We start from the raw sequence: 55,598 nt of genomic DNA, 5'->3' as shown, positions 1-55,598 counted from the left end.
ACCCGTCGCTTGCGACGAAGGGCTCGACGAGTAAATTAACTCTCAGACACAGCCCACTGAGTTTCTCGCCGGATCTTCTCAGTGGGTCGCGTTTCCGATCCGGTGGTAGATTCTGCGAAGCACGGCTCTTGCTAGGGTTCGTGTTAGCAACGTCATCAGGTTTGAGCCCCGTGAGCTCACCTACTAAAGTTAGGGTTACGCTGAAATAGCCACTAGGGCTATCAGCTTAGGTAGGAAAAAAAAAAAAAAAAGCGAACTGGCAGTCAGGTAAATATAACGAAATTGTAAGTTTCTCGTTTTTAACATTTGGATACGGAACTCTAATGCAGTGTCCATTGTTTAACACTCGGTCGCAACTCGCAACCGACCGGTCTGTTTTTGTTATTCTTGATTCAAATTTAGCATTTCTTTAAAAAAAAATGTTTGAAGTGCTGTGTTGAAACCGTTTGTTTTATGCGCTGTCACACATAGTTTGTCATCTTTTTGTAACTTAAGTATCAGGTGACGATCATTTTTACAAACAAAATTTGAATGTGGATAAAACATGCATCTGTAACTATTGATCTAAAAACATACTTCATAAAGATCACTACCGCCTCCGCGATCTATTTTAGTGAACAGTTGCTTTCGTATGCTTGCCTGCGCGGAGTTTGCTCTTTATATTAATTATTGTATAATCTATAATTTGCCCTGAGCATCGTACGCGTAGCCGTAATTTAATAGTAAACATTATTTCCATCTAAAGTACTAAATAATAATAAAATATGAGCATAAAAATTGAAGCTGAAACTAAAGTTGATTCCGTACCGTATGTTCTCGCTTGGGATGAAAAATTGTTTGTAGGGACGGAAAGCGGTCACATATACGTAAGTTTCATTTTTGTTTTGTTTTCAGGTAAAACCGTCATACATTAATGAGATAGTGTTATTCTTGTAATAATCAACCATTTATGTCTATAATAATAAGTATTACAATACCTAGATTTACTTTTGCTACTAACTAGCTAACTTTTTAGTGCTTGAGAGATTGACTACAGTTCATCCATTATGATTAAACATCTTGAGTTATAAGACTGAAAGTCTCAATAGCATTCATAACTGATTTATATCCGATGGGCTGTCCTTTCAAACTGGAACCAAAATAACTAATATTATTGCACAATGTACAATCATAAGTCCTGGGTAATATATTTTTTAAATAACTTTAAAAGTTTAATATCATATTTAATTTTAATTTAAATTTAAAAAAATACTGTTTTCACACAGAAAGACTTTTCTAACTTCGCTTTTTCATAAGATTACTTCGATTAGATTAAATTGTACAAAATAAATTTCAGTCTTAATACATTCAGTTCGCAAATTCAGTCTTACAGCGCTGATCTGTCTTCAAATACATCATGGCCAGCGCATTCCGTCCAATTGTTTGCGTTGGCAGCTGCGGAAGGAAATATTTATTCTTCTTCTAACGATGGATGTATCAGAGTATGGAATTCAGATGGCGAAAAAATTAAAGAATTCCCTTTGAATGGAGGGGATGTCGGCGTGTTGCGTGTTTTTGGGAAGCAGGTCTTTGCTGGAGATGAAATTGGGAATGTAGGTATCTACCATATAATAATTCAGTCCAACAATCTTGAAAAATTTTAAATACTTTCATATAAATATGTGGGCAAATACCAAAGAAGAACAATATTTTAGTATTTAATTCTTAAGTAGTTTACAGCGATTTAGAACAAAATCCTTTCACTTTTAAACTTCGGTCATCATCTTCTTATTATTTTTTATACTGTCTATGATTTCCTGACAGCCGGGTCGTCGACATGTTGTCAGTTAAAAATTGTACTACAATAATCATACAAAATTCCATGTATATTTTTATTATATTTTTATTGCTTAGCTGAGTGGATGATCTAACAGACCTCCTGGCGTTAATTAGTTACCGAAGCCCATAGACATCAACAACGTCAATACCGCAACACCTTGATTTCTCAGTTAAGTTTTTGCAGTACAACAGTTGCCCCACCCATCAAACCGAAACGCATTACTGCTTCACGCCAGAAATAGGCAGGGTGGTGGTACCTACCCGTGCAGACTCACAATACGTCCACTGCCAGTAATTACGCAAATTATAATTTTTGAAGGTTTTATTTAATTATACGATGTTATTCCTCCACTGTCTTCACTTCACTTCCTTCCTAAGCATTTGTTAACTATGTATTTCATTACAAGTAATGGTACCTACTTGTGGGATTTGAACACCGGCACAGTCGCTTCGCATATTACAAATGCACCGTGTGTCTTAGCTTTCAGGACACGACAACTTCAAAAATACATTCAGATATTCCTCTTCGGGTCACATACGTTAATGAAGCCGAGAAGCGTTATTTGATTCCTATCACTACGTGAATGCTGCTTCCTTGAGACGCAGTTATGAAACTACCTCCCAGATGTTTGGAGCCCTTATAGTTACATCCCTCGATATGTCTGTTGAGTGTCTTAGAGTCTTAGTCATCAGCATCAATATACTTTTTCTAAGATCAGCATTATAATATGCCTTAAATAAGCATTAAAATATACATAATATGTCGTGAACACACGCCTAATCTAAAACGAACGAAGTTAATATCTGGATGTCTCGAACCTATTGTCACAGGAAGCTTATTTATTTACATTTTGTTACTTGCCCTACAGTATAGAAACACTAGTGTACTTAATGGAAAAAAAATCGATCTTTGATTATTCTAATCTATGAATATTTTAAACTGTAGGCAGCGACTTGGCTCTGCCCCTGGTGTTGCTGACGTCCGTGGTCGTCGGTAACCACTCACCATCAGGCGGGCCGTATGTTCCCTTGCCTATACGGGCAATAACAAAAAAAACACCAAAAGCTACCCGGGGTTATTAATAGCTCGCCCTACAATTGTATAGGATTGGTTATAGCTTACATTTTATTTTATTAAACGAAGCTACCACTTGTCTGGTTCTGACTTCAATTGAAATCTTGTTGCAGATTGTGGTTTATGAAAATGGCGTTGAAAAAGCGAAATATAATGTTTTAGAGGAAGTAAAAGATCTATGGTTCGATGCACCTTATTTATTTACTGTTAGAGATTTAGATGTGACAGTTACTGAAATAAAACCAGGTGAGACTTTTCCTTGGTATTTTAGTAGTTCGATTTCCCGGTAACTTATGTGACCGATTACTAAGATAAATAAAAATAATAATAGCATCGTGGGTCAGATTATCTGAATAGATAGTTTTAGCTGGTATAGTATGTTACCGGCATTCCTAACCCATACATAAGCCCGCTGAGTTTTCGCTGGATCTTCTCAGCCGGTTGCGATTCTGATCCCTTAGTAAATTCATTCGCGAAGCAGCTGCCCTTGAGTTGTTAGGTCTCCTTTAAAGGCGCTCGGACAGCTTAGCAAATACCTTCTCTCCTGGCTGTACCTACCTTTGCTCGCCCTGTCCTGTCTTGGTGAAACTGGAACCCAGCAATCCTACATTCCAAAACAAAGAAACCGGTATTGGTCACTTAGTGGGATAAGGTGGAGAAAAAGAAGAAGAATCTAATATCTTAAAACTTTTTTTTTCTGGCCGGGGGCTGAACTTCCTACGAGGTCCCCGCGCCTAGGGGGCACGCGCGCACGGGGTATGTGGGACTTGACGATCTGCAAGGAGTTGGGAGCAGACCAAGGCCCAAGGAATTTTAGGGCCCGCACTAAAGAACTCCCCTGCACTCTTACACCCGACGTCCGATCTCCGTCTGGGGTTAGAGCCCGGTCAGAGTAAGGGGGTTCCCGCGGTCAACACTAAAACCAGACACGCGGCGACACCCCGAGGACGCCCGACCGACAGGTCGTCGAGGCGATAGTCGACGACCAACCACGCCGGTCTCCGCGGTACGGCGGCCCTACCAGGCCGCCCGGGCGATGCCGCTGGTGTTCCGGGACATCCCGCTGGGCCAGAACTAGCCTGCCGGGTCGGAACGCTATACACCGCCGACCGGGTAATATCTCAAAACGTGGCTCAACATTAGGGAAGCCGTTCGTTTATCCAACTACGCTAATGAAAAAAGTTTGGCGGAGTTTATCCGAAGCATGAAGCTTAGAATTTGTCCCGTCCTGTTCTCGCGATTGACACTCCGATGTCAACTATCTTTCCCCTACGCAATGGGGGTAGAGGTAAGGAGAATCAACTGTGTATATGAAAGTGTGCGTCGAAATGTATTAAATTAGGGTGGCGCCACCTTAGCATCAAGGTAAATTTTTCAAAGAAGCGCCTAATATTACCCCTGTTTTCCAATTACAGCACAAGAGCGCATTATGCGGCATAATGCTCAACGTTGAATGTTTCAACTACAGCAACGCTTCGCACAATCGAGTCGGTATCGATTGCGAGTATCACGCGAAAGCATTACTTTTGAGAGTGCTCGATTGTGCGAAGCGTTGCTGTAGTTGAAACATTCAACGTTGAGCATTATGCCGCATAATGCGCTCTTGTGCTGTAATTGGAAAACAGGGTATTAGAGTAGGTTTGAGAAATAAACAAGAAAAGAAAAACTTCCGCTAAATTATGGCGCGCTTTTCAAAATCCACCTAAATTAGAAAACAACATTTTATGATTTTTCACGTATCATATAACTATTTGTGAATATTAAAAAATAAATATATTAATAAGAAGAAAGAATTGTGGCATAGAAAATAAATAAATATAATGAAATAAACAGATGAATAAGTACATTTAAAATTAGAGTTCAAAAGATCATGAGAAAGAAAACGAAAATAAAAAAAATCCCATAAAAGCATTCAATTTCTGCACCTATATTTTTTGTTAGTAAAACACCGAAACCTTTAATCAATTGACGTACGAAAACATTGTTTTTCGCTAAAAAATAATTTATTTTTCAGAAAGCAGTCATAACATTGACTGCAATTACTACGTTCATACCTTACCCTTTGTCTGCACTAGCGCGATTGTGAGAAGTTGTTGAACTATTATTTATAGCATACAGCTGGACACTTTTACAAGTTTTTAACTTTCCATATGATATGATTTTCCTTACATCTACGATCCATATGCTACACGATACAGGATTTCTCCAAAACAGATTGGATTCTCTGTGCTCTAATACTAGGGCTGAGACACAGTTTCCTCAAGTCGAACTAGTGTCTAATCAATGGTACCTGGGTCTCCAGGATTGTCCCCAAATGAGAATTCCCAGCATAAAGAATACTTACGAAACATGTCTAAATATTATGTGTTTGTTTCAGACGAATCTAAAACGCGTTTTATCACACGTCGTACAATGGAAGGTCGTGCACCATTGAGAGTAGTAGGATCAAAGCTTTTAGTTGTGGCCAGAGGTGGCAATAGCCTCAGATTACATGACAGCTCTTTTGATACAGGTTTCAAACTGTTACACGAAATAAAGGTCTGTCATATTATTTTTCGGAGTACAAAATGTTTCTCCCATAATGTGGTTTTACTTGCACCAGAAGGCGCTACATTTTGCAGGGAGGACTGCCGACATGTTAAAGGTTGCAGCAATTCGCTGAATGCTGGTACCGAAAGACCGGTTATTACAGAGAATCTTGGAAGAGACCTATGTCTATATAACAGTGACGGTTTTTAGCTGAAGCTGATGATGATACATTATATCGATACATGCAAGGAATAACATTATAAATCATATTTAACTAAAACTGAGTGCAATGTTATTCCTTTTACCTCTCGGTGTAATGGAATCACAGAAATTTGTACTTTAACTCTCCAAATAAATGAGTTTTCAATAATAAAAAAATAGATTATCTAATCAATGTACTTATTATTTGGTCGACATTCACAAAATCTAAGTACCTAATGGTTTTGTCAATTGTGTTAAGAGAATTCTAGTTAGTAATAGATTACATCACGTATTTGCTCTCGGATTTAACACTAATAATTATTTAAATCTAACGAAAAACGCACAAATCATGTTGTCAATAAAATATTGACAAATGGATCGGCAATTTATACGCTACGAATAAATGTTAAGTTTATACGGTATTTCGGAGAATCAGAATCGCAGTTTAGATATGAAATTTTTTGACATTTGTACGTAGCATTTAATGAGTATCTTATATCACAGGTAAGCGACATGATAGTTACCAGCATGGCTGTGACAGGAGACTACGTTTGGACTGCAGGGTGGGATGGTTTTGTCAGGAGGTGGAAGATAGTAAGTGATAAGCTGGAGGCAGCGGGTGAAGTGAATCTTGGAGCTTGCGTTAATTCACTATCTAGTAATTTGAATAATGTTTATGCTGCAATTGCAGATGGAAAGATAGTTTTGATGAATGCATAGTTAGAGAGTGCATAGTTAGAATGCATGATATAAAAAGTTTTCTTTTTAATAATTTAGAAGATACTTTGGGCGTAAACTGTAAACTGATTATTTTGTTACTGATACAAAATTAACAATATTGTAAGTATTGTTAGTACCACTCCCCGCGCACTAGGCAGCCTAGCTGCGCAACCAGTTATGGCAGCCAATCGACAGCCATTTGTGATCCTTTCGCCGAGCGGTATAATTCTATACCTATTTTAAAGATGTTCGTACATACCCAGACCGCTTTTTAACTACACGAGTTTGTACAAGCATGCTGTGCGTTACATAACTAAGTGCGTGAAAGAGACGGGTATAAGTTTAAAGACACACTGTACGTTCCACCAAAATTGGAAATACATAATCTCAATCAGCCTCAGGTCCCTCAAATAGGAACTGATCATCAGCATCTTATAGGGATTTATTTGCGGACTCTTTTTGTTAATGATTTGAATGGCAAAACAAATATGCATTGACTGCTATAAGTGTGCGGAGACTGACAGCAACCACATTCGCCAACACTCGCTCTGGCCGCATGCAGCCAATGACCTGCCGTGCAACAGGCGCGTTGTAATGGCTACGAGGAGATCGGGGCTACTATGTGCGCTGGCTCCCTTTTTTTCCTACCTAAACTGATAATCTTGAGAGGTTATATTAGCGTAACCTTAATTAATAGGTCAGCTCACGGGGATCAAACCTGACGACGTTGCTAACACGAACCCTAGCAAGAGCCGTGCTTCGCAGTATCTACCACCGGATCGGAAACGCGACCCACTGAGAAGATCCGGCGAGAGACTCAATGGGCTGTGTCTGTGGGTTAATTTACTCGTCGAGCCCTTCGTCGCAAGCGATGGGTTCGACGAGAACGATGACCGCGGTGCTTGAGGTACCGAAAAGCACCGTTAGTGACATCGACGTCGACTGCTTTCCATTCTGTCTGCAGGATCGGGAATGTAGTTACCGGCGGCCACGATGAGGGGGTTCTCGTGTCGTGCCGCATTGATGCCGACTGTAGATACTTACTGATGGACTCTAAGTCCAAGTCGTCATGGAGGTCGACGTTCCTGACGAACCACAGGGCTCTGACGGCTATCCTGCAAAAACGGGATTGAATAATTTGGAGTGATTTTAAGTTAGTGCGGGCCGAGTGAGCGAGCACTACACTTGCATAGGTCATGACGGGGCGTATGCAAATTTTGTAGTGTCACCTTATTTCTAAGGGACAATTTACTTCGCCTGCAAATCATCGGGTAGAGGCGTCCTAGTATGAAGGTGGCACGGTCGCGTACCGTCTTTAAGTCGGGGCGGAATGTCATTCCATTGTCGACGGTGACGCCTAAGTATTTGATTTTCGGGGCTCACGGTATGGGTTGATCGTACATCATGATTGGGCGAATGGCGGAGGCAGAGGTGTTAACGCGCCTAGTCGGGAGTGGGCTGGCTCCCATGCAACGCCATATGTTCGTCTGGCTGCCGCAGGCCGTCCGCCTAGTGCACGAGGAGCTTTTAAGTTCTAGACTCGACTATTTTCACACCACAGGAATTGTAATGTTAGTGGGAATATATTATATTTCATGATTTTTTAAATAAATTTTGTTGCCCTGATATTATAAATTATTTGTATTGTTTTTATCCTTTAATTCGGATTTTTAGGATTTCTTTGGTTCAAACTGTTCTTCCTGGTTTACCATAAAGGTAATTTCTTCTGACAAATTATAGTTTGAAATGCAAAATTATCTTCTACTAGAGTGGAACCAGAAAGATAGATTTGAAAACATGACCTTGAGAAATAGCATTTTTCACTTTTATTGCCGTAAAGGGGCTTTGGCGAAATGGGTAAATCAGTCAAGATCTAGTTAACCTAATACAATACCAGGAACTGTTCCACAATTGGAGAATAACTAAAAAAATTTAATGAACAGCAAAACTGCATCAAATTATTTACACTTATACCTTTGAATTTATCTTTGTCTTGCCTTTTTTGTTGCTTAGATTGGTCAATGAGCTCAGTGATTACTGTAAGTAATTACCAGAACCCATAGATATCAACAAAGTAAATGTCACCACCCATCTTGACATATGAGTTCTAAATAGTCTTTATAGTTCAATTGCTCCATCCTTCAAACTGAAACACATAACTTCACTGCAGAAATACACTGGTTGGTGGTACCTAGCCACAGGCTCTCAAGGTGTCTAATTATCACCAGTAATTTGGTTGTTTTTGTTACAAGATGTTTTTTTTTCCACCCTAAAATTTTATTGCGAACATGTGTTAGGTACATGTATCATATGGTAAATTGGTACCTCACTGCCAGATTTAAACATCAATCTAGACATATAACTCAATATGATTATACCTTTGAGACAGGACGACTTTATATATTAGTTGTTTAGATTTTTCAGAGCAGTAGTGATCACTATAATGTATATCAAAAAACTCTATAAGGATATACAAACTATATATACAAACATGACTTCCATATATATTCAATTTAATTCATCCTGAAATATTTACACAAATTTTCTATTAGTATAAGTAATACTAAATGTATAGCAATCTTAGGTATTTACAATCTGTTTTTTTTTAATATGTCTAAATTAAAAACAACAAACTGTTAACATAACTTTACTATGTACTGAATTCTTCTACATATGCCATATGTATTGGATAGAGTGATTATATTTAGATGATTATTTCAACATCACACAACTCGGATTCATCAGGCAGCTTTATAAGTTTGGGATCAATAAAGTTGGGACTGATCGGTGGAAGACCTGCTTTTTCACGACGTCTTAATTCCAAAAATGCTTCACGCTGAGCCCAGTCCTTCATGTGTACATCGGGAGAATAGGCCCAACAGACACCACCAAAAACAATACATAATGTTACAGAAAAGAAAAAGGTGGCGTGATGGGCATTAGTGTCTTCTTCTTTGCTCGTATAGTCAAAACCGTAGCTAACCCAGTTCTTATCTTCTGTTTTGGTCTCACAAGCAGTTGTGGCGGTGTCGCTGTTCTTTTTAGAGGTGGAAATATTCCGACTTACTTTGTTGAAATGATTCCAAACGCTTCTTTGCACTAAGGGCATATGGCGTAGTTTTATCAAAGCGGCCATTCTAAAGACTACTATCCTCAAATTAACTGATTGAACTCTTCTTATTACTTTTAAATTATATTTATCTGACAATACATATAATATTGGCCAATTGGTTATGAAATCAAGAAAATTTACTCTTTTTCCACGATTTGTTTACGGCCATTGATCACCAGACCTTTAGGTTTCTTATAGTTTTCAAAATGATCAAGGATTTTCACAGATGATTAAGGACACTACTTAATCTTTGTTCGGGTCTCAGATTAAGACACTAATTATTGCCTTGAACCACGCCGCAGTAGATTTATCGTATTTTTTCTAAGTCCGTAGACATGCATAGACATAGACATGTAGTTTTACGTTCTACAATAGTTTCATCCACGCCCTAAAGATCCCTTTAATGGGTACACTTAATACTTATTTTACTAATAGTACACAATTCAATTAAATAATACTATTTAATACGGCAACAATATGTACTATTAGTAACAATATGTAGCCATACGGATGGATGGAAACGAATGCCAGCTTTTTACAACGGAAATTGTAAATCTGTAATTGAAAAAAGACCACTTGATTCCTATCACATTCTGTGGGAGTTTGAATGTTTAAGTAGGTAATGGCTTGTAGGTACTTATTAACTCCATGGTAATGGCAGACAACACTTGTCACTTAAGTGAAGTGACCGCAGCGCACCTTTCTTGAGGTGCGCTGCGGTAGTGTGTTACGGACTTAAGAGTCAGCAAAACAATTAAAATAGATAGTAATAGTCTAAGAAAAACACGTACTCAAAACACGATAACATTCAGCATGCTAGAAATGGGCAGATGGCACTGTACTACGCCATAGCTTTATGTTTTGCGGCAAACGACAACTTTATAAAATCAGTGTAGCAACTTTTAAAAATCATCATATCGTTTACTTGGCAAATTCGAAGGATGAACTTGTCTTAGATTTCACACATCTAAATCATATCATATTTGCACATAACAATATACCTACTTACTTCCCATTAAAGTATAAATTCTACAAATAAATAATACTCAACAATATTTAAAATAAAATGAGCCAAGAACGTTTATCGATAAAACCTGATACATTGAAATCTTTTGTACAGCACTAAAACCGCCATGTTTTGTGGTCAGATGACGTCACAGTGGCACGAATTTTTATTGACATTTAATTTCCATAGGTTTCCTACTTCAGTGAGGTAGATATAATTAAATGTTAAAACGTGGTTAAAACAGATGATTGTCTTCTGTTATGACAATTGACTTCTCATCTAGACACGGACAGTAAAACATACTAGGGTTATATAAACATAAAATATTGTAAATGTTTATTAGCGTAATGTTCGTAATTCAAATTAACCATGAAGTCAGTGTTTTAAAATAACTCCTCACCTCCAGAGCCCAGCCCCTCAAATAGAACCGTTTAGGATGTTCAAACAGTAAAACTGTGTTATTAAACAGTGAAAAAAACAAAAATATCTCTACGGACATTAAAGTATATTAATTATGGTATAAATACTTAATACATTATTAAATGGGATTTTATGACCTGATAACTAAGACCTATAAGTCATGTCTTATTTTAATTTATATTCTTATTTTTATGAAAAATGTTAATATGGAGTGAAATGAAATGAAGTTGTTGGAGTTTGAATATGAAAGTAATGGCAGGCAACACTTGACACATGTAAGGTTACAGATCTCGAATATTGGAATGCGTACCGTATATAAATGTTTAAAACAAATAATTGTCCTCTCTTCAGTGAAGACAATGACTTCTCATCTAGACACGGTCAGAGCAACATTTAAGAGTTTTATAAAAATTAAATATTAGATTGGTGTTATAGTGTACAAAGTATTTGCAATATAATTATATTAACCATGAAGCAGAGCGTTTTTAAATAGCCCCTCATCACCTACAGAACCCAGTCCCCTCAAATTTAACCGTCCAACAGAAATGAAATGAAATGAGGATGATTAATTTGAGACCTTAATCAACTGGGATGAAATTAAATTAAATGAGATGAGATGAAATATAATCTAAGTAAAATGGTGGTGATATTAAGCAGTTAATAAACCACCGCTATGACACATTTGAACCTGAAGAAACACTAAACAGACAAAATAAAACAAATCACACAACTTCAGACCTCGCGTTCCCGCCAAAAAGTCCATGGTAAAACATGCAAACACTTCTCCATAGATAATACACTTACTTGCACTCATAGATTATACACTTATTATATTCGAGCATAGATTATACACTTAATATATTTGAGATCTCAAATATATTAAGTGTATAATCTATGTTTGAGATATTCGAGCTTGCACTTCTCTGAACGCTTCTTTCAATTTTCAACTAAGTTTTCAATTGCCATTTACCTACGTTTTTCAAACCTATCCAGTAGGTTTAAATAGCATTAACACACCTTTTCGATACACAAGTAGTGCAAAATAATGGTTGTAAGGCAGTATAATGAAGAACTTAAATATTTGGAAAAAATTAATCCATATTGTTGGAGAATTAAAAAAGGCTTCCAACCAAATATGAATGTTGAAGGAGTGTTTTACGTTAACAGTACACTTGAGAAACTAATGTTGGAGGAGCTTAGGAATTGTTGTAGACCTGGTATGTCAGGTGGATTCCTTCCTGGTGTAAAACAGATAGCTAATGTTGCAGCTTTACCGGGAATTGTAGGCCGGTCAGTGGGATTGCCTGATGTTCATTCTGGATATGGGTTCGCTATAGGTGAGTAATAAAAAAATATATTATGCAATTATTAGAATTATACTATACTATAATATATAGAAAATAATATATTTTTTTTAAATTGAAATATTCAACTTTAAAATGGATGCTACAATGAAAAATCAATTCAATTTTCTACTACTAGGAAATATGGCAGCTTTTGATATGGATGATCCCAAATCTATAGTATCTCCAGGAGGCGTAGGATTCGATATAAACTGTGGTGTTCGTTTATTGAGAACAAATTTACATGAGAAGGATGTTCTACCTATTAAGGTAATATTTTCTATTTTAACCATAAAATTATATTCAATAAAAGAAGTAACACTTTATTTAATTAAATTTTTTATCTAGGAACAATTAGCTCAGAGCTTGTTTGACCATATACCTGTTGGAGTTGGCTCCAAGGGTATTATTCCAATGAATGCACGTGATTTGGAAGAAGCATTGGAAATGGGTATGGACTGGTCTCTAAGGGAAGGTTATGTTTGGGCCGAAGATAAGGAACACTGTGAAGAATATGGAAGAATGTTGAATGCTGATCCATCAAAAGTCAGTCTCAGAGCAAAGAAAAGAGGTCTACCTCAACTGGGCACACTAGGAGCTGGAAATCATTATGCAGAGATTCAAGTTGTTGATGAAATATTTGATAAATATGCTGCTGGAAAAATGGGTATTGAAAGTATTGGTCAAGTTTGTGTGATGATTCACTCTGGAAGTCGTGGTTTTGGGCATCAAGTAGCAACTGATGCTTTAGTGCAAATGGAGAAAGCTATGAAGAGAGATAACATAGAAACTAATGATAGACAACTTGCATGTGCCAGGATAAAATCTGTTGAAGGTCAAGATTATCTTAAAGCTATGTCTGCTGCTGCCAATTTTGCTTGGGTGAACCGTAGCTCAATGACATTCTTGACCCGTCAAGCTTTTGCAAAGCAATTTAAAATGGCACCTGATGATCTTGACATGCATGTCATATATGATGTGTCTCATAATATTGCCAAGGTTGAAGAACATGTAGTAGATGGGAAATTGAAAACTCTACTAGTACATAGGAAGGTAGGGTGAATTTAGATTCTACAATTCATCCAATATTAAGGCTAAATAATTATTTTTTTAAATTTTATATTTCATTACAGGGCTCAACTAGAGCATTCCCACCAAATCATCCATTAATACCTGTGGATTATCAACTAACTGGTCAGCCTGTACTTATTGGTGGTACAATGGGAACCTGCAGTTATGTACTAACTGGTACTCATCAAGGAATGACAGAAACGTTTGGATCCACATGCCATGGTGCTGTAAGTATAGCTTTCATCAGATTGCTTATCTTTAGTGTTGCCAGTGAAAATGGATAAAACTAAGGTCCACATGACAGTAAATAGTTAGCGACACTGGAGTAAGCATTATCAAAACCAAGAGTTTGGTCAGCCTGTTCTCCTCTGAAAGAAAGTAATTATTTAATATTGTTATTTAGTTATTAAAAAAATACTTTATTCTAGTTTGTATGTGGTAACAAGATACTGTGCATGTAATCAGTGATTCCAGGTTGCAGGAATTGAGTGATCTGGTGTTGGTAGTACAGTGAAAAAAAATTAAGGCTATAATTAAAAAAAATCCTTACAGTTTAGCAGTACTACATCCAATAAATAACATTTAATAGGTGTGAGGACCCATTACTGCAAATGAAACAAAAGAATCTCAGAAAAAAGTGGATATATTGTCAATTTATGGATTGCAACTAAAAAAACCCAAGATTTTTTCGCACTACTGAATTTTTTTCTGTTACAGGGTCGAGCTCTGTCTAGAGCCAAGTCTAGAAGAAACATAGACTACAAAGAAGTTCTAAACAAACTTGAAACTATGGGTATTTCCATTAGAGTTGCATCTCCAAAACTAGTAATGGAAGAGGCACCAGAGTCATACAAGAATGTAACAGATGTTGTAGATACATGTCATGCTGCTGGTATTAGCAAAAAAACTGTTAAATTAAGACCAATTGCTGTTATAAAAGGATGAAGTCCCTTTCTTAATGTGATTTTTAAATAATCATTCTTTCTAAGAACTGTTAAGACAGTTAATATATTGAATAAATTATCTAATTATACTATAATAACATGTAATGGATTTCCTAAAAACTTGTGAAGAATTTGTAAAGTACAACAATGAAACAGTTGAAATAAGCACTATGAAAAATTTATTCTTATTAATAAAATTTCATTGTGTTTAAAACATGCAGTATTTCTATTTCATTCATGTCAAAACCACAAATACAAATGTTAAAACATTAATCTGAAATATTACGGTACGATTAACTATACCAGACCTTAGAACTCATATCTCTAGGTGGGTGGCGGCATTTACGTTATAGATGTCTATGGGCTTCGGTAACCACTTAATACCAGATGGGCTGTGAGCTCGTGTACCCATCTATGCAATAAAAAAATTATTAAATATTTAGTTTGTTGGAACTTCTTAATAAATAAAATACAAAAATCACATAGAATTGCAGATTGATATTCTATGTAAAAGGGTTTATTTAATTTTCTTGTAAGGAAACAAAATTGTATAATAATAAACGCTTTTATTTAATGATCACAACATTGTTATAACAGAGCTATAAATAAATTAATACTTTTTTAAAATATAAACTAGCTTTGGAGGTCTATTTATTATCTAATGACTAACAATGGTTTATTTAACAACAGCATACTACATAGATTTTAATTTGTCTGCAATAATCACTAGTAGGGCAGTTCCGAGGAAAAAAAGTCCCGGCGGCAAAACTGCAGTAGCTCTATCTGATTCTTCTGTAAAAGAAAGTTTTATCAATAATAATCCTCTTGGTGGTTTTGGAAACACTGGATTTGTTTTTTTTACCATTATGCAAGAAACCAAAGCTCCTACGCATTCTTTATTTTCTCAGACAGAACTCGACAGGATGGTAATGCTCACCCATGCGGGTAGTTCTAGTAGTAAAATTTGATATTCGTCGACCTGAACCGTTTGCCCAATACATTATTGAAATAGAAAAATATTCGTGATAATGATCCGCATGAAATTTTTTATTTTGTGCACTTTTAAAACCTATTTCGATAAATACCGAATAAAATGATGTTTCACAAGAAAATATCATTTTAGCTTCTGTTTCGGATAAATAGATAAGATAATTTTATTTTGATAATTCCGATAATTTTGTTAGTCACATAATAAGTAAGTAGAAGAAGAAATTACCTGCGTTGGCGTATTCATTTTTAGTATCGGTCCATCCCATGCATTTATTCAAGGCTTCTTCCCAACGAACCCGTCGCATTTCTCGTTCTGCAGAAAATAATTTTCGTGAGAATTTGATTTTCAAATGCTATTTTTGTTTCTGGCAATAATAGCGTAAAGTCCAATATCAGGTATTTCAATTTTTCATATTGTTTGTAGTACGTTTTTGAGATTTTATTACCTTCGTTGGTAAGTGCCGGCAGGAATGTATCGGCCGGCGGGCTGGGTATTGTCGTGGGCCACACACGCATTGCGCGACCTGCGACGATGGCCGCCCCCAGGGCTGTACTTTCCATCATGAGGGGACGAATCTGTAACAAAGATATTTTTAATTGTCGCGAACACCGACGTAAAAATAAATAAGAAAAATTCTGGATTAGGTAATAAACAAAATTAGGATTATGAGAACAAGAGAAACTATAATAGGAATGTAAATAATACTGTATTAGATTTTGAATTGAGTGATAGTGAGCTAAAAGACGAATAATTAATGGAGATCGAAAACTGGGCTCAGTGGTGTGTCAGGAGAGGCCTATGGCCAACAGTGGACGACTGTGGGCTGATGATGTGTGAACACCAGTAATCCTTTAAAAAAATACCTTAAAATACGAAATGCAATATATTTAAAGATAGCTCGCGTCTTTCTAATTATTATCGAAATATCTCCTACTACCACTATCATCATCGTCATAATCATCATCAGCCTATAGCAGTCCACTGCTGGATATAGGCCTTTCCAATCGCACGCCACTGAGCACAATACTTAGCTACTCTCATCCAGCTCTATATATGGCTGGTATATATTTTAATATTCAACACATACTAGATATGGACATCAAAATTAAGTCTGCGTGTTTTTTTATTATTATAATTAAACACAGTTGAATGACAATGTAAAAAGTGTCACGGTTATATCCGATCCTCACGGCCGAGTGGCGGCGGAGGCAGAATGCATTAATATTAAATATAGCAAAATTAAATATTTGCAGAAATTAGTTGTGTTAGGCTGTTTTTTAAATTACCGGAAACGTAAGTATGTGAAGCTGTTTCTTAGACTAGTGGGCGGGAATGAGAAGCGCGAAGTAATATGAGTATTTTATTTTACTAATTAAGTTGTTATTTGTTCAGGTTTAAGTGGTGGTTAGTGCTGGCTTTTTAATAGTATAAGTCAAACGGCTATTTCATTTTGTTGATGTCATTTGTTAGGGCTTTGAAATTTTGCTTTAATCACGTCGATTTATAACAATGCCTAAGTAACACCAGCTGATTGTTCTAAAATAATAAAAATTGACAGATTGAGCGTATAATTTAATTACACGTAATACTTACGGCAGAACACCAGCCAGATGGTCAGATATAGCAAGAGAAGCACTTGGTGGCAGTCTGTACCATGAGGTCCATGCCACTCGTGATCGATCACAGTGGAAGAACGTCACATGTGGTCGCGATCCTCAGTAGTGAGGGAACGATATATAGAAGAAGAACACTTACGACAGGTATACCCAGTAAATCAGCCTGCATCTGCATCAGAACTGAGTTCTGCGCCATCCCTCCGTCGGCGAGGAGTTGCCTCAGGGGCGCGCAGTCTGCAGCCATCGCGTCCGCCACGGCTCGCGTCTGGTGACACACGGCCTCCAGCGCGGCTCTGACAATATGCTGACGTCGAGTCCTTTCACTCAAGCCGCACATCACTCTGAAAATATATCGGTAATGTTTTGATGCTTTAAAAACTGATTGTAGATCCCGGTTCGGTAAAAACGAAATTGTTTAGGCCTCTGTACAACTAACGAATCTGTTTTGAAATGAAAATTTAAACATATGTGTGTTGCCACAAGTTAAATGGCAGAAATAGACAGGGTGGTTGTACCACCCGTGCGGACTCACAAAACACAACAACCAGTGACTACGCAAATTATAGTTTTGCGGGTTTGATTTTTATTACACGATGTTATTCCTAAACCGCGGAAGTCAATCGTGAACATGTTACAACACGAACAACGTTAAGTACGTATTTCATTACAAAAATTGGTACCTTGGTCTACAGGATTCGAACTGGGTTGCACCGTTAGATAAGAATGCACCGGACGTCTTATCCTTTAGGCTACGACGACTTTATTACTATAATTTTATGTAAATTAATGCAACTTGCCCCCTGGCGTCTTTTCTCCAATATGGCGAATAAAGGCCATTAAATGCAGGTACAAAACTAATACTGCCTTCATCTCCATCACCGACCTGAGCTGCCAGGGCTTCGGAATCTTTCACTTCACTTATGATCCCCAAGCTATCACGAAGCCACTGTAATGTGTCCCCTACATACATATTACTTATTATTGAAAATTAATAATATATTTTCTATTAGAAATAAGCAATTACTACGATTTTGGTATATTTTTCATTATCCTTAAATTCCATTCTAGTTTTTAAATGATTTCAGATGAACAGATGGATCTTACTGTAGTGTCAAGTATCATATTAAGACATGGCCTAGAGTTCTTATCCTACCTAATGCCTACCCAACCTTCCGTGGTCGCTAGCGGTACTCATCTTATGATTTCCATGGGCTGCAGTAATCACTTAAAACTTGGTGGACTGTATACCAGTCTATGCAATTAAATATGTATGATGTACCAAAATATATGACACATGAGTCACGAGAGAGAGAGAGTGAAGTATTCCAGATAGTCTGTGTCACAATTACGGCACAATCGTATTTATAGTAAAAACCAAAACTATAACAGCTATAACTATAACTTGTAGTCAATAATAATTTGCGCAGGAGTTGCCGCCCCCTTTCAACATGTCCTCCGCCTGAAGAACAATAGATCAAAGCGTGGCCATCTTGTGTCTTTACGACTTCGACAAATAAGATGCGCCGGCGACATGTTGCAGGGGGCGTGGTTTAACAGTCTTTGCACACGGCACTCGGATCACCTGATGTGACGTAAAATCGTATGATTTCGGTGCTGCGTTGAGATGTGCGAGTTGACTTGCTCACTCGCCACAAGAGTATTCTTTATTGTACACCAAAAAAATAAATAAACAACGCGATACATTAAGTACAAAAAAGTACGATTGGCGGTCTTATCGCTAATAGCGATCTCTTCCAGACAGCAGAGTAGAGAGGTCATTTAAATCGAAGCATCTAATGTCTAAATGTTTGAAATTTGGTTTTCGTGAGTATGTATTGCTTTCGATTTGTATATTTACCGGCTATAGCTACAGATCCTTCTAATGCGTATGCTGGTGGCGAGTCAGGTCCCATTTTGTAAGCAACCGTAGTCAGAAGTCCGTGCTGCGAATGAACAATTGAATCGCCTATAAGCAAGCAGAAAATCGAATTAAATTTTACCTCTTGGGTTGGAGATCACCTCATACGCACAATTGGAAATTCAGCCTGTATGAATTGCTCATGTTATTATATGAGATGGCTCATCATTAAAAGCAGAATGATGAATCCGTGCGGGCTTGCTTTTTATTTGCGTATATAACTGCCATTAGCCTCAAGGGGTTATTTTAGCGTCACCTTGATTAGTGGGCGAGTTTTAAGCCTAAGAGAATTTACTAACATCTGCCCTAGCTTGAGTGTTTTTCTAAGTATACCACCGAATCGGAATCGCCACCTATGGAGAAGATCCAGCAAGAAATTAGGTAGCTAGTGTCTGTGCGTTAAGTTTCGGTTCTCAACGCAAAGCATTCGATGAGTCCGACGAGACTGGGGACCGGTAGCGAGTATTTAATTTGAGGCAACCGTGATAAGAGAATCATCAAGTCGCGCGACTTCTTTGAAGAAGGGCTGCAGACTTGCAGTATATCCCGATGACAGTAAAAACCGTCATAAATCTCTGCCTATTTACGCCGATAATAATTGAAATATCTAAATATATTTATCAATAAATTGAAAATGTCTCCTTCGTCAAAAAAGTGACTGTTTTAATGTATAGCCACGATACACTCAAACATTATATTACTATTACATATTTGAAAGTTTATGCTGAAGCTCACATCACCTTTCAAAAGACTATTCAATCGTTTCATATCTGAAATTAATAATTGGGATATTTACAATATTTTATTGATATTTATAATAAAATTAATAATAATTAATAATAATGAGAAAGTAGTATAAGTTAAGAAAGTAGTAAAAGCCTTTGCAGGTGGTAGGACCCGTGAGTCCGCACGGGTAGGTACACTCACCCTGCCTATTTCTGCCGTGAAGCAGTAATGCATTTCAGTTTGAAGGGTGGGGCAGCCGTTGTAACTATACTTGAGAGCTTAGAACTTATATCTCAATGTGGGTGGCGCATTTACGTTGTAGATGTCTATGGGCTCCAGTAACCACTTAACACCAGGTTGGCTGTGAGATCGTCCACCCATCTAAGAAATAAAAAAAAGTTAAGATTTACCTGTATTATACAACAAAAAACATCCAGTTCCAAAAGTACATTTGACTTGGCCAAATCTCATACATCCCTGTCCAACTAATGCTGCTTGTTGATCTCCTAAACACTAAAATTTCAATTAATAATGTAATAAAATCACTGAAAGTCTACAATAGGCACAAAATGTTTTAAAACTAATTTTACCCCTGCTATTGGCACTCCCAAAAGAGAACCAACAGATATGTAGCCATAGATCTCTGCAGAGCTTTTTATCTTTGGTAAAATTTCAATGGGTACATCAAAAAAACGCAGTAGTCTTTTATCCCATTGTAAAGTCCTGAGTGACATAAGCTGTGTCCGTGAAGCATTTGTGACATCTGTTATATGGACTCCTCCATGGACACCACCAGTAAGATTCTGAAATAACATTTGTCTACATTCATATATTCATTTATCAACATATGTTTATGTTCTATCATTTACTACATATTATAAGCTTATATCATATAGTAATTGAATATACATATTGATTGTAATACATTACCCATATTAACCAAGAGTCTACTGTTCCTGCTAGGCATTTATTAGAAGCAATAGCATCTTTGACAGCAATCACATTTTTTAACAGCCATCTAAGTTTCACAGAAGAAAAGTATGTAGACAGTGGTAAGCCACTTGCTTGTGTTACAGCACTAACACTTTGTGTTCCCTTTTGTTTTGTCAGTTCATCAACTATTTTGGATGTCCTTACATCTAACCACACTGTAAATGTATAAAATTTCAAAATATATGGAGTAGTGGATTATAATAAAGTATAGTACTTAAGTAATCCTATATTAAAACTTTCAATTAAATTACTAAAATATCATATTAAAAAGAGTGATTTAGGTATTTACCTATTGCACTATACAAAGGTTGACCTGTCATAGAATTCCACACAATTGTAGTTTCCCTTTGATTTGTTATGCCAATACCAACAACATCTGCTGGGTTAATATCAAGTTTTCGTAAATTATCCACTGTTACCTGGAAAATGAATTGGCATTAGATTTTAACACATTAAAATTCTTAACAATAAAGTTGTAATTATTTTTATACTGTTTTAATTTCACAGCAATTGGAAACAGGTAGCAACTTAGTTTCAAAATTTTTAGAATGAAGTAGTTGGTTTTAATGTAGGCCAAAATGATTTTTTTATGAAATTATGGCTTAATCTTATTTCCTTATTTTATATTCAAATGTAGGCAATAATGAACAACACTACATTTAAAATGTGTAAGATTCTAAGAAAATACTCTTTACTTATTAGTATTAGGTACTCCAGAAAATAATACTGTTAAGGAATAACAAAACAATAACTTTAATGAATGCAAGCCTATTTTGACTGTAAATTTGAGCTGAGTTGAATTGGTTGTAACAGTTTTATTTTAAATTTTAATGTGTTTACCTCTATGCATTCATTTACCGCATTTAATATTTCCAGTGGATCCTGTTCAACCCATCCTTCTTGCGGACTAAATCTCTTTAAAGAAATTTGATGATATGTGAGTACTTCTGACGTCTTTGCTGCAAAAACCTAAGAAGATTAAAATCTTGTTACATGAAGGAAAAGTGTTTCAAAACAGTATGTATTGTATGCATGTATGTTTTTAAATTCAATGATCACAAAGTATGCGAATTATAAGTAATAATAGATCATTGAGCTATTAATCAGAACTGAAGATGCGGCAACTTTAAGCTAAGCAATCACTTTCCAATTGTGCATCGCTAGAAGTCATGTATCTCTGTATTATCTACCTGCTAATTTAATATTCTCTTGTAATTTACATATTGATATCCCGTTTATAAGTTAAGCTAAATGAAATTACGACGTAGGTGTATCTTATATCGATCCCTAGGGGTATAAAGGCATGAAGGAAAAAAGAGTTTTTACCATAAATTTTACGTTTGAAGTTCCCTCATCGATAGCACCAATTAAAGGGCCGAACCTCCCAAATTCAGTCATATTATTAAAAATAAACTAAACACTGCATTGTACGGTAATTGAAATTAATGATTTATAATTTATCCACTATTTTCTTTTACGAAAAATCTAAAATCATTCAAAAAATTGTGAACATGCAAGATTACATTACATACCTACACATAGATTTACCAATCAGCTGATTAGAATAGTAGTTCCATTTTTCTAAATGAAAAGGCGAAGGTGGCACACTATTCTGCCTATTCTTTGGATATTCTGTTGTATGAAAAATGATATGGACCAAAATCAAATGAAGTTGATTAATATGAGACGTTCATGAATTGATATTAAATTAAATAAAACGAAGTGATATGGGATGAATGATCATTCTATATCATCTCGTTTCATTTAATCTCATTCCAATTAATTACAGTGTAAGTGTGTAAATCAACTAGAGCTATCATTTTTCACCTAACAATATAAAAAAAGGCCCGGGTGTATAAAATAATATCTTCACCTTTTATGATGAAAAATAAGATCTTCCAAAAAGTCCACTAAAAAGTCTCAGTAAATGACCACCGTCTTGTCTCGTCTCATTTCATTTCATTTCATACCGTGTTTCATATTAATCAACTTCTTTTCATTTCATTCCATATTATCATTTTTCATATAAAAAAAACATGTGTGCAATTCACACGTGGTAGAAGTGAAACCTTCCAAAATTAAAATACAATTATCCTAAACGTCTTAAGTATATGTAAAATTTTGTCATTAGTAAATAATTGTAAGGTAGCGCCCTCTGTGAATTGATATTTTAATTTCACGTATAATCCTAAAATATAATTCACTACAAGAGCTTTCATACACATGTTAGTATGAAAAAATCTCACAGATGGCGCTGTATTAAATAGTATGTATATTTCTGTCTCGTTCATCCTACACATTTTTGTATTTGTGTCTCTTACCTGTCGTTTTTTCCGTTGCATCCGGTTTGAAATCACAACGATTCTAAAGAAGTTTTCACTTCAATAAGAATATAAATTAAAATAAGAATTGACCTAAAGGTCTTAGTTACCGGGTCATAAAATCCTTTAAAAAATAGGTCATCTAAACTTGTGGGAGGGAGTAGGTAAATAAAAATACACATTATTTAGCTGCAAATTTGTCTGTTTCAAAACTTTCAAACATAGAGAGCGTACCATGATATCTGAAATGCAATTAGTCGTCAGCATAAATGATACAATATTGCATACACTGACCAATGAAATCAAATCAGGCCAAAATAATGTAAACGCCTTACAAGAATTTCAAAAAGATGTCAATTTATTACTTACGAAGATGATAGGAGATCTTCTTCACTCAGGTTAGCTTATTATGGCTTAAAAACCCTAGTTTATTTTAAAATGAATACAAAATTAATTGCGATTTAAGAACATCAAAATATTACATTTTACTGATAGTAGGCCCCATTATTCTAAATATTTTTATGTAGTGCTACAGTAGTAATTAATTAGCAGGTCGGCTGAGAGCTGAGCTATCCATATAAAGAAATTAATAAAGCACTTGATACGTGAAAAGCCTGTGAAATTCTATTTTGTATTAAGCGCACAGTTGATTCCATTAATCTAAGTATTTATTTGAAGAGTATTAATGAGAATACTATAGGATAACTGAATGTTACAGGTGAAGGTAACAATGAAATGGTTGAAGATGAATACTGCTCAACTGATGATGACCAACCACCTATAAGCCCTAAAAAAACTAGAAAATAATAGTAGTACAAACCAATTTTGAATAAAACATAACCTGTTTTATTTACATCACACTATCTTGATTGTTTTTCTGGATAAATGGCAAGCTACCAGGGTCATAGTTACTGACATAAGACTAAGCTTTTGCTACTAAAATAATTAAAATTTAATTTAAAACTAAAGCATATATCCAAAATATGCTTGAAATTTGTTCCAATTATTTTTTCCCTAATGAGAAATGAGATAAATTTTTTGTAGGTGACTTAAGTTGTAACAAACAAAATTTTAACAAAAAAACACTGGTCAACAAATTAAAATGAGAATATCATCAATGAAATCAGTTAAAGATGCTTTAATAAGGATAACAAAAGATCCAATCTTGTTAAAATTTAAATGGGACCACATGAGAAGTATCAGAAGTTCATTTAGAAAAAAGTTCTGAGCACACTAAAAAATATTTGATAACCTTCTTTTTTGAGGTTGGTTAACAATTGTCTACATGGTCTCTATAGTTGTTTCTGGGTGCTATGAAAGTAATTTGTTTTTGATAAATAAGCCTGATACTGGATTCCATACATTTAATGACCTGAAGTCATCACACCTTTTGAAGTTTTTATAAATGCATGTGGCTTGTGAAGCTCAACTAAGAGGGTCCAAAAGATAAAAGATTAACTTCTCTCTAAAATTAATGAAACCCAATCAATAAAATGACTGCATATAATTTTAAATTTTTCATATAATAAATACATTGTAATATAAAATGATTTAGCTTAAATGAATGTTATCCATGCAATCAAGTGTCTTTTATCAGATGGACTTCAGATTTTGTGCAGTTGTTGCTTACTATGTTTTCATTAAAGCAGTCTACACCTGTCGCAGTAGTTTTAATAGATTAATGTTTTCTTCATAGATTTAGATAACTAAACAACAACAACACAGAGCACGGTATGTTATATTATATATTTAAAAGTCATGAACTGTCATAAGTGAAGTCGTCGTGGCCTAAAGGATAAGACGTCCGGTGCATTCGTGTTGAAGCGATGCGACGGACCCCTCCCGACTAGGCGCGTCAACACCTCCGCCCCCGCCATTCGCCCAATCACGATGTTCGACCAGCCCATACCGTGGGCCCCGAAGGTCAAATATTTAGGCGTCACCCTCGACAGTAGGATGACATTCCGCCCTCACATCAAGACGGTACGCGACCGTGCCGCCTTCATTCTAGGACGTCTCTACCCGATGATATGTAGGCGAAGTAAAATGTCCCTTAGAAATAATGTGACACTACAAAACTTGCATACGCCCCGTCATGACCTATGCAAGTGTAGTGTTCGCTCACGCGGCCCGCATACACTTAAAATCATTTCAAATTATTCAATCCCGTTTTTGCAGGATAGCCGTCGGAGCCCCGTGGTTCGTCAGGAACGTCGACCTCCATGACGACCTGGACTTAGAGTCCATCAGTAAGTATCTACAGTCGGCGTCGATGCGCCACTTCGATAAAGCGGCACGACATGAGAACCCTCTCATCGTGGGCGCCGGTAACTACATTCCCGATCCTGCGGACAGAATGGAAAGCAGTCGACGTCGCCCAAAACACGTCATCTCGGATCCTCCCGATCCACTAACGGTGCTTCTAGGTACTTCAAGCTCTGGTCACCGTTCTCGTCGAACCCGTCGCTTGCGACGAAGGGCTCGACGAGTAAATTAACTCTCAGACACAGCCCACTGAGTTTCTCGCCGGATCTTCTCAGTGGGTTGCGTTTCCGATCCGGTGGTAGATTCTGCGAAGCACGGCTCTTGCTAGGGTTCGTGTTAGCAACGTCACCAGGTTTGAGCCCCGTGAGCTCACCTACTAAAGTTAGGGTTACGCTGACATAGCCCCTAGGGCTATCAGCTTAGGTAGGAAAAAAAAACGGGCGGGTACCAATTTTTCTAATGGAATAAGTACTCAACAAAAGTTCACGATTGACTTCCACGGTGAAGGAATAACATTGTGTAATAAAAATCAAAAACCCGCAAAATTATAATTTGCGTAATTACTGGTGGTAGGACCACTCGTGAGTCCGCGCGGATAGGTACCACCGCCCTGCCTATTTCTGCCGTGAAGCAGTAATGTGTTTCGGTTTGAAGAGTGGGGTAGCCGTTGTAACTATACTGAGACTTTACAACTTGTTTTTCAAGGTGGGTGGCGCGTCTACGTTGTAGATGTCTATGGGCTCCAGTAACCACTTAACACCAGGTGGGCTGTGAGCTCGTCCACCCATCTAAGCAATAATCAAATCCGGAACTACCGCTACTATGCCCCCCCTCGTACGCCCTTCAGGCCAACCACCGGCTTTCGATGACGATGACAAGGCTGAGCTGCTGGCCGATGCACTGCAAGAGCAGTGCACACACGCAACACGCGGACCCCGAACACACCGAGTTAGTCGACAGGGAGGTCGAGCGCAGAGCTTCCCTGCCGCCCTCGGACGCGTTACCCTCCATTACCACTGACGAAGTTAGAGACGCGATTCAATACCTCCAACCTAAGAAGACCCGGCTCCGACGGCATCCGCAACCGCGCGCTAAAACTCTTACCAGTCCAACTGATAGCAATGTTGGCTACCATTTTAAATGCCGCTATGACGTACTGCATCTTTCCCGCGGTGTAGAAAGAAGCGGACGTTATCGGTATACATAAGCCGGGCAACCGAAAAACGAAACCGCTAGTTACCGTCCGATTAGTCTCCTCCCGACGATAGGCAAAATTTACGAACGGCTCCTTCGGAAACGCCTCTGGGACTTCGTTTCCGCGAATAAAATTCTTATAGACGAGCAGTTTGGATTCCGCGCTAAACACTCGTGCGTACAACAAGTGCACCGCCTCACTGAGCACATCCTAATAGGGCTAAATAGGCGTAAACAAATCCCGACCGGTGCCCTCTTCTTCGATATCGCGAAGGCGTTCGACAAAGTCTGGCACAACGGTTTGATCTACAAACTGTACAACATGGGTGTGTCAGACAGACTCGTGCTCATCATACGAGACTTCTTGTCGAACCGTTCGTTTCGATATCGAGTAGAGGGAACTCGCTCTCGTCCCCGTCATCTGACTGCCGTAGTCCCGCAAGGCTCCGCGCTCTCCCCGTTATTATTTAGTTTTGTGGCATCTACCTATCCACCTACACACACAAACACACACAGACACACACTAGCACACTTACTATGTATATTGTCATTTATATAATATATATATATATATATATATATAATAAATACATTTAATAATAACCCGCACACATTTATACTACAACCATAATATTAGTATATTTACATATTTATTATAATTACACCGACACCACACGATAAAATAACGGCAATAGAATGTGCAACGAAAACGCACATTCTAACGGTATTTGCAGTGGAGTGTGCGGGGAGACAACCCCGCTCCGGCGCATCGTCCCAACCGACAGCGATTCTCTCGACTTCACGCAGATCGCATGTCGCCTATCGATAGCTTACTTATTTCGTAATTCTTTGTTTCCTGTATGTTTATTTAAATTCAGTTTCCACCTTACCTTTCTATCTTACTATTTAATTCTATGAACTAATTATTCTTCGTCTGTGCTGTGCTACCTGTTGTACGTGTTCAACTTGTTGTATGTAAATAAATATTAAACCTGGACCTTTTGTGATTAATTTCATTGACTTGTGGTGCAATTTAAATCCAGACAAAAAAATTTTAACCTAAAGTGGTGACCCCGGTTCAAGAACATTTTAAACACAAAATAAAATGAATACAACAAAAAATATCGCCGGTGATTCGAAAAACCAAGCGCACGTTTCCATTGACTTATCTGGTGAATCATGTCGTGTCGGAGTACGGATCCCACCGTTTTGGCCGCAGGAACCGGCATTGTGGTTTGCACAAGTGGAACGACAGTTCGCGTTGGCGAACATCACAAGTGACGCAACAAAATTTTATTACGTCACCGCCCAACTTGACCACATCTATGCTGCCGAGGTAAAAGACATAATTATCGCTCCACCTGAAACAAACAAATACGAGAAATTAAAAACGGAATTAACTAAGCGACTATCCGCATCACGTAAAAAGGAAGTGCAACAGCTTCTCATGCACGAAGAGCTCGGTGATCGTAAGCCTTCCCAGTTTTTACGTCATCTGCAACACCTGGCAGGACCGAACATTCCAGAGGATTTTTTGAAGACGATATGGACCAGCCGTTTGCCCAGCAGCATACAGGCAGTCCTGGCTGCTCAGCCTTTAACTCCGCTTCAGACACTCGCCGAGGTGGCAGACAGGGTGAATGATATAGTACCAGCAACACCTGTAGTCGCTAGTACTTCTGCTACCACACAGAATACTATCGACCAAATGGCCAAAATGATAGCACAACTCACCAAGCAAGTCCACGCTTTATCAACTCGAGACACAATACGATCAAGGCCCACATATAGAAGGAAAAAAAGAAGCCGTAGCACTAGCAGATCACATTCTTCTCACAAGAAATATCCCAACTGTTGGTAGCATGCAAAATTCGGCACAAAAGCGAAGAAATGCGTGAAACCCTGCGATTTCTATTCGGAAAACGCCCCGGGCAGTCGGTAATGGCGACTCACGATTGCCCTGGTTCTGGTCGCCTGTTCATCACGGACCGAAAAACCAAAACACAGTTTCTCGTAGATACAGGAAGCGACCTCTGTGTTTTTCCACGGACTGCAATTAAAGAACGAAGACAAAGAACCAATTATCAACTCTACGCTGCAAACGGGACACTAATCAATACTTACGGATATAAACATTTGGAATTGGACCTTGGACTTCGCCGCAACTATACATGGAAATTTGTAGTAGCCGATGTTTCCAAAGCCATAATAGGCGTTGACTTTCTAAGTTTCTACAACTTATCTGTTAACTGCCGACACAAACGTCTTGTGGACAATACAACCACATTACAAACATCTGCAACACCAGCCCGGTCTGACGTCATTTCTTCGATTCGCGCAATATTGGTGAAGACGAACTATCACTAAATCTTAAAGGAATATCCAGACATAACTCGACCTTCTGGAGCTTCGCGTACAGTTAATCATAACACCGTGCACCATATACGGACAACACCTGGACCACCAGTTTCCTGCAACCCTCGACGTCTGGCTCCTGACAAGCTAAAAATCGCTAAACAAGAATTCGAGTCCATGATACGAAATGGCATCGCTAGGCCGTCAGAGAGTCCATGGGCATCACCGTTACACCTTGCTCCAAAAAAGGACAATGGATGGAGACCATGTGGCGATTACCGCATGCTAAATGCGCGTACAATACCTGATTGCTATCCGATACGCCACATCCAATACTTCGCCCACTGCATCAATGGTTGTACCATATTCTCCAAAATAGACCTAGAAAAGGCTTACCAGCAAATTCCTGTTGTTCCAGAGGACGTACCAAAGACAGCTATTACCACACCTTTTGGCCTGTACGAGTTCCCTTTCATGACGTTTGGTCTGCGTAATGCTGGCCAAACGTTCCAAAGATTCGTCGATGAAATAACTAGAGGACTTGACTTTTGCTACACTTTCTTAGACGATTTTTTAATATTTTCGCATAACGAGCATGAGCACCAATCGCATCTACGCGAAATATTCAAGCGTCTTCAAAATTATGGCATGGTCATAAATAGTTCCAAATGTGTTTTTGGAGTTGAAAAGGTACAGTTTCTGGGATACACGATCTCAGCTGAAGGAACAACACCTCTCGAAGCCAAAGTAGAAGCCATCCAAAACTTTCCTGAGCCGAAAACCATAAAACAGCTTAGAAGGTTCTTAGGGATGCTTAATTTTTACAGAAGATTTATACCATCAGCTGCACAAACTCAAACTGCATTGAACGACCTCCTTACAGGCTCAGTGAAGGGCTCACATCCTGTCAACTTTAACGAACAGGAACTAAAAGCATTTCGAGACTGTAAAGATAGTCTGTGCCGTGCCACATTATTGGCACATCCAGACTGCGAAGCACCACTGGCATTGGTTACAGATGCATCTGAGAACGCCATCGGCGCTGTACTCCAACAATACAAGAATCGAGGATGGCAACCATTGGCATTCTTTTCCCGCAAGCTAAGTCCCAGTCAGTGCAAATACTCACCTTACGATCGCGAGTTGCTTGCGATATATGAATCAGTCCGGTATTTCCGTCACATGCTGGAAGCTCGAAATTTCACAATTTACACGGACCACAAACGTTCGCATTCCACGCACGTAAAGAAAAAGGCTCGCCCAGACAACATCGTCACCTGGAATTCATATCTCAGTTCACCACTGATATCCGTCACATTTCGGGAAAGGACAACGTAGTGGCTGACACGCTATCTAGAATAGAAGAAGTAATAGCACCACTGGACTATGCACAGCTAGCTAAAGATCAAGCCGTTGATGCAGAGCTCCAAGATCTGTTAAAACAGGGATCGTCGCTGCGTCTTACAAAAATCCAAATTCCTGCAACAACAACCAGCGTATACTGTGATATCAGCACTGAACACACTAGACCGTTCATAACAAGACAGTTTAGACGTCAAGTTTTTGATAACATCGATGGCCTCAGTCACCCCGGCGCCAATGCTACAATCAAGCTAATCTCACAGCGCTTCGTATGGCCCGGTATAAACAAAGATTGTAGAGACTGGACTCGATCGTGCTATGCATGTCAACGTGCCAAAGTAACACGCCATGTATCAGCACGTCTAGGCACTTACCAGCTACCTCAAGCCAGATTCCAACAAATCCATATTGATCTGATTGGACCTCTACCGATATCACAAGGTTACCGCTAGTGTCTGACCGTCGTAGATCGCTTTACAAGATGGCCTGAAGTAGCACCAATAACCGACATAACAGCTGAAACAGTAGCCAAGGCTCTACTAACGTGCTGGGTGTCAAGATTTGGCTGTCCTACAGAAATAGTCACAGACCGAGGAACTCAATTTGAATCATCACTGTTCAAACATCTCTCGGAGCTGACAGGTTTTCTTCACAAAAGGACTACTGCGTACCATCCTTCCTGCAATGGATTAGTGGAGAGATTTCACCGCCATCTGAAAGCCGCTATCGTATGCCACGCCAAAGAGAACTGGACGGAGATACTACCGTTAGTTTTACTTGGCATACGGTGCGCTTACAAGGAAGACCTGCAATCTTCCTCAGCAGAATTGGTCTATGGCGAAACGTTGAGACTACCGGGACAATTTTTTGACAGTCCTAGTGTGACACCAACCAATGATGTGTTTGACTTTATTGCTCGGTTACGTTTATTCGCCCAGCAATTAAAACCACAACCAGCATCACGACACGGACATAAGCCAACTTTTATATTTAAAGATCTCAAGACATGCAGCCACGTTTATTTGAGAGATGATGCAAAGCGCAGGTCATTACAACCTGCATACACAGGACCTCACACCGTGCTGCACAGAGATGATAAAACATTGACACTGCTCATAAAAGGAAAGTCCATCAAAGTAACGATAGACCGAGTGAAACCAGCCTACTTACTTGATGAACAACCACCAAAACACCAACCTGAAAAGGAAATTATCATAGAGAGGCGTACCAGATCAGGTCGCAGAATACACTTCCCTGACTTTTACCGCCCGTAGTAACGGTCTCCGCGGGGGAGTGATGTGGCATCTACCTATCCACCTACACACACAAACACACACAGACACACACTAGCACACTTACTTGTATATTGTCATTTATATAATATATACATATAATAAATACATTTAATAATAACACGCACACATTTATACTACAACCATAATATTAGTATATTTACATATTTATTATAATTACACCGACACCACACGATAAAATAACGGCAATAGAATGTGCAACGAAAACGCACATTCTAACGGTATTTGCAGTGGAGTGCAGGACAGCGATTCTCTCGACTTCACGCAGATCGCATGTCGCCTATCGATAGCTTACTTATTTCGTAATTCTTTGTTTCCTGTATGTTTATTTAAATTAAGTTTCCACCTTACCTTTCTATCTTACTATTTAATTCTATGAACTAATTATTCTTCGTCTGTGCTGTGCTACCTGTTGTGCGTGTTCAACTTGTTGTATGTAAATAAATATTAAACCTGGACCTTTTGTGATTAATTTCATTGACTTGTGGTTCAATTTAAATCCAGACAAAAATTATTTAACCTAAAGTTTGTATATCAATGATATACCCCGGTGTCCGGAGACCCATCTAGCGCTCTTCACCGATGACACGGTTATCTACTATTCGTGTAGGAAGATGTCGTTGCTTCATCGGCGACTCCAGATCGCAGTAGCCACCATGGGACTGGTTCCGGAAATGGCGAATCGACATCAACCCCACGAAAAGCACAGCGGTGCTCTTCAAAAGGGGTCGCCCTCCGAATACCACATCGAGCATCCCACTCCTTAATAGGCGCTTAAACACCTCCGCCGTTAGCCCCATCACTCTCCTTGGCCAGCCCATACCGTGGGCCTCGAAGGTCAAATACCTAGGCGTCACCCTTGACAGAGGGATGATATTCCGTCCCCACATTAAAACGGTACGCGACCGTGCCGCGTTTATACTAGGACGACTCTACCCAATGCTTTGTAGTCGAAGCAAATTGTCCCTCCGTAATAAGGTAACTCTCTACAAAACTTGTATACGCCCCGTCATGGCGTATGCAAGCGTAGTGTTCGCTCACGTAGCCCGCACCCACTTGAAATCCCTTCAGGTTATTCAATCCCGATTCTGCAGGACAGCCGTCGGTGATCGAACGGTGATCTCCACGATGACCTGGAGCTCGATTCAGTTAGTAAGTATCTACAGTCGGCATCGCTGCGCCATTTTGAGAAGGCGGCACGACATGAGAACCCTCTCATCGTGGCCGCTGGAAACTACATACCCGACCCAGTAGACCGAATGGTGAACCGTCGACGCCGCACAAAGCACGTCATTGCGGATCCTCCTGATCCATTAACGGTGCTTTTAGGCACCACAAGCACCGGTCACCGTCCTCGTCGAACCCGTCGCTTGCGACGAAGGGCTCGACGAACGAATTAACCCACAGACACAGCCCACTGAGTTTCTCGCCGGATCTTCTCAGTGGGTCGCGTTTCCGACCCGGTGGTAGATTCTGCGAAGCACTGCTCTTGCTAGGGTCAGTGTTAGCAACTCTCCGGTTTGAGCCCCGTGAGCTCACCTACAAACGTTACGACGTAGCTGAAATAGCCTCTCAAGACTATCAGCATAGGTAGGGAAAAAAAAGCGATAATATGTAGATATTATAATATTATATAATACTCGTATATATTGGACTTTTCTATTTGCTATTGAGAAATACTAGTTAATACACCTTCAGTTATAATATGCTAGACCAGGTAAAGTTTTTAATTGGGTCTGTAGTCTGTTTAAGATTTTTGTGCGCTTTTCGATCTCATTGTGGTTAGCAATCTAGATACCTTCTTCATAGTCTTCATACAAGCCAATATGGGGCATGGTGCAACGGTGCATTGTAAGTAGGACTATATGTTCGTCAGAGCTGAGCGTCTATAAATTGTAATCAAGTAGATCTAAACCCATAAAGGTATTACCATCACATTTGTGCATGCATGTAACTATGCATTTTGGCTTGTAGAGTTGCTGTTATTCAATAGAATTGAGAAACCAAAGGGCAAAGATGAAGCACTGTGTCTTATATTATTTTTCAGTAGTAGTTTAACTGGACGTATATAATGGCGTACTAAGAAAGAAAAAAAAAATCATTTTTATTTAATTACATTTATTATATTATAACACTTGATAGTACCTATTGGTAACATTATTTACATTAACTTATTCAAAATACAAATACTGGTCGATATGTATTCAATATTTAATCTCACATGCGAAAATACAATTTTACATAAAAATTCCAATGGAATGGTTGGACAACCACACTGCAGATAAATAATTTAGACAGTCATTTTAATTTAATGTCAATGATTAAAATAAATACAAACAATAGCAATGATTCAATTATTATTTTTAGGACGAGCTCACGGCCTTCTCGGGTTAAGTGGTTACCGGAGCCCATAGACATCTACAACGTAAATGCCACCACCCACCTTTGAGTCATGAGTTGTAAGGTCTCACTTTAAATAGTAAAACGGCTGCCCCACCCTTCAAACCGAAACGCATTACTGCTTCACGGCAGAACTAGGCAGGGTGGTGGTACCTACCCGTGCGGACTCACAAGACGTCCTACCACCAGTAATTATGCAAACTATAACTTTGCGGGTTTGATTTTTATTACACGATGTTATTCCTTCACCGTGTTTTAAGAACACAATATTAAGTTTATTAAAAACTAAAATTGACTTACTTTCGTTGGATTGTGTTTATGGAATGTTTTGGAAATGCAGCCCTTAATTACATATTATATATAACTAAGAGAACAACAGGATGAAAAATTATGAAACTTATGTTAGAATTATTATTGTACTTACATGTTTTATAAAGCTATATAACTTGTAAATCATTCGATTTATGTGTAATACTGCTTTTTGTATTTAAAAATTGATATTTCAGACATGAGGTCGAAGTTAATCATTTTTGTATCAAGACTGTTAAACCTTTCAAACCGGAACCCATGATTGATATTTTGTAGAAATAGTTGCAGGGCAGTAGTATCTAGTTTGTAATACGCTTCATCACTAGTTTAGTTGAATTATTCAGTAGTAACATAACGTTTTTTTCGATTGATTGCTGAAAAAGTTATAGCAAGACAAAGCCATAAAACAATTATGTATTCGAAAAAAATTAGCCAATAGAGTACCCATTTTGAATGTAATTGATTGTGTGTTTTGTGCAAAATTGATCGTTAAGTGTTTAGCAGGCATTCAAGTGCGATATCTGTGTCACTAGTGACTGTGAAGTTAGATAGGCAGATAATTGTTATTTTAGGTCGAGTGCTGACTTCTTACTCATTGTAAATGATAAATGATGGAAGACCGTCTTTATTATCTTATTGCCTTGTTTATCTAAAGATATCAAGTGACTATTCTCGTAATTATGTAGGTAGGTAGGTATTTGGCGTAGATCAACCTCATGTAATGTTTTTAGTTCCAATGTTCAGTAAATAAAAATAAAAACTAAGTTATAACAGTTTTATCTTCAGGAGTTTCGGATTCCGAGCAGCATATATCACAACCATTCACACCACAGTCGCAAATAGAACTCGGGCGAATGGAATAACGCAATTTCTGTAAGAAAAAAAAATGGAAATTCAAACCTTATCTTTACGATAAATATTGTAGGAAGCGATTGGCAAGTTTGGTAGGTAGGTACATTAGGCAGTTCTTACCGATACACGTCATTTCGTTTTGAGGATTAGAACATCGTAAATTATATGACATTTTTGTAAAATAATCGTGCCAGTAATCTTTTTATCGCGTCCTATTAAATACATGTTGTAAAGACATGGAGATGACTGCTATAATTATCAGAGAGAGAGAGAGAGAGAGCTTGCAATAAAACAGTATGACTATTGCACTGCACTAAAATCATTAAGGGGGTTAATTTATTATTAATAGACAAACCTCAAGTAAATTTTCCCCGGGTGCTCTAAATACGACTATTACAGCGTACACAGGAATGCATAATAAGGAAAGGGAGGCGATAATCCAACCAATTGCTTGTGCCCATGCTGGATATTGGTACTGCCGGTAGCTGGGGGGAGTATAATCGACGAGACTTGCCACCCATAGTGCTATTAATAGAGCAGGTGTAGCAATCAGCCAACAAAATCGGAAATAAATTGACGGACGTCGACCTGTAAAAGTAAATACATGACAATGTGTTAAATATATGTTTTAAAAATAAAATATATGTGAAAGGGAGATTCAGAAGGGTTTTAATTTTTAGGCGTACTATTAAATTCGATTCCTGTTGTTAGGATAAAAGTGACGTCCATCTTGTGAATCATCAAATTACTAAGCACTGCTTTATGCAAGCAACAATAAAAACTAACCACATGATTATTTGCTGATGTCAAAAATAAATATTGCTGATGTTTTAGCTAATAACAGATTTAGTTTTAAATTATTATATACTTAAATACATCATATAAAGATAAAACTTTTTAGGGCGTGTTAAATAACAATCTTGATAATAGTAATGATTCATGACATTGTTTAAAAATGAATGAGTTCATGTTATTATGTATGTAAAAATTGTTGTGATTCCCATTATAAGGGACATCCTGCAATGGCTTTTATAGATGTTTCGTCTCTTTAATTAACTGATTACTCGGTAAGCAAAAGATTACTGTATAAATGTTGTAACGTCGTATACTTAAATAGGTAAATTACTGTGTACATGTACATGTAGGTATGTCGATATTATACGAGCCTGCTTTCAAAACTATATAATTTCGAAATGTAACTAATACTGTCTACAGTGACAAAAATAGTTCCTGGCATAGGTACATAACAATGACGAATGAAGAAATCATCAATCATCAATATTAGTATTTTTAATCTCACCTGTCATCTGTTTAATGTTTCGAGAAAGTCTCCCCACTCCATAGAACCAAGCTATGGCAACAACTTCGAAAAATGCAAGATACGTGATACTGAGCGAAGCGGCATAGTAGTCCATTAATTGGAATATGTATATGCCGCTATGTATTATATGTGGTAGGCCGAATACGAGTGACACCGCGCACACCAATAATACTAAGAGCTCATGATACACAAGTTTCCTACGGATCATATCTGGGAAACCATCTTGTATCGAAGTAACGACAACTTCCACAATGGCAAACTGTAAAAAAACAAACAAAATGAATTGAATTTTTTTTTTGTATTCGTATAACGTTATTAGTAGTAGTTAGTGTACAGTTTCTTAATAATATATTAATATTGGTATATTCTACTACTTTACGCCCTTTTTTGTTTTATTATGTAGAATAGACCGGCGGTCTATACCTTATATAGACATCAATCTTTCTACCTTTTTGTAAGCGCAGCTTAGTACGTTAATTGCGATGAAATACCCCTTTGTCATGTAACCGTAATTCCAAGGATATCAAATCAATATTCCTGCAACCTTATCGAGGTCGCATTCTTGGGTATTAATTGGGGTCGATATTACGAGCAGTGTTCAGAATCAGAGTCATTCAGAAGGTAAAGGTAGGCTCGCTTCTTAAATATTAGGTGTTCTCATTAGAGTGAAGCGAAGCGATATTGCACGCTTGTGCTTATATAAAGCAGAAGTCTGGCCTCGCGTCGAGTAAGTACTGGTCGATTCTTATCTCTGGGCGGGGGCTTCGCAATACTAGCTACTTCTCTATATACAAGAGGGCCATTTGGATTGCCGATAATCTCTTTTTCATATATCGTTTAGAACCTCTAACTAACGGACTTCGGTTTTCTCTGTCTTTTGTACCGTAACTTTCATGAATTGTTTGTAGGTACATCCAGTAAATTGTTGTTCTGTTCAAACAGGCAGTTGAAAATCGTAGTACGTTTACTTATACACAGAAAACGCTGCTGCCATTTTTATTGTAAATCCCTTAATCTTTTACGACGCCCACGTCTTGGGTTGGGTGGCGTTATTCTAGACCTTTGTGAGATGCTGTTATTGTTATTGGTTTCTTCGGATCTTCTGGATCGTGGTTTCTTATTTAGGTAATTATTTTTGGAGCTTTTTTCAAAATATTACTCAAACACATGAGGCACCTACTGATCCGGTAATTCAACCTCACACTACTAAAAAAGGGTAGGTACCCATCTAATTCGTAATGTTGCCAATTAACATAACTAGTACCAGATGATGCAAAGTAATAATAGTCATTTTTCTTGGGAAGAAATAAAGTTTGAATTAGAATTTTATTTTATTAAACTTACCTGACTGTTCAGGCCAAGGCACAGGAACATAAAGAAAAATAAAACTGCCCAAAGTTGCGAAGCTGGCATCTTTGCAATTGCTTGTGGATAAACCACGAATAAAAGTCCGGGACCTATGAGACAGAAAATTTTATATAAAATCTTTAATGGAGTAAAAGTGAATCATTTCATATTTTATTGTTTCACTGAAAAATGTATTAAGTATATCTTTCAATTCAACCTTTCCGCATAGACTTAATGACTAATAAGGATTTACTTACTATCTGCGATAACATCTTTGACCGGTGTGTTTTGTTCAAATGCGATATTTCCAATAGTAGCGAAGGTGAATATTCCGACTATGAGACTGGTTATTGCATTGACCAATGTTACAGCCACAGTATCGTGTAGAAAATTGTTGTCGAATCTGTTATATGAAGCGAACATGATCATAGATCCGAACGCTATGCCGATGGAATTGAAAATTTGTGAAGCGGCGTTAACCCATGGTCTGGATTGTTTTAGAAGTTCCCATTCTGGTTTGAAGAAAAATCTCAAGCCTCTGTCCGCCCCATCGAGTGTTAGAGATCGACCTAAGAATACTAAAATTAGCAGAAAAGGCAGTGTCGTGGTGATATAACGAACTTTGGCGGATGACTTGATACTTTTCCACAGGGCGAAATAAACTAACACCCAAGCACAGACCAAGCAAGCTGCCAATTCCCACCGCATGCCACCAGGAAATTCTATACCGGCACTCATACTCAATACCTTTTTCCTGAAAATATACAAAGATTAATTATAATCTAATTTTTCGTTATTTAATTATGACTTATTCATGCAATTAAATGACTCATTATTGCAACGGGTATTGCGTTAAATGTATTGGAAGCAGTTCTAATAAACGTCCATTATCCCGGTTAAAAATCAGTTTAGTTTGGTACCTAAAATATAATCTTACTCGAAGAATTGTTCGGTGGGTGTTTGAGATCCATTCGGTTTTGTGTAGTTATGGTTTGGCACCCAGCACATATCCGTGTTCCATCGATTTGAACAACTGGCCCATGGTACTTCCGTTTTGAAAGACGTGAAGAAATAATAAATTGCCCACGCGATTATCACAGCATAGTATGTGGACATTAAAAATGAGATCACCACACTCGCTAAACCTGCACCTAAAATTGTACATTATTTAGTCGTAAAAAATTCCACTGTCCACCATCCATGTCACATAACATCATTTTTTATTTACATCATCATCGATTTTTGTTAAAGAAAAAAAACCTTTTTGTAAAAGTAAAGAAGAAGTCACAGTAAATATAAAAAACCGCAGTATTACTCGCGTTAAATTTGGAGCTTCGGCTATAATGCGTTGCTAGAATAACGTAAAAGTACAGGCATTATCAAAAATTAAATTTGCCAACCCTGCTTAATCGTAACGGTGAATTTTCAAAAATAATTAAATCTTGCTACTTTACTATTTTTCAATAATAACTAAGTGTTTAGGTTATACCGGTTCAATATAATTGTAATTTTAGTGTTGGGTGGCGCCTAACGCATTCCAATAATATCGCTCGCAATATGGGCTCCTTCAACTAGGCAATGGAGGGAGGAATTACTGCTGGATCGGAGGCAGCAGCCAGGCATGGGCTGATCCTGGAGGGGTGTAAGATCGCCTCCGTAATATCTTTTTTTTTTACTAGAAATAAAATCCCACGCATAACTCCCAACTTAAGCGTGAATTGTGAACGGTGACTTGTATATAATATAATATGTATCTATCAAAATATTGTCATACAGTTAAAATTTCAGCTTCTTGGGTTTCGATTCGAATTAGGTCTGAGCATTAATTACACATTACTAAAGCCAAGGAATTGTACGTATACTATTAAAAATACCTTTAAAAAGTGGACATATCTGCGACAAAGCCCCTATAGGGCCGTGAGCTGTGTATTGCCCTATAGCCAGTTCCATAAAGAGCATCGGGACGCCGCAAACTAACAATATTATGAAGTAAGGTATCAAAAATGCACCTGTGGAAGATTAAAAATGGTAAGTATTAAGATTCGGCATAACACGTAGCGATGTCTTATAATTTGATGACTACATCACTAGACGATACTATAAACTGTCTGTCTGTTTAAAACTGATTTTAATATTCTTCTTAAGATAGAATTTGGTGGGGTGTTTGATTTGGACAGTAAGGTGACGATGTTATTACTGAACAAGAAATATGTGGAAGTAATGAAGCGTAGATCGAATGCCCGCGGACGTAAATTTGTACTTCTGCTTAATCGTCGGATAAAATATTAACAAGGAGGATCCTCCGTGAAATTGTGTCAATTTACCTAAAATGACGGAAAATGGATAAATAGTGTATAATCTTTTGCAACTCTTTTTTTATTCCTAATGTTTTGATGGTAGAGATATGAAATATTCACATAGACGATTAGATTATCGTGATTTTTTTGAAATCAACGGTTTTTGAAGTTTTAATTTAAGTTACACTATTTAGGTATGTAGTTTAGGTTCAATTTATTTTCAATTACGTTCGCAGATGACCCATTGACTTTAATCCATTATTACCATTATCTAATTAACCTCTATTCTTGAAAGGATAAAGGGCTCAAGTGCTCGTAGATCCGTGGTATTGTAGGTGCCTCTCGAGTCGCGATTTCAATATTTAAAGTTTCAGTTTTATGATTTTTTTAGATTAGTAAGTAAGTAATATACATTAATGTAATAAAATTGTCTGTTTGCGATTACTCATACTTTTAGTTTAGTTTAGTTAGTTTATTTCAGTGCAGTTTCATTATATTTTTTACATATTTTTTATATATTTGTTACCCCGCTTTCTTATCGATTGATGGATATTAATAATGTAAATAAACTAGTTTAAAAATATCATGAAAATTTAGTACAAATTTTATGAGCGTTAATTTGCGAGCGAGCTTTAATTTGTGATTAAAAAGGAAAAAGTCACTTGCATTAAATCGTAAATTATATGTTACACATTTAAGGTATCGAGAAATTCGACCATAATAATTTGACTCTGGAAGCTGGAGTATAATTATGTACTAGGTTTTATACTAACGAACAGAATAATAATTGCAAACAAAGGTAACTTAAGTGATACCTGTGACTTCCGTCACAGCAATGCAGCATGATATGAAATGGATAAGTCATGCACAAAGAAGTAAAAAATATAGAGGTAAATAGTATAGAGAAAAAATATAGAGGTATAAAAAAAAAAATTAAAAAAAACTTATGTTTTTTGTTTTGATAAGAAAGAACAAAAAAAATCTTATCCGTTATAGCTGCAGGAAAACTATTTTAAAATATGGACCAAGCAACACTATTATAGATCGATTGTTAAATTTGCAAGTTTTACGTAAAAACGAGTAAATAATATTCTTATCCCAGTGCCTGAATGTTCTGCCCGAATCCATATAACCGTTATCTAGAGAATATCTTACGTCTGCGTTGCACGATGTAGAATTAAGAATGTCAATTTCATTGTTTACAGATTCTGTATAGTAGGCGTTTTGTCTAAAAATAAAATGTAAGCATTCGCGAACACTTTACGTTATGTTAATTAGGTATGACTTTCAGAAAAAAGTGAAATTATAGTGGAGTAGTAAGGACTCGTATCCTTGAATATATGACTTCACACATTAAAGGCACAACATGCATGATCCGCTAAACTGAACCGCGTTGAGTTAGAAAATATATTCAAAATTGTTCATTTATAACTTTTGAACCTCGAACATTATTTCTGAAATATTAATACAATTAAATTACTGATTAATATTTTTACATAACTATGATTATGACGCGGTTAAGTATAAATCAATACAGTGGTCGTGACCACACTAAAATGGTAACGGTAAGATGAACATGTTCGACTTCTTCAAAATTCATAAATGTACGGATACTAATAGATTCAGCTATTTTTCCTGTAATTATGATAATGTATTTGATTTTGATATGAACGATTGATTAAAAAAGATAAATGAAGAAGGCAAGCTACTAGTACAAAAATATTTTAGATAAGCTGCAGGACGACAATCGGGAATACAAAATATCTATGCTCAGAAATCGGTAGTTTTAAATATCAGTTGTTGTGTACGTAGATACTGTCGGAAAATTTGATACGTTTGTCTAATAGATAAAACATGCATACATGAGTTTATAGAAAATTTTTACAACAAATTTTACAATTGAACGCTATATTCGTAAATTTTTACTAACGCGAAAAGTGTAGAAAAATTCTTGTTAATATTTGCACGGCACCTATACCTCACGTAATTAGTTAATTGTGATAAATCATTTGATATCTTGAAAACTTGTTTACTGTGAAGAGTCAGTTTACAGAAAGCATCAGCTGTAATTCACACCGTGTTGTCGTGTTGATGGTTCTAGTTCGTACCTCGCCGACAATAGCTCCTATTAGTGACAGATGACACAAACATCTCAGATCACGATTTCGCGCGGTTTATATACATAACGCATTTGCTGTTCGTTAATGATTGTAAATACATATATTGGTGTATTTGGATTGTGGGTGTGTCCAAATGAACTTATAATGGTAGTGTTCGTGACATGGTCGCGTCTGTCTGATTTTTTTACGGCTGATCGTCATTTGACTTCGTATCTTTATATCATTACAGAAAAAAGGTAGTAAGCACCTTAAGGACCGATTAAGTTTGTCAAATAGATATAATTGTTAGTTGCAGTAAAACTGCTAGTAGTTTAATTTAGCAACTTTATAACGACATGATGTGGAACATTCCAAATGTGACAATTAAAGAACCATTATAATGCCATGTATTAAAGTTTCGGCTTGATTTCGTTTTATTACCACCACTTAACACCAGCTGGGCTGTGAGCTCGTCCACCCATCTAAGCAATAAAAAATAAAAATTGTCTTCGAGACAAATTGTTCGATATTGTTAAGCCGTAACAAAACTATATCTACACATTTCAGTTATTTGAGATGAGGTATTTTCTCGTTTTTAGATTCCAACTAGTGTGTTAATTTTACTGATCACGTTTCGAAATTGACGCTCTGCTAAAAAATTGTGATAATCGATGTCCTCATGGTCAATCTAATTGTGGATCATTTTTCGTGCTTGTTTAATTTCAAACGCCATTGCCACTTAAATAGTTGAGTTTAATGCAATGTCACGACGGACACGATCTCTCTGTCATCTTAATGAGTTAATTTACACCGGCCGAGTGTCGCGACGATTCTATATTAGCGGACCGAGTGCAAATAATATGTTAGCTTAAAAAATATATATACGAATTTGTGGCGGGTAGCCATCATACAACGCAAGACATTTGACAGATGCCTGAATCTCGCTTACGACATTTTCAAGACAAGCTTCTACAAGGTCTACCGAGCAATATCATCCGCTCGGTAGGAAATCTTTCCTCCGTTGTTATACATCTCCACAAAAGTATTACGTAAAAAGACCAAGAAGTAAAATTAGAGTTTTAAAAATTAAAAACTTTGCTATCGTTCTGATTCATGATGATTACTTTTAATAAACTTATTTTGTTTTGATGGTAGAATTTGTTGCAAGCCCGCTTGGACGGGCGCCGTATTCCTACTCAGACGCGAATCATATAGTCTGCTTTGAAGCTAGAATAACCGGACAAGTATGAGAAGGGGTTCGCGTTGTGGACTATGGGCTCTGATGAACGTTCAAGGTCAGGTGATTGTAAGATGGCCCGCGAAACTTGGCTTACTAAAAAAACATACAATTAAATAATTTTATTCCTAGCGGTCTCTAATAATTGACAAAGTTTCAGATTATTCAGTTGTCGGAGAGCACGTAACTTAATTAATAAAATTTTAAACAAAATTCCGAATAACACATTCAGGTGAAACTAAATCTTAAGTGTGAAGGAAAGAATTATAAAGTGGGCGTGTTAAGTAGAATTCGATGCTCGTTGTTCACACCTCTTAAGTTCTAATTTAATGTAACATTTTCGATTGGTTGCTTGAATCAATAGATAATGTGAATCGTAAACAACAAATCATTTGGAAATGTCCATTCATAAACGTATTTTTTATATTTTAAATTTAGAATGCCTTGTTCAAAAAATGCTAAAAAAATTAATATTGCCCATTAGTTATGTACTCGCAGCAATGGCAGTCGTAAACAAAAAATCGCATGGACGTGTCCGTAAATAAGCGTACCTTTCTATATTTAATTTTCAAATGAACTTATGACGAATTCGTTAAATACCTACACAAGGATTTTAAATTACGATTGAAGAGTAATTTAAATCGTTTGAAGAGAAAGCTCAAATAAGTTTTTGTTTAACTGGCACGGACGGAGAGACGGCTTTAGTCTAACTGGTATTTAACGACAGCATAACCTATTGGTCATTGTATTTTACTTTATTGTCGCTGTAGGCATATGATCGTACGGCCACTAGGGGTACAGTCAAGCAGTCAAACCGCTACTCCAACAGTCAATGGCCATCTTTGAAATTTCGTGCTTTTTTTTGTTTTTTCCTACCTATTCGCTGGTAGCATGAGAGTATATTCCAGTTACGCCCGGATGGTTAGTGAAGCTCACAGGCTCAACCTGAGAGAATTTGCTAAGACTAGCCCTAGCAAAAGCTGTGTTTGACAGAATCTACCACCGGATCGGAATCGCGATCCACTGAGAATATCCGGCGAGAAACTCAGTGGGAAATTTCGTGTCACGGTCTCGAGATAACGTTATTTATTTGTGGTAGAGCATCTACCATACAGCCTATGTCGTTATTGCGACGAAATTTTGATTCAGACCTCATTTAATGGAAAAGTGTGACATGCGTCCTTGAACTTGATGTTAAAAACATATCAGAGAATCACGTTACCTCCTCCACTTTTGTAACAGAGATAAGGAAAGCGCCAAACATTGCCGAGGCCAACGGAGTATCCGACGCATGCCAACACGAACTGAATTTTGTTAGCCCAAAAGGGCCTTCGGGGTTTCAAATGTACTGCGGCATCTTCTTCTTCTTCTTCACAGTCACTCTCGTGGGATGCCGAATCTTCATCGGGGGGTCTGAAAATAGGATTGTTATTTCATTACATGCACACGAGAAGTAACAATAACGCGGCTTAGAGTATAAGGAGCGAAAATGAATTCTGAATAATTTTAAATTACATTAACTGAAGATTATTTGTACTTGGAATGCAAATATTTGTTTAAAAAATAATTTGAGCCGTAAAGGATTCCATATGTCTCAGGTAATTTATGTAAGTACATTGTGTTTTAATGAACTGATGTGTTTGCTGATGAAATTAGATTAGATACAAATGCACACGCGCCATAGCTAACTTAATAGATAACGAGTTGTTCGTCATTTTGTAGGACAGAAAACTCAATTTATTTTAAATTTATTATATTAAACAAGGGAAACCATAAGGGAAAACAATTTAAATTAAATTATTTATATAAAACAAGAGTGGACACCTCGTCTGGCTCCGAAAATAAAAATAGCTAGAATCCAATTGTGGTACCACCCATTGGGTCCAATTAAGAAACCATGCAGAGATCCACTTGCACACATTTAAAAAATAAGATCAAAATCGGTCCAAGACAATAAGGCGACGCATTGAAGAAGCCAAGAGAATAATTCGAACAAAATAAAATAATTTAAATGTAATAAATTACAGTAAACACATTATGAACACATTCCATTAGTTGGTTTCGAATTAATAAAATGTTTATGAAACAGACCTTCGGTAGAGCATGGTAAGTTGTTATGGACTGGACTAAAGATACAGAACGAATGAACATGTATAATAGACACGTTGCTATATATATGTCGTATGTAGCTATGTCAATCAATTATTGATTAGATGACATCGTCAGCTAACTTGATTTACAAATAGTAACAGCATATACGTATTATAAGTAGGTATGTGCCTAAGCGAATACTATGTAATAATATCTGCACTTGTCGGGCCAATCTCCGGCTAACCTCATGGACTGCCGAAAATGTGACGAATATTTTTTTACGTTCGGCATTTAAAATTTTTTTATTTGTATGGCGGTCAATGTCCTTCCAGATTAAAATATCATATGTATAAAATTCGATAGCCAGATTGTGGTAAATATCAACGATTTTTTAAATTTAATTATTGCCATGCTATGACCATTTATATTGTTTCCATTTTCTGATTGTGCAAACTATTTATATTTTCGTCACGAAACAAGGATACATGTTTTTCTAAATTTAAGTTTGAATTTTTATCTTCACCCTTCATCTTAAACACTTTTTCTATAAACTGGTTTATAGAAAATATGTAATTCGGAAGCTATAATGCAGGTGGAAATAGTCTGCTTTAAACTTTGGTGTAAATTGAATTCTAATTAATAAAATAATGGTTTTAGACATTTAGGGGTGTCAAATTATAATTTTGTAAACTAGTATTTAATTTCGAATTTGTTTCACTGTATGTTTATTGCAGTCTGGTAACGTTATCGTGAAACTGGTGAAGTGACTGAAAGATACCCTAGCGGGAAGCGTGTAACCACTCGACGACAAGGTATATTTTTGCATTTTTTCTCGAGAAGATAACCAAATCTGACGGTTATGCCTTTGAAAGGCTCCAGCCTGAGCAACAATTACTTGTAAATGATTTAAGTTACGAGGAGAAGACCCCACGAAGCTAGCCTTCATGCTCGAATACCGCTTTCTACTACAGCACTATCTCGAGGAAATCTTGGGTGAAGATTACAATAGGCCCGGAAGATAACCACTAAGCATTTGACCAAAGAGGCGAACCAATGTCCAACTACAAATTTAATTTTAAAATTACCTTCATTGAGATTAAGCACTATTTGATTGTAATAGATTAATTCTTTTTTTGACGCGGTAATGGTTGGTTTGTGATGCATCCTGCTACCACCGAGGGTGGGGAAAACCAATGTCGGAATAGGCAATAGCGTCTTAGAGGCTAACTGGACACTACCGGTGAAAAACCTCACAGTAGCGGTACTGTTCTTTATTTCCTTCCCACAACTCAAGGTTTTTGTTAAAAGGTATTATTGCAAACATTACTTATAATTTATGAGTATTCAACTTTGTAGTACATATACGACGTTGAACTCCTATTTTTTGCATTTACTCATAATATAATTCAAATATGTATTGTGCAAAAGTATTGCTATGATAATCATATGGTCACTACTTACGCAAGCATAAAATTCCACCCTCTGACTGAGTATCATCAAAATAATTTTAGTTTTTTTACGCACCACGACCTTGATGAAAGTGAGCTGTTTGGTCTGATCAATGATGAATGATCTACAGCAGCGGAAGATTAACGTGACGTCAGAAATGGCTCAAAGGCTAGACTGTATAAGGTGATAGTTTCTAAGCATTTTAAGATGTATTATAATCATACTCCTCGCAAACACCTTACGTTTAAATATACAAATAAAGAGAATATTGATTTTGATTTCTTTGTAATTTTTATCCTATATATTTTCATTCATAAAGTTTATTATAAGGATATGATTAATGTGGATATGAACAATAATGATATGTGTGTATATTTATATAGGTATATATGTCTAAAGAAAAACCTTGATCATTTAAAACCTTTAAAACTCTTTAGTTTAAAAAATGTTTTTTCCTAGACGGAATCGCTCACCTGTCGTGTGACGTCACCATTCAGTGAAAAGAGAGTTCAGTTTCGTAGAGTATAATATTACTGTTTGAAATATTAATTTTGAAAGAGATTAAGGGCTTATATATATAGGCTTATATAAGCCTATTGTTTCCTTATTATATCATTCTGTAATATTCCATATCATATATGTATGTATACATGTGTACATACATGTATAGAGCTATAGATAAAGGTCGGCATTACATATATAAAGCCACAATTATTACCAAAATTGTATTAATTGTATTGTAATTGTATTGTATTTGATCACTATAATAGTTATAATTGGGAAATAAATAAATAAAAGAAGACTACCTTTGTAAATTAAACAGTGAAATTTAAAAGTTTAAATTTTAATTAGAAATTTTAAAGCGGAAAAGCTTTGAAAACAAGGAAGTGATTTTTAGAATATATTATAATATCTACAATTTTTTATTATCGTTTGAATTCTTTTATTTTATACTGTCTTCGAAGGCAGACAAGCTAACGACGCACCTAATGGTGGGTGGTCCCTGCCACTCATGAACATCCGCATTTCCGGAAGGCACAGCCAAGCTGCGTATTGCTATGGACTCTCATTGAAGCGCATGTCATAACTCTCCAGGGATACCGTGGAGTTCATCCCACGGCGGGATGGTATATGGCAAAGGCAAAGAAAAACTTGCCGGCTTAAGGTTGTGTGAAGGTCAAATTAAAACATAAAACTGAAAAAAAACGTCGAATTCAATACATAGCTTTTTGGAAAATTTAAATTTATATCAAGCCAGTTTGATTTTTATTGGATTATAAGTTCAATATTCTCCTGGTGGTAAACTGTTGAAATCGTAAATTGAATGTCACTTGCTGTTTTACTTCAAATGAAAGGCGATGACAATCGTTGGGAAGATGTTGACCTTATGCGTTCAACAAACTGTAGCACTAGTTATTGCTTTTTATAAAAATATAATAGATAACTCAATTAACATTTTTAATTAACCTTCGTGTAGATTCAATAAAGATATCATACGATACAGTCATGATTTTAATTGGTCTTGCGTTGCCTTTATTCTACCTAATCTTTAACAACAGACGGCTGTTTGTTTAACATTGGCTAAAAACAAAAGTGTAATATCTTCTTCTTCTTCTCTATATATAAAAATGAATTGCTGTTCGTTAGTCTCGCTAAAACTCGAGAACGGCTGAACCGATTTGGCTAATTTTGGTCTTGAATTATTCGAGAAAGTCCAGGGAAGGTTTAAAAGGTTAGATAAATATGAAAATGATCGGAATTAAATAAAAATAACAATTTTGTTTTTCCTTTAATGTGTCCCCCGTCGGACGGATTCCTTTTGTTTGTTTTAAGTTTATTTTATACAAAGGCTTAGGTTTAGGCACTACGAAGTCTGCCGGGTCAGCTGGTCTTAAATATTTATTGCCGTTCAGAAACGACGTGTAAGTTATAGTCATGTGCGTTCGTTAATTACATTTTGGAGAATTCAGGAAAGTTTTTTACCGAAACCGTAAACACGCGAAGACAGTTTAAAGCAGGAGTAATCCTCAGCTGTCAACGCGTAAGTACGTAAACGTATTTTAAAATCATTATCAAGTAGGCGGTGATAAGGCCGACCGGTACTGGCGCACGATCAATCGTTGTATCCGTACGACGTATGCGAGATATGTGTGAGCAGATAGCTGGGTTGCAGCGTTATCGTCTCAACGTGAAGGTCAAACGACGAAAACTCTTTGTAAACATAATCATCGCAGGATTTTAGGATTGTCTCAAGTAGCCCTGTCAAAATGTTGGACGCACTATATCTTTCGCGATTCCGAGACTTATGAAGCAAAATAACAAAGTTATTTATTTTCGAACCATTCGAAAATTTCGTTGTCCGGAACCCCTTTTTTCATAATCATGTGTTTTTCTTCAGAACATTTATAATTTCCGAAAATTTGGCTTTATGAACAATTTAAACTTACAATTAATGCAAAGAGAATAATGAACTATGCAAATATGCAATTATTAATTATTTACTATCCTACCTTTCTGAAAAGAAGAGATGGTAGTAATGTCTCGCAAATAGGAACAACTATGTTAATCCGAAGTAGTAGTGGAAATCCTAGTTTCAAGTATAAAAGTTTTGTTGACATTTCTCTTGCACAAATAAATATAAAATAAATTAAAATTGTACACTCATATAATACGGTTATCCCCTTTGAAAAGTGTGTAATTTTTTTTACAGATAAGTATATGTAGGCAGTGGCTTGGCTCTGCCACTGGCATTGTTCAAGTCCATGGGCGACGGTAACAATTCACCATTAGGTGGGCCGGCCGTATGCTTTACAAGGGCAATAAAAAAATATGAATTAACAAAATATTAAAACATGTTTCACCGGTCACGGTCACCGAAGGCTCTACTTACATAATTTCAATAATGACTTCAACGTACTGTAAGTTTTGAATTGTTCTTATAATGTATTACTGATGCGGATCAAAAATGTCTTTATTGGGACTAAAGACATAAAATGGATGTCGAAGTAAGGAATCGAAGCGATTTATTACAAAGTAATTAATCAATGTAAGCCTTTTGTTTTGAATGTTGGAATCTGACACTAATGTAAATAAATGTAAAATGCATCATTTACTTTTAAAATCTTTTATCACTAAGCCTTACCGCGAGATGACGTCACGGCTTTTAAACAATGGACTTGTTATGTTACCTGTCCGGAACGGAACGAGTAAAACGGTCGTGGCAAAGCATTCATATAAGTTCATTTATACATATACTAGCGACCCGACCTCGCTTCGCTTCGGAAACTAATTTATTATTGATTTCTCCACTATTTAATGGATATTATTATACATATAAACATTCCTCTTCAATCACTCTACCTATTAAAAAAAACCGCATCAAAATCCGTTGCATACTTTTAAAGATTTAAGAAAACATAGGGATATAGGGACAGAGAAAGCGACTTTGTTTTATACTATGTAGTGATTATCGTTCTTTGGCACACGAATCGATGCACTATCATTTCAAGATCACAAAAGTTTAAAATACACATCAGATAAAGGTTTTCAGTTTTGTTGTTATTTGGATGAAATACCGAAATTAGATTACGATAATGAAATGTATTTTTTACGCAAAAGTCTCGAGTACCTCTCTGCCTTAATAGAAACAGAAGTACATGATTATTATTTTACTTCGATTCTATATTTATAGAATAATATAATTTCAATTATATTATAATAGTTTCATTACTCTTCCTTTTTAATCAATAATAAATGGATCAGAGTTTCAAGGTTGATAATAAATTTTGTTAGAATTTAGATTTTAAATTTTAATTTTTTAATATGCGTCATCAATTACGAATTTAATAAAAATCTATTTAGGAACTTCTATAGCATTCCATAAAACCCACATCTTACAACGAATCAATTCTCTCTTATAATGATAAAACTTATAACTTGATTTAATTATGCTCTTTCATTGTTATCATATTAATATTGTACTTATAAATTATTCTCTGACTTTAGAAATATGAAATAATGATCATTCAATATTAATAATAAACAAACAGGACACTCTTACATTTTCAACACTTCATTATGGTCGTAAAATAATGTTGTTTATTCTTTTATATTTCTTTCACGGTAACGGAAAAGCAAAGTCTTCTGTTCCATTTTTATAATCCAAAAACGTTTTAAATTAAATTATATTCAATTATTTCGATTGAGATATCTATTAATAGCTACCTACTTAAGTAGCACATACGAGTCTGCAATATTTTGCACCGTTTCCGTGTTACCCCTTTACTAAAATATAGCATTTTTAATATACTTAATATGGCAAACAACAGACTTGGATAGCGTGATGCCGTCCTCGTCAGAGAGAAAGTGATCCATGAGGGAATTTACAACTTTGAGGAAAACGAACCTAGGAGTTAGGACCTCCCTTGCTGAAGAGGAAATAAAGATGGCGACATCAAATCGTGTTACTGATATAAACCGATATCAATATGTAGGTTTTTTATGCAATCCTTACTACTTTTAAATGTTGTTGACTACGTTTTTGCTATCATGGAAGTTACTTTTGAATTAAGCTTTTGTATAGTATTCGAGTTGAGTAAAACTATGAAAGTTTACGGCCTTCGCTTAGGCTGTAATAGTTAATAAATAGCCGTTGTGTAATAAAAGATTATTCATTTCTTTTTCATTACCATTCAGTTTGACATAAGGTCGAAAGAGACAAAATATATACTAGGCCAGTGTTTATTACACCGTGTTTATTAATAGCAATGTATAAGGACTAAATAAACGCAGTGGACATTGGCCTTATTAAGTGATCGATTTTTGAAGTCTTCGAGCATGTTTGCGGACGCAAGAATATATCACTTCTACGCTACTCCTATAATTCAGGAGAGATGATGTTTATTAGTTCACCGCGTTCAAAAGAGCACCAAGGGCTCGACGAGTAAATTAACCCATAGAAACAGCCTACTGAGTTTCTCGCCGGATCTTTTCAGTGGGTCGCGTTTCTGATCCGGTGGTAGATTTTGCGAAGCACTGCTCTAGCTAGGGCCAGTGTTAGCAACACTTCGGTTTGAGCCCCGTGTGCCCCAACACTTCAAGGAGAAGCTGAAATAGTCTCTCAAGGCTATCAGCATAGGTAGGGAAAAAAACCCTAATGCAAGTTCGGGATTGATGGAGGTTCCATGTATGCAGATATATTGAGATAAATTATTTTGATTTGTGTTCGTGTTACCTTTTGTTTATAATTGGTTAAATTTATGATTAAGTATTACCATAGAAGAATACCATAAGAATTTGAGTAATTACTGTAGTAGTAGTAACGAATCACAAAAACCGAAGTAAATACTACTTACTTATTTAATTTTCGTTTGGTCATTAAAATATAGTGCGCGAACTAACAAAGTAAAAATAATAAGCGAGATTATACCGTTTATATAGCATTCAAATGTTGTTAGTGTCCGTTCCTAAAGTTGCAAAATTATCAAATATGAATTTTTTTACACCATTTTTAAATATATTTTAAGAATGCGTAGAAAACATAAAATGAATTTTGTTGTAGAATAGTGAAATAAGATAAATCTAAAACAGATAATTCCTTTATGTTACTTCGTTACTAAAATTCATTGTTTTTCTTTTTTTGATTATGATTTTTCGAATGTGTCGTAAATATTATTATTAAGTTCACGGTTGGCGGATTAGCAAATGATCACGGAATTCAATCCTAATCTTTGCAAAGTTGATATTAATGCTTATCAACGATAGTATTGCAAATGATAAATTCGTAGCTTTAACTGAATCCATGTTTGTTTAAAAAAAACAATTAAATAAATTTTACTGTTTGTTGTTAATATGGTTTTATTTGAGATGTTATTTTATCAAATAAAACCATAATAAATAAATCGAGTTTGCCAAAAAAATTACTTCACTTTGATTTTCATTTTTTTCATCATTCAATTTTCCACGGACTATCAAAACTAAATTAATCAGACTTTTTTGTTTTGCAAAGTATTTTAGTTACAACATAATTTCAAATATTGAATAATAGGAGATACACCTTGTTGTGTTAGAGCTTAATAATATGCACATCCTTTTACGTCGTTTAATTACGTCCCTGCTATTTCCTTGAGCCAGTTGTTTCCAGGAAAGGAAATAGCAATCTGTGATCATTAATTAATTACATGTTGACAAAACCTATGAAAATATTACTAAAATTAAATATTGATTATTAAAATTAAAAATATAAGCTTACAATTCACGTTAATAATCATTCCAAATTTAATCATTCCAAATTTAATTAATCCAAATTTAATTAATCCAAATTTATTCTATTATCATCATTCTGGTATATAATAAAAAAATAATCTGTTCCTTATGTTCTGCAGTGTATCTAATACCAAGTTAATACCTAAATGACATCTCAGCTCGTCTCACACATAGATTAATAAAAGAGTAATCTTTATCAAGTAGTGTGGTACTCTTTGAGTACTGTACAATGTTCAATTCTACATATATTATTAGAGAAAGACTTCAGTTGAATTCTGATTAAAAATAATTTCATGACGTATTGAATCCGGTGCACGTTGTGACCATTATGTAAGTTCTGTGATAAAATGATTTATGGATCTCCGTGATTGAACAAATCTGATTTATCACTGATATGAATTCTTACGTTGCAACTATTGTTTTGTTTAGCAAATACATATGTGGGAACCAAATGCATAAGAATAGCTGATATACTTTTAAGACTATGTACCTTACTATATACCTTTAGTAAGTGTTCTAAATACGAGAATTACGAAAAACTATGTTACTATAATTGAAACAGTTGTATCACAGAGTTGAATGAAACGAATGACAGGAAATTTTAAATAAATTTAGCGCGTGAATGTTAAATGCACAATCTTCGACCACAATATAAAATGACAAAATTGAAATAGTTTTGAAAATTATTTGGGTACAAACGATTCAATTGATATTTTAATGATTAGGTAACTATCAACATACAACAAACTTTATAAAATTAACGACCAGTGCTTCGCGTAATGCACGTTGCTTCAATTCCGAATTATAATTTGTTTTAATCAGATTAAGACCGATATAGATATAATGTTTTTGTAATACTGAATGTGTTTTATCGTTTTATCAAAATACTTATTTAAACAAATGTGCTTCAATAGCATGCAATAAGAATCTATCACTAACATACAACTAAGATCGTGGGACCGGATGACAATAGTAAATACTCATATGGATATTAAAGTTATAAAGATGTCCATATAGTCAATTGAATAATGGCAAGTCAGAGGATGTGTTATTCCGAGAGGTACTCACGTAGGAGGACGCACTAGATGGAACAATTCTGTGGGCGAAGTAGGTACTCGTCTAATAACCATTTTGCGACCATCGGTGCAGCCCATGCCGATTGAAGCGAGGGATCGAACCGATGGCGCTCCATATTGGTTAGTTCCGTTTTCGGATCCTTCAGGGTAAGGAATCACTTGTTCATATGGTCGTAAACTTCTTGCAGAAGCAGCTCCGGAAGCAGCGGCAACATCACGAATTTTATGGGTGTCACTAAAGCTCTTAACTTTTCTCATTGGTGCAGAGGTATTAATTGTAGCTGCCGGTTCTTGCAGGTTGAGAAACTTTGAGCTTTCGACGTCCTGACAGTCGTCATACTGTTCCACGTGGATCGCCACGCTGGGCGCGGCGGTTTCCGTCGAAGATTCGGCTTTGTTCATAATATCACGTCACAGGGTCATGACGCGGTGATTATAAGTCGCGTGCGTCGCTGACGACGCGCGACTGTGAATTATGAACGTACGCGAGAACGAGCGAGGTCGTTATAGTTACTCGACCGACTGCCCTGACTAACTCGTCAATCGAGGCAAAGCAATTGGTAAACAAAATGCGATTGTGGCAACCAGTAGTGGGGGAAGTCGACAGGAAGAGGGGAGTTCGCGCATGCGAGGCAATGGCCATGAAACGTTGCTCTGCGCTTGCGTTACTAACTTCAATGTACTGTTCAGGGTTCATTAAAACGAACGATCAGCTTTGACTTACCATTTCTCTTGTATTTTAATTTACATAATGGAAAACAATAGGAAAAATTACAGACATTTTGGTTCTTCGACAGGGTTTTATAATACCTAATACTCGTACACATTTACATGACTAGGCGAATTACTAGAAATATTAAATACGACTATCTGAACTAAGTAACCACTACGTACGTTTTGGGAATTACTATTAACGTCGATCAGTCTTCCAACCTAGCATTGGATACGCATCTCAAGATATGCTATAGCTATCTTCTAAAAAGCAGAATTATTTTGTAGGTATCTGATATTTTTATTTGTGGTTATCGATGACGTGCATCCTTATCTGGCCTCGACATCAACACGAAAAAGCCCCTCACCCACTGTAACTCTTAGGTGTGTATCGGATTTAACATAAGCCTACATACATTACAAAACCACGACCACCTTCCATATGGAAATAAGAGTACTCTTATCCTGAGATAGAGACGCATAGATACCTACTGCGTGGCAGCGTTAGTAGGTCCCAGCCCTATATCTTATAACGATCATCGTCCTCGTGGAACCCGTCGCTTGCGACGAAGGACTCGACGAGCGAATTAACCCACTGACACAGCCCACTGAGTTTCTCGCCGGATCTTCTCAGTGGGTCGCGTTTCCGATCTGGTGGTAGATTCTGCGAAGCACTGCTCTTGCTAGGGCCAGTGTTGGCACAACTCTGGTTTGAGCCCCGTGAGCTCACCTACACGTTAGGGCGAAGCTGATATAGCCTCTGAAGGCTATCAGTATCGGTAGGAAAAAAAACTTATAATAATTAGGATGCCACCGGCAAATTAGGAGAAGCAGAATTAATTGAGGAAGGGA

At 36.7% G+C, this 55,598-nt stretch overlaps 5 protein-coding genes and 1 long non-coding RNA gene across 8 annotated transcripts; 3 read left to right on the top strand and 3 right to left on the bottom strand.

Annotated features, from left to right (window-relative positions):
• The first annotated feature begins 508 nt into the window (after nt 1-508).
• LOC114251559 (uncharacterized) lies at nt 509-7,981 on the top strand. The gene is made up of 5 exons (XM_028185874.2): nt 509-866; nt 1,365-1,592; nt 3,007-3,139; nt 5,271-5,431; nt 6,128-7,981. Exons 1-5 carry the CDS (start codon nt 765-767, stop codon nt 6,341-6,343), a joined length of 840 nt encoding a protein of 279 aa, XP_028041675.2. The 5' UTR covers nt 509-764; the 3' UTR covers nt 6,344-7,981.
• A 993-nt stretch (nt 7,982-8,974) lies between these two features.
• On the bottom strand, nt 8,975-9,721 carry NP15.6 (NADH dehydrogenase [ubiquinone] 1 beta subcomplex subunit NP15.6). Its single transcript, XM_028185868.2, has one exon. The coding sequence runs from the start codon at nt 9,477-9,479 to the stop codon at nt 9,048-9,050; it is 432 nt and encodes a 143-aa protein (XP_028041669.2). The 5' UTR covers nt 9,480-9,721; the 3' UTR covers nt 8,975-9,047.
• Nucleotides 9,722-11,745: 2,024 nt separating this feature from the next.
• On the top strand, nt 11,746-14,872 carry RtcB (RtcB RNA ligase). Its single transcript, XM_028185852.2, has 5 exons — nt 11,746-12,218; nt 12,364-12,494; nt 12,573-13,277; nt 13,358-13,522; nt 14,013-14,872. Exons 1-5 carry the CDS (start codon nt 11,927-11,929, stop codon nt 14,238-14,240), a joined length of 1,521 nt encoding a protein of 506 aa, XP_028041653.1. The 5' UTR covers nt 11,746-11,926; the 3' UTR covers nt 14,241-14,872.
• On the bottom strand, nt 14,786-22,028 carry Gk-2 (Glycerol kinase-2). Of its 2 annotated transcripts, none has more exons than XM_028185850.2 (12): nt 21,810-22,028; nt 21,324-21,452; nt 20,773-20,902; nt 20,421-20,638; nt 20,081-20,293; nt 19,901-20,003; nt 18,705-18,812; nt 17,644-17,806; nt 16,986-17,187; nt 15,676-15,805; nt 15,456-15,542; nt 14,786-15,031 (listed from the first exon to the last, which is right to left on the bottom strand). In XM_028185850.2, the coding sequence occupies exons 1-12, from the start codon at nt 21,879-21,881 to the stop codon at nt 14,934-14,936; spliced, it is 1,653 nt and encodes a 550-aa protein (XP_028041651.2). In that variant the 5' UTR covers nt 21,882-22,028; the 3' UTR covers nt 14,786-14,933. The 2 variants fall into 2 exon arrangements, with proteins under 2 accessions (XP_028041651.2, XP_028041652.2); XM_028185851.2 differs by having other exon boundaries at nt 21,324-21,442.
• A 904-nt stretch (nt 22,029-22,932) lies between these two features.
• Nucleotides 22,933-24,791, top strand: LOC149502198 (uncharacterized). Its single transcript, XR_016323658.1, has 2 exons — nt 22,933-23,202; nt 23,523-24,791. It is a non-coding gene; the product is annotated as an uncharacterized LOC149502198 (long non-coding RNA).
• An 8,603-nt stretch (nt 24,792-33,394) lies between these two features.
• On the bottom strand, nt 33,395-54,594 carry ine (solute carrier family 6 member inebriated). 2 transcript variants are annotated; one of them, XM_028169749.2, is made up of 9 exons: nt 54,028-54,594; nt 44,378-44,568; nt 39,397-39,531; nt 38,460-38,673; nt 37,780-38,276; nt 37,520-37,632; nt 36,155-36,434; nt 35,210-35,442; nt 33,395-34,873 (listed from the first exon to the last, which is right to left on the bottom strand). In XM_028169749.2, exons 1-9 carry the CDS (start codon nt 54,435-54,437, stop codon nt 34,763-34,765), a joined length of 2,184 nt encoding a protein of 727 aa, XP_028025550.2. In that variant the 5' UTR covers nt 54,438-54,594; the 3' UTR covers nt 33,395-34,762. The 2 variants fall into 2 exon arrangements, with proteins under 2 accessions (XP_028025550.2, XP_089586662.1); XM_089730536.1 differs by lacking the exon at nt 54,028-54,594 and adding an exon at nt 45,247-45,348.
• Between the last annotated feature and the right edge of the window lie 1,004 nt (nt 54,595-55,598).

Source organism: Bombyx mandarina, chromosome 10 (genome assembly GCF_030267445.1).
Source record: "Bombyx mandarina strain Sakado chromosome 10, ASM3026744v2".
Classification (NCBI taxonomy): Eukaryota; Metazoa; Arthropoda; class Insecta; order Lepidoptera; family Bombycidae; genus Bombyx; species Bombyx mandarina.
Note: the sequence above shows the minus strand (reverse complement) of the source record. Positions and strands in the feature narration are given on the sequence as shown.

Excerpts from the sequence above, each read along its gene's own strand:
- LOC114251559 (XM_028185874.2), top strand. The coding sequence starts at position 765 with ATGAGCATAAAAATTGAAGCTGAAACTAAAGTTGATTCCGTACCGTAT. Across the intron at positions 1,593-3,006 it reads CTGGAGATGAAATTGGGAAT|ATTGTGGTTTATGAAAATGG; the intron begins GTAGGTATCTAC and ends ATCTTGTTGCAG. Across the intron at positions 5,432-6,127 it reads AACTGTTACACGAAATAAAG|GTAAGCGACATGATAGTTAC; the intron begins GTCTGTCATATT and ends CTTATATCACAG.
- NP15.6 (XM_028185868.2), bottom strand. The coding sequence starts at position 9,479 with ATGGCCGCTTTGATAAAACTACGCCATATGCCCTTAGTGCAAAGAAGC.
- RtcB (XM_028185852.2), top strand. The coding sequence starts at position 11,927 with ATGGTTGTAAGGCAGTATAATGAAGAACTTAAATATTTGGAAAAAATT. Across the intron at positions 12,495-12,572 it reads AGGATGTTCTACCTATTAAG|GAACAATTAGCTCAGAGCTT; the intron begins GTAATATTTTCT and ends TTTTTTATCTAG. Across the intron at positions 13,278-13,357 it reads CTCTACTAGTACATAGGAAG|GGCTCAACTAGAGCATTCCC; the intron begins GTAGGGTGAATT and ends ATTTCATTACAG.
- Gk-2 (XM_028185850.2), bottom strand. The coding sequence starts at position 21,881 with ATGACTGAATTTGGGAGGTTCGGCCCTTTAATTGGTGCTATCGATGAG. Across the intron at positions 20,639-20,772 it reads ACCTTTGTATAGTGCAATAG|TGTGGTTAGATGTAAGGACA; the intron begins GTAAATACCTAA and ends ATACATTTACAG. Across the intron at positions 15,806-16,985 it reads ATTTACTGGGTATACCTGTC|ATTCGTCCCCTCATGATGGA; the intron begins GTAAGTGTTCTT and ends TCTTTGTTACAG.
- ine (XM_028169749.2), bottom strand. The coding sequence starts at position 54,437 with ATGAACAAAGCCGAATCTTCGACGGAAACCGCCGCGCCCAGCGTGGCG. Across the intron at positions 44,569-54,027 it reads CATCTAGTGCGTCCTCCTAC|ACCCCCCGATGAAGATTCGG; the intron begins GTGAGTACCTCT and ends TCCTATTTTCAG. Across the intron at positions 39,532-44,377 it reads CTGTTACAAAAGTGGAGGAG|GTGCATTTTTGATACCTTAC; the intron begins GTAACGTGATTC and ends AATCTTCCACAG.